We start from the raw sequence: 72089 nt of genomic DNA, 5'->3' as shown, positions 1-72089 counted from the left end.
TTTGCACGAGCACAACCAAAGAGGGCAACACTGGCACAAAGACCGCAGAAGGGAGTGTGACCCAGCCCGGTATACAAGTGGAGCAAGCCCCAGAGAGCACAACTGAGTGTGAGACACCACATCCGGGCCTGTGTGTGATCCCTGGTTATCACCAGAGATGGAAGAGATAAAAAAATACACCAAGATCACTTTTTGCAATACCCAGAGATGCTTAGCAGTTGCCCCTGGCTCTCAGAAATTACTCCTGGCAGGGCTCGGAGAACCACATGAGGTACCAGGAATCGAATTGTGGTCAGTGCCCTGCCCATTCTATTATCACTTAAGTTTAACTGTTATGTTTTATATTTACTCTCTCTGTAGGTAAGATGGCATTGGTTTTCATGAACCATATTGTTGCAAAGCTTCCATTAGAGCAGATTTTGGTTTTAAGAAAGGGGCTCAATATAGGAGAGAAAAAGAGAAAACATTTATTAAATCAATACACAGATGGTGGAATATTTAAAAACAGGTGAGGGTGGTATGGAAAGGACTGCATTTTAATAAACACGGTGCTTGGGCATATAAACATCTCATTTAGTTTTTTAATTGCGAATGATCCAAACCAACTCACCCAGCTAACCAAGTAAGGCAGTCTCAGAGAATCTCACAGAACCAAATTAGGATGGTGCAGAGATGTGAAACTTCCAGAAGAACCTGGTTCAGAGAAAGGGAGCCAGCAGGCCCCACTGGTTTGGCTGCACTTCTTTGTAGGCTCAGCTCTGCACATACTCAGAGTCATTTCTCTGCCAGTTCATGTGGCATCCCTTGCCCTGATCCACGCAGTCAAGGGCGTATAGACCATGCACAGTTTCAGAGCTCTTGTCTTCATTGAGAATCTGGAATCTGCTGCTTCCTCCTCAGGAAACCTGAGGGGCCCCAACCAGACCAGCTACCCACCTCTCATCCATTCAGTACCAGTTGAAAATTGGGTGAGTTTTTTGATTTGTTTCTGTCTTTCTGTTTGAATACCCACAGCTGGCCATGCTGGGGGGGGGGGCATGTGATGCCTAGTATCAAACCTGGGATTCCCACATGCAAAGCACATGTTCTAGAGTATTGAGGTAGTCCCCCATCCAAGGGCTGAAGGGATAAAAATTCTCAAAAGAAAGAGAGAATCTGAGCCAAGCAATCTCCCTTCCTCAAAGCATCTTCCTAGACATTCACAGCTCACAACCCACCTATGAGGCAGCAGATCCAGCTTGAGAGTGGCCAGGTGCAGACTGGAACATGGTCTTTGTGACAGCAAATCCTAAGGAGGCCCCACTGTCTATCTAACACTACAGCCAAGTGTGGCCAAGTTCCCTCTACCCCCACAAGTCTGACTCCTATGAAAATGCTTAGTGAAGTCAGCCCTACAAGGAAACAAGAATCTCAACTTCATGGGGCAGCCACACCAGTGGGGTTTGCTGGTTCCCTTCCTTCATAGGACAATGGTGGGAAGGGCAAAAGACTTCTCAGAAGCCACCATTTTCTGGAAACCAAGCAAGGTTCTTCTCAGCCTCGAAGCACTCAGGGAATGGCTTTGGGAGAAGGCTCAGTGAAAGCCAGAGGCTGGTTGAGCCGTCAACTGCACCTGTGCACATCAGGCCTGCTGGCCGGGCCGCTATCCACACCCTGATCCTGCATCTCATGAAAGCTAAATAAGAAGGTGCTCATCACCCTCACAACCAAATGGAGACCTGATGACTCCTTCTACTGCAATTGGATGCTCTCAATCCCACAGGCAGACATTTCTCAGACCAAGTGTTTATTTCAATGGAGGCCTTGAGGTGACCTTCATGCTCCATGCTTAGCTCTGTGGCATTTCTTTGCCTCTCATTGAAGGTTGCTGCATCTAGCATATGGTTGGGACAGATAGACTGATATAGGGTTTCCTCTCTCCTGCTCCCCCAGGAATGTGGTGAGGTCTACAATGAGGACAAGGTTTCTTAGGTCTTATTAGAAAAGATACCACCAAGCCACTGCCAAGTGTCACAACAATCTTTTGTCTATGGGTGAAGATATGCAACCATCCCAACTCAAAAGTCTGCCCCTTATAGACTGCCACACAGCCAGGGTATGTCCTTAGTCACCAGATTCCTCTGTTTCTATGTTTTGTTTTGTTTTCACTTAGGAGTCTTAGAAGCACAAAACATTAGGCCATGTTTGTGGGTTTGCAGGCTGATGGGGCAACCAGCTGGCTCTGAGTCAGCCCCCCAGTTCTATCCCTGCCCTGACATTCTTTATAGAGTTCACAGTCTCAGTAGTTTAGGATGAGGTGCCGGTCAAGGCATGTGTCCAAAGGTGGTAGAGGGCTATTTTCAAGTTCTGGATGTTCCCATTAGTCTGATTTTTCCCTCATCTCCACTCTGGGGAGGAAGCCTCCAGTCCTGATGGGTCACAGAGCCCAGGGAGATTCCCAGGCCTTCCCTTACAATCTCTCTCCTCCCCCAGGTCCATCCATGACATTAATGTGGGAGAAGCTTCTAGGCCTTGCCGTAATCACAAGGGTCTAATTTTTAAAGGAATTGGCGGGGACCTGTTTGAGCGGCATGACCACCTCAGTCCCTGTCTCTGAGGTGGCCCGGGAGCATTTCCGGCTGCTGCGCATGCTGTAGAACTTTTCGGTGAGGTGCTTGCGGAATTTCTTGGTGAGGAAACAGTAGATGACTGGGTCTAAGACACAATTGGTGCTCATGAGGCAGAGGGTGATCTGATGGGCATCATTGATGGCCTGATGGAAGTTTTGCTGGAAGCCCAGTTCCGCCAGGGTCCAGGGCAACTGCACCATGTGGTGGGGCACGAAGCAAATGATGAACACAGCCAAAACTGTGCACACCATCCACAGAGCCCGGCGCTTGACTTCTGTGCTTCCCTGCAGCTCGGCAGGTTGTGTGAGTAGTTTCTGGATGATGACCATGTTGCAGAAGAAGATGAGGAGGAAAACCAGGAAAAAACTAAACACGAGGAAGATGTGGACGATGAGGACTGGGACGCTGCCCTTGTCATACTTCTCAAAGCAGCGGGTGATAGTGATATTGCCTGCACCCCCTTTTTGGAGCTCGACATTGGTAGAATCCAGGAAGAAGAAATATGAGGCAGCAGAAACAATGGCTACCCAGATGACCAGGGACAAATATATGCCCCGCTTGCGTGTGGTGGCCTGAGCTGTCTTGATGGGTTGTGTTACGGCCTGGAAGCGGTTGTAAGTGATGACACCTAGAAAAGCCACAGAGCAGTAGGTGTTGATGAAGAAGAAGCAACCTGCAAGGTTGCACAGGAATTTGGGGAGAATCCAGTTGCCCTGATTGTGATAGTAGATGATCCACAGAGGCAGAGTGATCAAGAACAGCAGGTCTGCCAAAGTGAGGTTCACCATGAAGATCTTTATCTCATTGAGTTTCTTGGAAGGGTACAGGCGTGCAAAGACCCACAGCACATAGCTGTTGGCAATGACCCCCAGCACAAAAATAATGCTGTAAAAGATGGGGAAAAGGGTGTATCTGAACTCAGAATCCACACGGTAGGAATCATTTGACTCCATTTTTCTGGACTGAATGGGGTCGGTGGTCATAGGGTCCGCCTGTACCTGGAAGATCATACAGAAATATGAGTTATTGAAGGGTCAATAAGGGACTTTTTTCATCCATAAACCACAAGACTATCATTTTCCACATTTTATTGTATTACCAGGGACCGGACCCAGAATTTTGCACATATAAGGCAAGTGCTGTCCTAATGAGTTATTTATAATCCAAACCCCACATTGGCTTTTCTTAGGGACACACCCAGGATGCTCAAGGCTAATAGAGCTTTGAAGCCACTGGAGATCACACACAGAAGTTGTGTAGGGTCATGCAGTGCTGAAATCTAATTCATGACCTTGCACGTGTTAGGCTTATGCTCTGCATAAAGCCATCTCCTTCAGCCCTTTTTGACTTATTTAAGTTAGTTTTAAACAATTTTGAGGAATATGACTCAGTAGCAAAGCAATTTCCTTACACATGTGAGGCGCTGGGCTAGGTCCCAATCTCAGATAGTCTTTTCCTAGTGATAAAGATATTTTATATTATAATTTTTAATTTTCTGTGACATTTAAATAATTTTCATGGGGTGGAGCAATAGCACAGTGGTAGGGCATTTGCCTTGCATGTGGCTGCCCAGGAAAGACCTGTGTTCCATCCCCAGCAACTCATATGGTTCCCCAAGTCAGGAGCAATTTCTGAATGCATAGCCAGGAGTAACCCCTGAGCATCACCGGGTGTGGCCCAAAAATGAAAAACCCCAAAAAAAATTTCCATCATTTTCCATTCAGATAAGTCCATGTTCTTTTTTGAGCAGATCTCTCTTCTCTTCTCTCTCTCTCTCTTTCTCTCTCTCTCTCTCTCTCTCTCTCTCTCTCTCTCTCTCTCTTTATCTTGCTTTCTCTTCACATTTGTAAGGAAAATCCTTTCAATTAAACTGTTTTGCTTCACTGAAAAAATTTTTCCTGCTATTAAAAATTTGAGGAACTAGAGAGATAGTACAGAAGTTAGGGAGTTTGTCTGACACACAGTCAACACCAGGTTCAATCTCTGACATCCCATATGGGCCCTCAATTCCACCAGAAGTAATTACTGAGGGCAGAACAAGGGGTGATCCTTGAGAATTGCCTAGTATGTAAAATTGAAACATTAGGTCTGCCATACTGATAGGGAAAGCAGGGAAAATTGTCCTTGATTAATGTCATTAAGTAAATGTGCTGGTTTGCCCCCATTATGTATTTTTATATAACTAGAAAATTATCTAGAAGACACCTCTAATGCAAAAATTTCCCAAAATTGGGGCCGGAGAGATAGCATGTAGGTAGTGCATTTGCCTTGCATGCAGAGGGACGGTGGTTTGAATCCCAGCATCCCATATGATCCCCCGAGCCAGCCAGGAGCGATTTTTGAGCGTAAAGTCAGGAGTAACTCCTGAGCGCCTCAGGGTGTGACCCCCCCCAGAAAAAAGTTCTCAAAATTACTTGACCTCTGAGAAGGTGAGGTGGACTCAGAGGGAAGTTTATTTACTTTCTATTTTTGTTTTTAATTTTTAGGAGCATTTATTATTTTGTTAGTTAAATTATGTGTGTGTGTGTGTGTGTGTGTGTGTGTGTGTGTGTGTGTGTGTGTGTGTGTGTGTGTAAAATCATGGAGCTCAAACCCAGGGCCTCACACCTGCAAGATATGAACTCTACCAATGAGTCATCAACAGCCCTGCCATTTTCTTTTTTAAAACATTATTAGGAATTGAGAGATAATATAGAGGTTAAGGTGCTTTTCTTGCATGCAGCTGATCTAGATTAAATCCTCAGCACCATATACTGTTTCCCCAAGCATCTCGAGGAATGACCCCTGAACACAGAGCCAGGGGTAATCCAGCCAGATGTGCCCCCTTCCAAAATATAACAAAAAGCTGTGTGTAGGGGAAGGCAGTGAGATAGTATAGGAGGTAAGAAGCTTGCTTTGCATGTGGCTACCTCGGTTCTGGGTGTGGACTAACACCTTCCCTCTAAAACTAAAGAAAAAAAAATAAAACCAAGTATTTAAAAATATAATATTATAAGAAGAGTTGGCAATGAAAAAAACCAGTAGACAATGACTAAAGCAAGTGATCAGATTAACATTAAGTCCAGAGAAATGGTTCAATGGGCTGAGCACAAACTTTGGGTGCAGAAATCTTGGGTACCACCCTGCACTACATGGTCTCCTAAGCACTTTGACTAGTATAATCCAAGACTTCCCACTGGAAACATAATAATTCATAAGATACAATTTTCCATCACCACCACAAGAAGGGAAAAAGAAAAGATGCAATTTGATCAGATAGTGCAGGAGTTTGCCTTGTGTGTAGCAAAGTAGGCACCAAATATGATCCCTCAAGTGATCCCTGAACACAGAACCAGGAGTAATTCCTGATCTGGGTGTGATCCCAAAACTATAACTTTATAAAAATATATAATATCTGGGCCAGAGAGATAGCATAGAGGTAGGGCATTTGCCTTGCATGCAGAAGGACGGTGGTTCGAATCCTGGCATCCCATATGGTCCCCCGAGCCTGCCAGAAGCCATTTCTGAGTGCAGAGCCACGAGGAACCCTTGAGTGCTGCCAGGTGTGACCCAAAAGCCAAATATATATATATATATATATTATCTGCAAATATTCCTGATATGGTGTATTGAAATAAAGAATAAATATCATTTCTGCTTTTTTTTTTTTTTTTTGGTTTTTGGTTTTTGGGTCACACCCAGCGGTGCTCAGGGGTTACTCCTGGCTGGCTGCTCAGAAATAGCTCCTGGCAGGCACGGGGGACCATATGGGACACCGGGATTCGAACCAACCACCTTTGGTCCTGGATCGTCTGCTTGCAAGGCAAACGCCGCTGTACTATCTCTCCGGGCCCATTTCTGCTTTTTTTATGCTCTTTTTATTTTCATTCACAAGTTCCCTAAACTACAATAGAAGCAGCTAGAAAGAAAGAGATAGTAAGAGGCTCAGATGGCAATGTAGTGAGGCTGAAGTTTTATCATGGATCATAGTGCAATGAAAAATACAGAATTGGGAATGAGAAGCAAGAAAGATAACAAAAACCAGAGAGATATACAGCAGATAAGGTGCTTGTCTTCTGACCTGAGTTTGATCCTCAGCACCCCATAAGATTCCTTCCAGGAATGATCCCTGAGCTCAGAACCAGAAGAAAGCCCTGAGCACAGCTAGGTGTGGCCCTCAAGCCAGAATTTTTAAAACAGACAGTAATTGGGCGTATTCCTGATATGGTGTAGACAAAAGAACACACTATCATTTCTGTTGCTATTTTTGCCAAAAATGTATGATCTTGGGTAGTCATGAAAAAACATCAATATAAATTGGAAAGCATTCTATACAACAGATCCATATTGATCCAAAATATCGAAGTCATGAAAGACAGACAGAAGAAGGAGGACAGACTCTCCCTAATGATAACAAGTTCTCAGAGGAGATTGTAGAGACATTTACAACTGATACAATAAGGATAGTTGGATTGTGTCTTAAAATAGAAAAAGGATGGGGCCGGAGAGATAGCATGGAGGTAAGGCGTTTGCCTTTCATGCAGAAGGATGGTGGTTCGAATCCCGGTATCCTATATGGTCCCCCGTGCCTGCCACGGGTGATTTCTGAGCATAGAGCCAGGAGTAACCCCTGAGCGATGCCGGGTGTGACCCAAAAACCAAAAAAAAAAAAAAAAAAGAAAAAGAAAAAGGATTATTCATGGGAAAATCAGCAAAGTTTACTTAAATAAGGTTTATGATATAATTGAACAATATGTTATATAGTTCTTTTTTTTTCCACATCAGGCAATGCTTACTCCTGGCATTGTACTCAAGGAGCACTCCTGGCAGGTCTCCAGGGAGCATAATAGATACTAAGGATAGAACCCAGGTCAGCTGTGTACAAGGCAAACACCCTACTCTCTGTACTATCTCTCAGCCCCCATTAAACTTTAACTAGTTTTGACATTCATTCCTAGTTTTGGTCATTTTATTATGGTTTTATACATTATTACATTAGAAAAGGTTGGAAGACATCTATCAAATTTTGTATAGGGGGAGGTGCCAGAATTAAGTCCAGAGTCTCATATTTGCAAAGCACGTATTCCACCATCGAGGTGCAACTTTCGTATAACTTTTTTGAAAATGGAAGTTATTTCAAGACAAAAATATCACAACTAGAGAAATAGTACAGGAGTTAAGGTAACTTCACTAGCCCTATACGTGCCTGACCCTGATTCAATCCTCAGGACCACATATGGTCTCCTGAGCACCACCAAAAGTGACCTCTGGGCTAAGAGTAAGATCTGAACACTAATGATGTGCCCTCAAAAAATGTTAAGCATATTCAAATAATGGGCTGGAAATGTACCACCAAAAACCAAAAGAGGTAAGGTGTCTGCCTTGCAAGCGCTAGCCAAGGAAGGACCAAGGTTTGATCCCCCGGTGTCCCATATGGTCCCCCCAAGCCAGGGGCAATTTCTGAGCGCTTAGCCAGGAGTAACCCCTGAGCATCAAACGGGTGTGGCCCAAAAAAACAAAAAAACAAAAAAAAAAAAGAAGAGAGAACATAGAGGTAAGGTATTTGCCTTGCATGCAGAAGGATGGTGGTTCGAATCCCAGCATCCTATATGGTCCCCCGAACCTGCCAGGAGCAATTTCTGAGTGTAGAGCCAGGAGTATCCCCTGAGCACTGCCGGGTGTGATCCAAAAACAACAAAAAAAAAAAAACAAAACAAAAAAAAACAAAAAAAAACCCACTAGCTATAATCCCACTCCCCATTGTCTGATCCATTTTGAAGTCCCTCCCTACTCCCCATATACAATAGAACAAGTTGCTCCCTCTACTCCCCACCTGTCCCTCCCACTATATTGCTCTACAAAGAATTCAGAAGTTCCCTAAACTGTTACAGGTACTACCCACAGATGCAGCTGGCAAGAAAGAGATAATAAGAGGTTTGGATGGCATGAAGTAAGGCCAAAAGCTCATCATGCATCATAGTGCAGTGGAAAGCACAGACTGGGAGTAAGAAGCAAGAAATCTGAGGGCCAGAGAGATAGTAGAGTGGGTGGGGTGCTTGCCTTGCATACAGTCATCCTTGACTTAATCCCTGGCACACCATATAGCCCCCAGTTCCCAACAGTAGTGAACCATGTGCATATTCAGGAGTAGCCCTGAGCATAGTTTGGTATAGCCACACACACCCCCAAAAAAAAGGAAAAAAGAAAGACAATGAACACTTGGGAACACTTCTGGAGCCAATCAGTCTGCTAGTGCTTCCACATGTACTACCTCTTGTGTTTCTCACAAAAACCCTTTGAGATTGAAAATCTGATCCCAGTGTCACAGTGAGCACAGGATGATTATGAGGCTTCACAGCTATTAAGGCATGAAGCCAGGATCTCAGATCCAGCTCTGTTCATTGTTCAGTTGTCACGTAGTCCAATACTTATGGAGCATCACAGAAGTGGGACTGACTGTGAAATAGGCAGATCCAGGGCAAACATGACCAGAAGAAACAGTCTCATTGGAGAATACAAACAAAATCACAGTAAAGAAAAGGGCGGGGAGTGAATGTTGGAAAGATTATACAGCAGGTACTTGCATTACATGCACTAATCCTGGTTCCATCCCCAGTACCTCCAACACAAGAATGATCCCTGAGCACAGAGTAGGAGTAAACCCTGTGCTCAACCAGGGGTGTCCCAAACACTGCCTCAAAAAATAAAATAAAATAAAATGTTGTGCTGATGAAGAATGAAAAAAAATTTTTTTAAATGAGGTGACATTTCAGTTGAAGATAGAAAGAGGAGCAGAGGGAAAGTAAGCCAGGCAGCTGGATTACCTCAGGACCAAGGAAGGACTAATGCAGGGGTGCAGTGGTTTTCAGGGACTAAACAAAGTGTCACCAGATGGCCATTTTCTTCATTCCAACTTCCATCCCCAATTTGATGCCATATTCCTACCAAACCCAGTCAAAGTAGATTCCCTGGGTCCAGAAGAGCACAAACAACAGAATACTGTTTTGCATACAGGTGCCCCCAATCTGCCTACTACACCATCCCCATGCACAGAGCTGAGAGAAGATCTGAGCACCATTGTGTGTGGCCTCAGAACAAAATAGACTTCCCAGAAGAATCTTGAAACAGCCCACAGCTTTTCTGCCTCTGCCTTCAGGCATACCCCTGCCTCAAACCCACTTCTCTCCCCAAAAGCCACTTCCATCTGGTCAACTCCAACCAGTGCTTCCTAGTGGATATATAGTCTGTTACTTCAGCGAGGGCTTCTGAAGGAAGGGTCAGGCCCCATCTGAAAGTTGTCTGGATTTCTTGGCAAAAATTCAGTACAGTTGTAATCCTAACCCTTCATGTGATTGCTTAATCCTGAGCATTGATAGTGAGGACAATCAATCAAGAAGACACGGTGTTGTCTGTCTATTTAATACTATTCCTAGCACTGTGAACCAAGGAAGAGGCACTAGGAAGGAAGCCTGATAATTGCATCCATCCTTCAGGGAGCCAAGAACATCGGAAATACTTGAAATCTAAGAATACTTATAAGGGAGTTTAAAGAAATAAATGGCGTTAAGTGGAGGTCTGTGCTTTGCTTCTTTGCATGTGACAGTGGTTTATCTAAGTTAAATTAAATAAACGTACGTTTTATTATTCCAATAAATCATTGTGATTCCTTTCCAAATAAAGCCCTCGCCCTGGAGTCACACTGTGAATGACATAGTCGTCCCAGCAGAAAAGTGAACAACTTCTACTGGCTGCCAACTTTTCCACTCCTAAAGGCCCCAAATCTCTAGGATTTGGGGACCGGAGAGGTAGTTCAGCATTAGATCATTTGCTTTGCATGTGAAAGGTGGTCTGGGTTTGATTCCAAATATAGCATATAGTCCTCCCGGTATTCCCAAAAGTGATCCTTGAGCACAGAGCCAGGCATAAACCCTAAGTACTTGTGCGTGTGGCTCAAATAAACAAAACAAAGCAAAAGTAAAAATGACTAATGGGAGACTGATGAGATAATACAATGGCTAAGGGGCTGGAGAGATAGCATGGAGATAAGGCGTTTGCCTTTCTTGCAGAAGGACAGTGGTTCGAATCCCGGCATCCTATATGGTCCCCTGTGCCTGTCAGGGGCGATTTCTGAGCGTAGAGCCAGGAGTAACCCAAGCGCTGCTGGGTGTGACCCAAAAAACAAACAAAAAAACAAAACAAAACAACAACAACAACAACAACAAACAATGGCTAAGGTTGATTCCATCCCTGGAACCCTATATGGTCTCCCAAATCCTGACATAAGTGATAGCTAAGTACAGAGCCAGGAGTAAACCCTGAGCACAGCCAAGTGTAAATGGGCACATACATACTGATAGACAAATAGATCCACCCCATAGATAAATATGTGAGTGTATCCCTCACTTTATAAGTACATATTAGTATGAGTGCAAATTTTTTCATTTACTTCAAACAAAAACAGTATATTACAACATACCACAGAAACTAATAAAAAAATTCCTGCAGTCTTTGTTAAGCCCAACATTAAAGAGATTTGTAAAATATGTAAATCAATACCACTCCTCTCCCTAAATTGTTTACATTTTGCAAATCAAGTTCATTTTTACTAAAACTAGATTATTTATGCTAATATAAAGTTAATTATTGATTTATTTTAAAGCAATAGTTTTAACATGTATTTACTTCTGAATACAGTAAATAATGATATGCAGACTATATTTTTTGTTTTGATTTGGTTTAGGGCCACACATGGCAATGCTCAGGGGTAACTTCTGACTCTGCACTGAGGACTCACTTCTCTCAGTGCTTTGGGGATCATATGTGATGCCAGAAATCAAACCCAGATCAGTTGTGTGCAAGGCAAGTGCCTTACTTGCTGTACTAAATCTCTCTGGTCCAAATATATCTTTTGTAAATAACAGTTCCCTGGGGTCTCCGATAAATTGAAAGAAAAAATAAATATTCTGAGACCTGCGTACTTGAAAATTAGTGCTACATCATCTTAGCCTCTACTTTCAAGCCTCTTTCCTTGGGGATTGGATGAGAAGGGATGCAGAGAAAGAGCTCGGCAGTAAGGCTGATTAAACTCGGTAGGGTGAACATGCAGGCAGAAGGTTATGATCTGGGCACCACCCCCACATGCCAAGCATGGACACAGACATTTGTGATCCTGGGACCACAATCAAGTGAGAGGCTCATGCAGCTCAGCTCAAGCAGGCACCACAGCCTTGTCTTTGCAACAATCAAGGGAAGGTGGGCTTGGGAGATTAGAGGCAAGACATGCATTGGTCAGGTCATTCACTGGTTGGACACATGCCTCAAGTGTGTAAAGTCCTAAATTCAACTCCCCAATAAGAAATGCTCATTTATAGGAATAGTCTGTTTGTTTTGTCTTTTGTTGGACCTTTTTGTCTTGAGACTCTGGTCTTGGGGCCTAAGAGAGTCAGAGAAGCAGGCCCTCTCTAGATAGTATTTGATACTCACTCTGGGGCTTTGAGGAAGTTACATTCCTACCCTACCCCTTCAAAGGAAGTCCCCACAAAGGAAGTTCCTTCCTCCTCTGAATAACAGGGTGAGGACACTTTGTTCAGCCAGAGATTATGCCAGTACACCCTGGGTGCCCTCTGCCTCATGCCATACCTTCCCCAGGATAGGCCCTGACCCAGGATAATGCCCAGGAAGTACTTACCTTTAGTCACCCCAAACCATAGCAATAGAGATAAATAAGGTTTTATTTTATTTTTTAAGCTTTATTTATTGATTGATTCATTGATTGATTGGTTTCTGGGCCACACCCAGTGGCTCTCAGGGGTCACTCCTGGCTTTTGCGCTCAGAAATCTCCCCTGGCAGGCTGGGGGACCATATGGGATGCTGAGAACTGAACTGGTCCCTCTCTGGTTGGCTGCATGCAAGGCAAATGCCCAACCACTGTGCTATCTCTCTGGACCCATAAATAACCTTTAAATGCAAATTTTTGCATATGTACATGCACCCAGGGAATCAAATCCAAGGCCTCCCTCACACAAAACATGAGCTTTAATATCAAGCTTCAGCCTCAGTTGAGATATTTTTAAAAATCAAAATCACTTTTACTGGGCTGGAGCAATAGCACAGTGGGTAGAGCATTTGCCTTACAGACAGCCAAACTGGGTACAATCTCTTGCATCCCATATGATCACCTGAGCCCACCAGGAGTAATTCCTGAGTGCAGAGCCAGGAAAAACCCTGGAGGATCAGCAGGTATAGCCCAAAAAACAAAACAAACAAAAACAAAAGCCAAACAGAATCACTTTTACTAATTTTACTGCTGGGTGTGGTACAAACACAAAATCAATTCATTAATTAAAACTTTGGTGTCTGGGGCCAGAGTGAAAGTAAAGTGTAAAGGAGTTTGCCTTGTATTCGACCAATGTGGATTTAATCACTAGCAGCCCCACATGGTTCCCTGGTTTACCAGAAGTTCTCCCTATACCGAGCCAGAAGTAAGCCCTGCGCACTGTGGGTGCTTCAGGTAAAAGTGTCACAAAAGCAGATCTTTGACAACAGTTCATTCTAAATCCACAGGAAATTTTTTTTCCCTCTCATCAACATAGGAAACAAAATAATGTTATTTGAGGACTTATTGTAAGTGATTTTTTTGGCCCTCCATGTGACCTTGTTTTATTTCCTTTGTAAGTGGGACTTTCCTGGAATGAACTTGCTTATTTGTGAGTTCACTGTCTATTTCTTTTTTTTTTTTACTTCATTATTGTCGATCACCCTTTTACTGTCCTACCCCTCCATCTTCCACACTCTCTCAGTTCTATTGTCAGAGTTCAACGGCTTATTTTCATTCGCTACTGTCCACTTCCATTATTGGTTTCTTTAGATGCCACATATGTGACATCATCCAGTTCTGGTGCTTCTTCCTCTGACTTAAGTCACTTAAAGTGACACTCTCTAGTTGTCCAAGTGTAGCAAAAGGTAGAATTTCATCACTTCTCCTGACTAATATTCCATGAGATACATATAGACCACAATGTAACTGAATTTTTCCCCCATAAACCTTCTTTCTGTGTCAGTCTGGGCACCCACAGGCTAAGGCCCCATCTATCTAGTCACATTCATGCGCTTTCACTAGATAAAATATCACTGTTCCAGATCTGGGCAGAGCTCAGAGGTCTGGGAGAACAGAACCAGTCTCCGCCCCTGAATGCCTCACACATCATTTTGCACCAGAGACTCAGCCAAAGACAAATGAGGATACATGCTCTGAAGGGGGAGGTACTAAAGGTCAGCATAATTCTGCAGTGCTAGTACAAGCCTAGACCAGAGGGTTAGTAAAAAGCTTTCTGTGGTGCTGAAAGAGGAGGAATCGCAGGCAGGAAGGCAGGAAGGGCAGTGCATATCCCTCAATCTGAGACATTTTGTGTGACCCAGCCTTCCAGAGTGAGATGGAATGGCCTTGAAGAAGAGGCTAATGAAGAGGAAGAAGAAGAAGAAGAAGAAGAAGAAGAAAAAGAAGGAGGAGGAGAAGGGGAGGAGGAGAAGCAGAAGAAGATGAAGAAGAAGAAGAAGAAGAGGAAGAAGAAGAAGAAGAAGAAGAAGAAGAAGAAGAAGAAGAAGAAGAAGAAGAAGAAGAAGAAGAAGAAGAAGAAGAAGGAGAAGGAGAAGAAGAAGAAGGAGAAGAAGAAGGAGAAGAAGAAGAAGAAGAAGAAGAAGAAGAAGAAGAAGAAGAAGAAGAAGAAGAAGAAGAAGAAGAAGAAGAAGAAGAAGAAGAAAAGAAGAAGAAGAGGCTAAAGAATACCTGATTCTTGGGGAAATGAGGGATCACTTAAAATACTGGGCCCAGAGGTGCCAGGCTCTATATAGCTTTGGGGAAGACAGTTTGAACAGCTGTGCAGAATGGCCTGGAGGTGCTACAGACCAGAAGCAGGGGGATGTGCCTTGTGATGACCTGGGGACCTGGGGACCTAGAGGAGGCTAGAACAAAGGAAGAATGGAGGGAAGGACACGCAACACTGCAATATTTTTAGAAGATTGAATTGATGATGGATGGACTCTTGGTTGAGAGAAAGAGAAGAGTTGGGGACAGCCAGGGCTGTGAAGCAAGGCATGGGGGCTGGTACTTGAGGAGAAACTGAGTGGAGTTGAGAAGAATGAACTCAGCTAGGACTGGAGCACATTGGGAATGTTTGTAAAATAATTATGGAAGCTGAGGTTAAAGCTTGAAATTAAGAGAGAAGGGATGGGATCAGGGATGGGGTCAGGGATGGGGCCAGAGTACAGCAAATAGGGCACTTGACTTGCATGTAGATAACCCAGGTTCAATTCCCAGAACTGGCAGAAATGATCCCTGAGTGCAGGGCTAGGAGTAAACCTTGAGTATTACCAGGTGTAGCTCTCCCCAAAAAGAGAGAGATTAAAAGATAGATAAGTAGATAAATAGATTTAAAAAAAGTAGATGAGGAAAGAGAGAAACAGAGCACTGCAAGAGAAAATGTGTGCATACTAATCTCCATCCCAAAAGTCAATCTCTCAGAAAACCATTAAATGACTATATTGGGGTCTTGAATCACTCTCTCCCTAGTCCATACAAGGGCCCAACACACTACAACATCGGCCCAAGCATTGAGCCTTCAGGCAAAGAATTGACATGAGCAGCCTTCTGGCTCTTGGGTATGCTTGTGAAACAACCCCCACTCTGAAACAAAATGCTCTGGGTTTGATGAGTCCATAACTAGTAGTGCTCAGGTGTTGTTTAAATATAAATTATTGAGTCCTAGAGTTGACCTTTCTTGGCTCGGTCTGGTGCCTGTAACCCCTTTGCCTGGCGGGTCTGTAGTTTGCAGGGTAATGGTGGAGAAATGATTTTACAGATGAAGTTTCAGGAGAAATCCAGCCACTATGTGCCACATGGCTTCTAAGCTAAGCAGCCTCTTTCCTGCTGCTCTATGATCCCTCCTGCCTCTGCTCTTTCAGCTGCTTTCCATGCTTCCTGCTGCCCCTCTCTTCTCATTCTAACTCTCCTTCTTATCCCCTTTCTCACCCCAGGCAGACTCCTCTACTCACTCATTCCAGGTGAGGGTGGTTCTGATCATTCAGGTAGGATAAGCAAGAAGTTGGGGGGAGGGGATACCCAAAGTCAGGGATGCTTAGGGGATCGACTGGGTGTTATGCATGTGGAAGACCTGTTGACCTATCTCTACAGGATTCCCCACAAATATTTTTAGTACAAATGTTGGGGGGCAGAGAGGTAGTACAGTGGTTAAGGCTCTTGCCTTGTACAATACAAACCCAGGTTTGGTCCCCAGCATTTCAAATGTTCCCAGGTCTCTACCAAGAGTGATTCTTTAGTGTAGAGCCAGGAGTAGCACTTGAACATTGCTACATATGACTCCAAAACCAAAAAAATTAGATTTATTTTTTTGTTATTTTAATTAGATTTTTTTAACTTTTTAATTTTAAAAACATGTTAACAAAAAATTTAAATTAAAATAAGTGACTAGAAAGGCTTCTCAAAGGAAATGACATAAATGAAACCAGGGCAGTTTACCAGAAAAGCCATGAAATAGAAACCTTAAGACCCATTTGTGGGTCTTGTATCTAATTTATGTGCTTGTAATTGGGGATCTTTCTTCAAAGATGGTCCCAAAGATTATATAAACATTAGGGCCCAGAAAGATCTATACCCTTTTCTGGCTGAAATCTAAAAGTTTAAAAAACAAAACAAAAACAGGTCAGGATGAATCTAGAAGATTCTCCAGGAAAAGGATACAAAGGTCCAACAGTGAGAGAGAGTGTGTGATGTTCTAAGATAGAATACATCTGTCCTGTTCAAGAAATAAAAGGTCAGCATGGCCCTAGAGGGAGGAGAAACAAGGAGGACGGGATGAAGCTAGAAGGAGGAGGCTGCCAAACTGCTCCAAAGTCACCATTTGGTGTTTGATATAAAGATAATATTTAAGTTATCAATTATTTTTACAGTGCCAGGGATCAAACTCAGGGTCTCAGATGCAAAGTACTCTCTACCTTTGTGTTATATCCTGGACCTCCCCCCATTTTGCTTTCTGTTCTTTGGTTTTTGTTTTTTTGTATTTGAGCCACACCCAGCAGTGCTCCTGGGACCTTGCAGTGCATGCAATGTGTACACTCAGCCTAAGGATCTCCCTAGTCCCTGATTTTTTCTTTTTTTTTTTTTTGAGCCACACCCAGAGGTGCCCAAGGGCTTACTTATGGCTCTTTGCTTATGGACCACTCCCTGAAGGTGCTCAGGAGACCATATTGCACACTGGGGATTAAACCCAGGTTGAACGCATGCAAGACACATGCCCTATTAACTGAAATGCCTCTCTAGCTCCTGATTTAGTCACTTTTTTTCCCCCTGCTCTTTGGGTCATACCCAGAGGTGCTCAGGGGATTACTGACTGGCTCTGTGCTCACTCCTGGCAAGCTCAGGGGACCATATGGGATTGAACCCGGGTCTGCCGTGTGCAAGGCAAATGCCCTACCCACTGTGCTACTGCTCTGGCCCCAATTTCTTATAGAAGCCATAACCACCAGTACTCAGAACAGCATGTGGTGTCAGGGGTGGAACTAGGGACCTTGCACAAACCAAGCATGAACTCTGAAAGCTGTCTCCAGATTTGGGAGTTTGTTTTTAACTAACTCTCTGAGCCTCAGAGTGCTGTGGAATTTGTCAAAAAGGTAAAACACAGGCTCAATTTGACTTCTGGGCAGAGGACAGATGATAATTGACAAAGGCAGAAGTGGAGAGTATCTCAGAAGCAAGGCATGGTGGTGGCCTGCACAGGAATGTGGCATTTTCACTTCCTCCTTATCCCTACCACCAGTCTAAACTCAGCAAGAGCAGGAGCTCTTAGTAAGTCATAGACTTACTAAATACCCACGAGTGGGCAAGTCCGGGCCCCCTGAGAAATTGGCAGGAGGGTTGACCCATAACCTGATCTGTGCAGAGAGGAGAGCACTAGGGATTGCCCACTACAACCTGGGGCAACCTCCACACCAGGCAGAGTGAGCTCACAGCAACCTCAGTGCACTTGCTTGCTAGTCATCCTGGATCAGCAGCCGAGCTAATTAGAAATGTAGCATCTGGGGGCTGAAGTTGTAACTCAGTTACAGAGTGACTGTCTTGTACTTGTAAAGCCCTGGGTTCAGTACCCAGTAGAGAAACAGTGAAAAAGAAGAGAGCCAGAGTCAGAAAGATAGTACAGGGCCCGGAGAGATAGCACAGTGGCGTTTGCCTTGCAAGCAGCCGATCCAGGACCAAAGGTGGTTGGTTCGAATCCCGGTGTCCCATATGGTCCCCCGTGCCTGCCAGGAGCTATTTCTGAGCAGACAGCCAGGAATAACCCCTGAGCACCGCCGGGTGTGGCCCAAAAACCAAAAACCAAAAAAAAAAAAAAAAAAAGTACAGCAGGTAGGGTGCTTGCCTTGTAAGGGGCTGACGTGGATTTGATCCCCAACATCTCATATGAACATCCAAGCACCGCCAAAATGATTCCTGAGTGCAGTGCCAGAAGTATCTCCTGAGCACTACAGGTATTTAAAAAAAAAAGTGCTGGATTCAATAACCTGGGGTTAATGTCTGATGGTACAATCTATAAAACTGTAACCATAAAGAGGCTTCGCAAGATCCAAGAATCTTTTTTGTTTGTTTTTGGGGAGGGCCACATCTGGTAGTGTTCAGAACTTACTCCTAACTCTGTGCTCAGGGGTCACTCCTGGGATCTAAACCAGACTGGCCATTTTGTTCACTCAACTTCCTCTCTGGCCTCCTGGAACTGAGAATCTTTGTAATGACAGGATGTTTTGCATTAGGACCTGATTATAAGGGCACAAATCATGCCCAAGGAGCAATGGACTTAAAATACTTGGAAGATAAATTCTAACTTGTGCCATATCTAAAAAAGATTATTTAGGTGAAAAAAGAGACAATGGGCAAAGAAATCATCACCTAGTTTAAATCTGGATGCAGCTGTCCTCAAAGTATTCTTAAGAGGTTGATTAAATTGATAAGTACAGTTCTGAACTTATTTGAGCTATGAATGTGTTTTCTTAAATAAATATCTATTGCAATTTAAAAAAGAAAAGAAAAAGCCTGAGTGATAGTACAGCGGTAAGGCATGCCTTGCATGGTTCACACCTCAATAATCCCTTTTATCCTTTTATTGTTATGTGGCCTTGAGCAAGCCACTTCACCTCTCTGAGCCAGTCCTGCCATCCAAAAAATCTAACATTTCTAACTGTGGTTCAGATGTCCATGCCAAGTGGTTGAAACTGGATGGGACTACAAATGAAGGCCTTCCTCTCCCTCTTGCCCACCCACCCACAAGGGCCAGGAGAGGAGACTAAGGGTCCCCGCCCCCCCATGCCCCAGGGACTCTTACTCATATACTGAATCTCCTGCCAGCTCCAGGCAGGGCCACCAGCTAATGCCAACAAAGCTTTTAACAACTCAGGAGGGGAATGAAACATTTGAAGGCAGAAAGAGAAGACTTAGATTTAACTTGTGGGCAAGATTCCCTGATGGCTCCAGGCTAGCCGCAGACTTGGACCCAGCACTTGAGCTGGTTGGGCAGAGGGAGCATAAATACTTAAGGTGACAAGAAGAATCCTGTCATGTGGATGTTCCCTTCCTTATCCTTTCAACTGTCTCCTGCCTCCACCCTCCTATGCCTGCATTCCCCTCCTCTCTGGAGACCTGCTGGTACTGAGGAGCCTGATCTGTGGGTTCCATTCTGAGTAGCACCATGCCTTGAAGGGGCAGGTAAGTAGGAGAAAGTAGATAGTTGCTACTTTCCAATTAGCTGAGCGGGTTGGGATTTGGGGTTTACCAGACAGACTGACTTCTAACGTCTGTGGAATCCTTTGGGGTCAGGAATACAAATGTCTAAATATTTATAAACTATAAAACAAACATATCCAAGTTTATGTACACCCACTCCCCAGCAGCTCTTTGCAGCACTGCCAAGCTGGGGGTGCATTTGCTCAAAATTTGGGCTGTAAGCGGAGGAGGAAGAGGCACCAAAGAGTTCTCCCACTCAGATTCAGGATTCCTGGCTCTGTGGGGAGGGCTTGTCTGGAGGGGAGCCAGAGCCTATCCAGCTAAACTCAGGGCACTGAGCATCACTTACTATGTACCAGGAACATACTTCAATAGGCTGAGCACATGCGGGAGGCCTGAGTTCCATCTCCAGCACCACCATGGTCCCACAAGTACTACCAGAAATGACCTTGAGCACAGAGTCAGCAATCCTGAGCGCTGCTGGGTGTGGCTCCAAAGTAGAAAACAAGCCAAAAAGGTTTAAGGAACTGGGAAACAGCTCAAGTACAGCAAATGCTTAGTATCCTCATGCTCCCCAATACCACAACCTAAACACCACACTGAGTCGTGTCACCTTGGGCCCCTTAAGCACCAAGGGACATATTCCCTATTCTAAATATACTATTTTGAGATGGTAAATTTTATCACAGTAAAAAGGCAAAATGTTGGGGCTGGAGAGATAGCACAGTAGTAGGGTATTTGCCTTGCACTCGAGCAACCCAGGAGAAGGTGGTTTGATTCCTGGCATCCCATATGGTCCCCCTAGTCTGTCAGGGGCAATTTCTGAGTGCAGGCCAGGAGTAACCTGAGTGCCACCAGGTGTGACCCAAATCCCCCTCCAAAAAAGGACAAAAGGTTTAGGGGTTGGAAATAACAATAGGTAGGGTTCTTGCTTTGCATACAGTCTACCTAGGTTTGATCTCTAGTCCCCATATGCCCTGAGCCCTCCAGGAGTGATTTCTGGGTGCAGAGCAAGATTAATCCCTGAGCACTGCCAGATATGGTCCCCCAAAATAAAAATAAAATGGCTCTCTCTGAATCTCCCTCTCTCTCATGCGTGTACACACACACACACACACACACACACACACACACACACACACACACACACTTTGTCTCTATCTCTCCTCTTCTATAAACACATATTCTAGAAATTCCTGGATTCAAATCCTGCCTCTGGTATTTCTTAGCTTCAAGGCCACACACAGTCAAGCATATAACTGCACCTCAGGTCCTGGGAGCTGATAACTTTGCAAGGACATTCCTTCCTCAGAATGAAGCAAAGAGCCAAGGAGATCAGTCAGTCAGTCAGGGGCCACGAACAAGTCAAGGGTTCCACAATGAAATCAACAGCAATAATAGCTGTTCTACAAGAGGTCAAGATGGTCCAGTACCTGAACCTGCCCCAATACACTGCAGCTGTGCACATTAAGTTCCCACCCACCTAGATGATACCTACATTAGCCTTGAGGTTTGGGAATGAAACTTTGTGTGTGTGTGTGTGTGTGTGTGTGTGTGTGTGTGTGATCTGAAAACAATCCACTCTCTGCCAATTTCTGCCAAGAAAATTATCACTTCCTTAGGCTATACTTATCATTTACTCATCTGAGGAAAAGATAACATTACCTGGGGCCGGGCGGTGGCACTGGAGGTAAGGTGCCTGCCTTGCCTGCGCTAGCCTAGGACGGACCGCGGTTCGATCCCCCGGCGTCCCATATGGTCCCCCAAGAAGCCAGGAGCAACTTCTGAGCGCATAGCCAGGAGTAACCCCTGAGCGTCACAGGGTGTGGCCCAAAAACCAAAAAAAAAAAAAAAAAAAAAAGATAACATTACCTGCTTCATCAGATTATTTAAGGATGCAATGATGAGGAACCAGAGCAACAGCACAGTAGCTAAGTCATTTGCCTTGCATACAGCCGACCTGGGTTCAATCCCTGGCATCCCAAATGGTTCTCCAAGCCTTTGAACACAGAGCCAGAAATAACCCTTGAGCACCACTCTGGGTGTGGCCCAAAAGCAGAAAAAAAAAAAAAAACCCACCAAGGATGAAATGGAAAACTCCTAGTCCATTTCAAGAGCTCAGTGAGGACCAAGAACGTGGCTCACATGATCCCTTCCATGTGCAAGGTTCTAGATTCCATTCCTAGCACCACATGTCGTTGGAGTACTGGGTGACTGACCCCTGAGCACCACAGAAAAAGGCCCCACAACAACAACAACAACCAAAGAGCTCAAGAAATGTTGGCTACTCTTACTTTTCTACCTCTAAAGAATTAGAGGGGTCATCTCTGGTTTCCATCACACTTACTGCATTGGAATTCCCCTTTCCTTCTGCACATCACAGTACCTCCTACACATCCACAGCAGACATGCTTACAAATACTTAGTAAGTAGTCATTCTATCTGCTAGCTCTCTGTACACTCCCACCCACCCACCTCCACCCACACATACACATTGACTTTCAGCCTTCACTTTCAAACTCTCCCAGCCCCTCTCAGTCCTTCTATTCCCTAAGGCCTAAAGAAAAGCCGTAACTTAATCATTTGCTCCTATGAATCTCAGCTTTCTTCACCTAGAATATAGAAGAATGTCAACCAACACTTGTCACATTTCCCCTGAAGATTTCCCTATGATTCAAGGCAGATGGATATCTAAAAAGAGATATCCCCCCCCCAAAAAAAAAAAGATATTAAGATGAGCAGATCAACACAGGATTTCCCAGTCACTGGGCCAAAGCCCAATCTGTGTGCTAGCCAGTCCTTACTGAGCCCCAGGGTGTAGTTTTGTGGCCACTTGGTTTCAAGAGGCATATTTGGGGAGCAGGTATACTGCACGTGGAATTCTGCCCAAAGATCCCCAGTTTCCAGACAAGAAAGGACCCCGCAGTACTGAGGACTTTGATTGTAGCGTTCCTTATCTGGGGAGTTGTATGCTAACCTGACTTCTGCCCTGGACTCCCCAGTTTTCTTTTTTTTTTTTTTTTTTTTTTTTTTGGTTTTTTTGGGTCACACCCGGCAGCGGCCCAGGGGTTACTCCTGGCTTCATGCTCAGAAATCGCTCCTGGCAGGCTCGGGGACCATATGGGAACGCCGGGATTCGAACCGATGACCTTCTGGCATGAAAGGCAAATGCCTTACCCTCCATGCTAATCTCTCCGGCCACCGACTCCCCAGTTTTCATACAAGGACCCAGAGGTGCTGAGGATGCTGATTCCTTATCTTGGGGCAGGTCAGGGACCAATGGGAGATACCACCCCCTCCCTCATGAGCAGCCTCCTTGGCAGCTCCCAGTTTTCCTTCTCTCTGGAAATGCTGCCCTGATCATGGTGCAGGTGAGGTTCAGCCTCTGTTTGGCTGGGCTGGAGGATCTGTGGAGCTGGCAAGGGAGGAGGAGCACATGGTAGGGACACATGGTGGGGGCCTGAGCCTGGCCTTGTGTCTCCTTTTTGGCTCTTCAATGGTATTGTTCTGGGGTCCCTTCCCCAGGTTCTTCTTGGAAGTTAGACTTCAGATAAGAGAAAATGAGGGAACCTCCCCTGAAGACCCCTATAGTCCCCTAGTCCTGCTCAGTTCAGAGCCTGGACCAAGGGCAAATACTGGCTTAAGAGCAAAAGCCCCAGGGCCACACACACCCCAAGTCTGCTGACTTGGTATTGGCATGCTAAGCCTCCTTTTCTTCAACAGCAAATGTTGATAAGAAAACCCTTCCCTTTTTTGTTTTTGGGGGCCACTCGGGGTGTACTTTTGGCTCAGAGATCACTCTTGGAGGTTCTCTGGGGACCATGTGGGGTTTGGGGGATTAAACCCAAGTTAGCTATGCCAGGTAAGCATCCTACCTCTGAAAACTTTCTTCCTTCCTGGGGCAGAGCGAGAGTATCGCAATACAGTTCTTACCTTGGCAGCCAATTAGATTCCCTACATCATATATGGTACCCCTGAGCACCACTTGGAGAGATCCCTGAATGCAGAGGCAGAAGTAAGCCCTGAGCAGTGCTTAGTATGACCCCAAACACCAGCCCCTTCCCCCCAAATAAAGTAAAATCTTTTTCAGAGGGGTTAAGAAAGTATAACAAAAACAGTTAGTGCAGGTAGTATTGCATCCTCCCCCACCTGACCAGGGAGGGAGGTGGAAGGAAGAAGGAAACAAACACCAAATCACATCTTCAGAAGCAGCATGCTGGATGTCAGAAGGGAAGTAGGTACTGGGGTGAGCAGGTGTGAATCTGATCTCACCTGCATTCCCCTTTCATGTGTCTTCCCAGTTTGAGGTCTTTGGATGTTTTATTTTCAAAACAGGCTGCCCACCACATCTCAAGCCATTATTGTAAAAAGGAAGTCAGAGCAGTAAGGAGTGGTAGAATTTTTGGTAAACAGTAGTGGGCTCTGTAAACTGAAATCAACCTGACTTTAAAAGGATTTGCACAGTTTGCCCATTTATTATCCAGCAGACAATTCAGTGCAAGACATATTTCTCTTTCTCTTGTTGTCCATTACTATATACAGCAGACAAGTCAGTGCAAGACATATTTCTCTCTCTCCCTCTCCCTCTCTTTCTCTCCCCTCTCCTCTCTCCTTTCTCTCTCTCCCCCCCACTCTCTACTCACTCTCTTGGAATCACTTAGACTTAAGACACAAGGGAAGGACTGGGTCAAAGGATTGGAACACATGCTTTCCAAGGGAGAAGCCCAGGTTAAGTTCCTGACATAGTCTGTCAAGCACTTCTGTGAGCAGTGACTGTGACTTACTATGCTGTGACTTTACTTTTACAATAATGCTTGAGGTGTGGGAGGCAGCCTGTTTTGAAGATAAACATTCAAAGACCATCAAACTGGGAAGACACAGAGAGGGGAATGCAGGTGAGATCCGATCTCACACCTGCTCACCTCAATACCTACTTCCCTTCTGACAGGTTAAGTTCCTGACAGAGTCTCTCAAGCCCTGCTGTGAGCAACCCTCAAGCACTGCACCAGGACCCCCACCCCCCCCCCCCTCGCGCACATATACCTCAAACCAAAACCTAGGTATAACCCCAAAAATCTGGGTTTAACCCCAAACCAAAACCCTACACAAGACACAGGGAAGAAAGACCTTCACTATTGGGTGCCATAAGGTCCATCTGCAAGTTGGAGCTGTTCCAGACAGAAGCTGAAAACAGACAGAGCCAACTCCCCTGCCCAGCGACTATGCAGGCATACACAGAGGTCCTCAGAGGATTCTTCAGCAGAAGTAACTGCTCAGGGGCCCGGAGAGATAGCACAGCGGCGTTTGCCTTGCAAGCAGCCGATCCAGGACCAAAGGTGGTTGGTTCGAATCCCGGGGCATCACCATATGGTCCCCCATGCCTGCCAGGAGCTATTTCTGAGCAGACAGCCAGGAGTAACCCCTGAGCACCACCGGGTGTGGCCCAAAAACCAGAAAGAAAAAAAAAAGAAGTAACTGCTCAGACCTGCAGGCCTGTTTTCCTCACCATTCTCATACACTTGAACTCCTTACCCAAACCTTCCTTGGACAGAATAGGGAAAGTGAGAAGCAAAGAAGAGAAAGTATTTATCTAGGCTGGAGCCATTGAACAGAGTAGAGCATTTGCCTTGAATGCAGCTGACCTTGGTTTGATCCTAGCATCCCATCTGGTCCTCTGCGCTCACTAAGAGTGAACACTAAGTGCAGAGCCAGGAGTAATTCCTGAGCACCAGGAATGGCCCCAAAAACCAAAAACAAAAAGAAAGGATTGGGCCCGGAGAGATAGCACAGCGGCCTTTGCCTTGCAAGCAGCCGATCCAGGACCAAAGGTGGTTTGGTTCGAATTCCCGGTGTCCCATATGGTCCCACCGTGCCTGCCAGGAGCTATTTCTGAGCAGACAGCCAGGAGTAACCCCTGAGCAACGCTGGGTGTGGCCCAAAATACAAAAAAAAAAAAAAGAAAGAATTTGCCCGTAAGTGGCAAGAGTGTTGGGAACAGAACAAGAAGCTGAGATGCAACACTCTCACTGTCCATTTTCTCCCAGGCACATCACTCCACCTTTTTATTCATCTGCTGAGTCCTGCTCTAAAATAACTCTCCAGGGGCTGACTTAAGAGTATAGGTGAGTAGAATGCTTGCCTTCCATATAGCAAACATTACTATATGGATCCAGTTGCCAGGCAACATGTATGGGTTTTTCTGACCCCTTCAAGAGTGATCCCTGAATAGAGACTGCGTAAGCTCTGAGTACAACTGTGTGTGACACAAAAGAACAAAAAATAACAGTAAGAAGACATTCCACACCAAGTCATGTGTTCTAAGGGTAACACTTAAAACAATGAACAACAAATTCCTTGGCTTGATGGAACCAAGAGATCATACCAGCAGGTAGAACACTTGTCTAACATGCAGGCCGGTCCAGGTTCGATCACTGGCACCACATATGAACTCCTGACCACCAGAAGTGACCCCTGAGTGCAGAGCCATGAGTAAGCTTTTGAGCATGGATAGGTGGTGATCACTCCCCCAAATCAAAAAAAAAAAAAAAAAAAAAAGAAGAAAGAAAAAATTCTGGATCCAAGAGAACTCAACATGCTGATCATGGGGCTTTGCATGCAGGCGACCTGGGCTTAAGCCCAACACCCAGAGTATCATTAAGGGCTCTTCAATATTGTAGTGAACAGTCCTTGAGTACCTTGGGTATGGTCCCCAAGGTTTTTGATTATTTTTTAAAATTCTCTTCCTGGCATTTACAGTAAGAAGTATAGTGTTAGAATTAAAAACAGCTTAGGCTCTGGTATCTGAAGCATTTTCCAAGTCACCCAACACATTCCCAACCAGCCTCTTCCTTCATTCTCGCAACCCACAGCACTGATACGTTCTTCTGTGATTCTTCTATTTGCTTTGGGGCCATTCTCAAGGACCATGCATGCTAAGAACCAAATTAAGGGCCTCCCCAATGCAAAGCTCAGCCTTTCTCTCAGTACAAGGTCAGTACTTTACACCTCGAGCAGAGAAGAAAGAAGCTAAGCTCTGAATTCTGAAGGTCCCCATTTGAGAGCCCAGGGCTGCTAAAAAAAAAAAAACCCTATGTGCTCCCTCAGATGGGGCCCGTTCCTCAATCATTTTTTTTTCTTTTTTTGGTTTTTTGGGTCACACCTGGTGGCGCTCAGGGGTATACTCCTGGCTCTATGCTCAGAAAATCACCACTGGCAAGGCTCGGGGACCATATGGGGATGCCGGGATTCAAACCACCATCCTTCTGCGTCTAAGGCAAATGCCTTATCGCTTTGCTATCTCTCCAGCCCCCCGTTCCTCATTCTTGACTGGGCCGGGGCACCTCTCTAGCTCCCCTTTGCCCTACCCCTTCCCAGCACAGACACTTTTCTCAAGCACCTGGAACCCGACTATATATGAAGCTGGCTCTAAAGCAGGACCAGGATTCTGGTCACTGGTGAGCACGTGACTGCAGCAGCCTCAGGCCACCATCTGGACCCATGAAAAATGAGGATGCTGGGGTACAGCTTGGAGCCTGAAAGACAAACCTGCTTCAGGCCAAGCTTTTACTAACTTGCTACCAATTCTCCTCTCCAACCCAGAGAACCAAGCAGGTAGGTGTCCATCCCCAGCTCAGCAGCTACAGGTACTTCTGACAATCCTGCCTCTGAGCTGCTGTGCCCTCAGAAACCTGGAGAAATAGCAGAGGCTCACTCTGCAAAGCCCAGTTCTCCCTCAAACACATATCTTGCTTGTTTTTCTCTTGGCTTTTTTGTTGCTTTTCACACTCTGGAGAAGCCTGTGTTTGCTCAAACACACACTTCTCCTTCTCTCCCTTAGAGTTTTCTAAAGAAGTTTTCACAAGAACAACCTTGCTTCACAAAAAAAAAAAAAAAAGGAAAAAAAGAAAGAAAGAAAAGAAGCTGATCAGGGACGACAGGATTCCCAGGTGGCCCCATTGGTCCCATCAAGGACATCCTCTCGTCACCATTCCTTCCTCCCAGTCTTTTCCACACAGCCTTTGCCCCACGTAGCCCAGAGAAAAGCCGGGGCCCCAGAAAAGACAGTTAGTGAAAAGCTACCCAAAAGCGAAGACTGCATGTAAAGAGGGGCCCGTTAATGACACCTCAGGGGCACGACCCTGGTCTCCTGAGGACAGTTCCTTCTGCCTCCCCATGCCCTGCCAAGGCTGAGACGACCCCCACAGACACACAACGACCCTCTCACACTTACCTGCATTCTAGCAGCCGCTCTCTACCACAGGAGTGAGAGTCTGCGGGCAGCCTCAGCCTCAGCTGTCTGGAAATTGCAGAAGTGAGGAAAGAGCGAGCTGCTGCCAAGTCACCCCCCGGGAGGAAACGACGTGACCCTCTGATGCATGTGCAGAGGGAACCACCAAGTTGGGTCACCCTGGGGCTGACCATGGGGGTTCTCACAGGGCAAGGGGAAAGAGGCAGGATGGGATGTGGGCAGCAGCTACTGTGCCATTGAGTGGGGGAGGAGTGAGAGAGAGAGAGAGGAGAGAGAGAGAGAGAGAGAGGAGAGAGAGAGAGAGAGGAGAGGAGGGGGAGGGGAGAGGAGAGAAATGAGGAGACAGAAGGTACAAAGACCAAGGGAGTTTAAGAGTTAAAAGAGAAAAGATAAGACAGGTGAGCATGTGCATGAGAGAGATTTTGTGTGTGTTTTGTGTGTCTATGTGCATGCGCGTGCGCGCGCACACATACACACACACACACACACACACACACACGGGTGTGTTAGTGAATGAGAGGAAACATGAAAGGGAAAGAAGGAAGACAGTTGAGATGGCTGGACTCTCAGAAGGCTGAGACAGGAGGAAGCTCAGAGGCGTGGCTGTGAGTTGCAGTTTGGCCGGGCTGAGCATCGGTGGTGACAAAGAAACACCAAGTGTGAGGAAGCCTGGATCCAGTGACGCTGGCTGAAGAGGGAGGATGGATGGGCACACAGCTGAGGGATGTTGCCATTTGAGCGAGGGTTAATGGATGTGGGCAGGCGCAAAGGGAAGGAACAGGTATGTGCAGGTTGGGGGAGAATCACTTGGACAGTGCTTTGTGCTAACACAAATGGCCGCCATGTGGATCAGAGCTCCCTGCCTCAGTTTCCATCTTCCACATGTTGTGACAAGCGTTTACTGGTCACCAGGCACTGTGCTGGCTGTGGTCCCTATCAGACCACACTAAAATCTAACCATCCTACTGCACCTGCCTGGAAGGGACCTGAAGTGGCAGTGAGATGGGACACAGACCATGTGGCATTGACAAGACCAGGCATAGGCACTGACTCCTGACAAACAGGGGGTCCAGCCTCAGTTCCCTCAGGTGTCTGGGTTCGTCACCTTCTGCTAGCTGGTCCCATTATCAAAACCAAAACTGGATCTCAAAAGTCAAACCATCTTAAACCTGTACTTCCACCTTGTTACCACTAAATTGCAACCCCATTACTACAGGGTGCCCTGTACGTGACCATCATTCAAATCACTCTATGCACCGTCCCAGGCATAAGGACCATCATAGTTCTGCCTTTCGCTTATGCATATTGACAGTGGGATGCCCAGCTTCACGTCCAACCCTCACATGACTAGTCCTCACATCCTAGGATGTGGCCCAGATCTATCAGGAGTTTTCATTTTTCCAGTTGTTGTTGGTTGGTGCTTAGAGATGACTCCTGAGACATCATTTGGGAATCATTACCTACAGTGCATGGAGAATCATGCAGTACCAGGGTTTGAACGCCCATGTGCGAAGCATGTGCATTAGCCCCTCAAGTTATCTTCTCAGCCCCTCTGAGGGACTTTTCAACCTTCCTGTTTTCCTCAGAGGATATTGAACTTTGAGGACCCTGGTAAGCAATAAAATGCACTGCTCTTCTTGCATCTGACTTTCTCACAAACTGTCCACCTGATCGCTAGGCTCTGCACACACCAAATTCTCTCTCAATTATTTATCCCACTCCAGGAGGGGACATCGACCTGGAATGACCTTTAAGATTTGTCCCATTTGGCAAATCCTTTAAGATATTTGGTGGCTGGGGCCGAAGAGATAGCATGAAGGTAGGGCGTTTGCCTTTCATGCAGAAGGTCAGCGGTTCGAATATCCCGGCATCCCATATGGTCCCCCGAGCCTGCCAGGAGCAATTTCTGAGTGTAGAGCCAGGAGGAGAATCCCCTGAGTGCTGCCAGGTGTGACCCAAAAAAAACAAAACAAAACAAAACAAAAAAGATATTTAGTGCTGTGTGTCTCAGTTTGTTTTTCTACCGTCTCTCACATGTGTTCATAGAGCACCAGCACTTTACCCTTCAGGACCTCTTTTTTTTTTTTTTTTTTTGGTTTCTCGGGCCCCCACCTGTTTGATGCTCAGGTGGGTTACTCCTGGCTAAGTGCCTCAGAAATTGCCCGGCTTGGGGGGACCATATGGGACGCCGGGGGATCAAACCACAGTCCTTCCTTGGCTAGCGCTTGCAAGGCAGACACCTTACCTCTAGTGCCACCTCTCCGGCCTCTTCAGTACCTCTTTTAAGATTAGCAATAAATGGGCCCGGAGAGATAGCACAGCGGCGTTTGCCTTGCAAGCAGCTGATCCAGGACCAAAGGGTGGTTGGTTCGAATCCCGGCGTCCCATATGGTCCCCCATGCCTGCCAGGAGCTATTTCTGAGCAGACAGCCAGGAGTAACGCCAGAGCACTGCCGGGTGTGGCCCCAAAAACAAAAAAAAAAAAAAAAAAAAAAAGATTAGCAATAAATTCAGGAAGGGAAAGATTATTATCAACAATTCACTGATGAAGACCCAAGATTGACTTCTTTTTTTTTTTTTTGTGGGTTTTTGGGTCATACCCGGAAGTGCTCAGGGGTTATTCCTGGCTCCAGAAATTGCTCCTGGCAGGCACGGGGGACCATATGGGATGCAGGATTCAAACCGATGACCTCCTGCATGAAAGGCAAACGCCTTACCTCCATGCTATCTCTCCGGTCCACCAAGATTGACTTCTAATCTCTCACATCCACATCCATTCTTAGCTAATGATAGCGATTTTATTTAAAACTATATCTATTTTTTCTATTTTTGGATCACACCCAGCAGTGCTCAGGGTTACTCCTGCTCTACGCTCAGAAATTGCTCCTGGCAGGCTCGGGGGACATATGGGATGCCGGGATTCGAACCACCATCCTTCTGCATGGAAGGCAAACACCTTAACCTCCATGCTATCTCCCCGGCCCCTTAAAACTATATCTAAATACGCACCTCACCAAGCCTTAGCTTGAACCCACAGTTTGTAGGGGATATGGAAGACAAAGGACCTTTCAAAGAAGCAGGAAACCAGTCAGATCTAAGATGTAGGACAAGAATATTCTATGGTACAATCAATCCATTTTATCAACACATCAACCACATGAAAAAAACCCCAAAGGGGTTACAGTTCTAGTTCAAAGAGACTTAAGAGATACCAAATTCAAATGTGGGCCAAAGAGATAGCACAAGAGGCAAGGCATTTGTCTTACATGAAACTGGCCTGGTGTGATCCCTGTTTGAGTACAGAGCCAGGGATAAGCACTGAGCTCCACTGGTTGTGCTTCTCCCCCCCTGATTCTCCAAAAAAAAGAATCAAACCAAACCTGAGCCTCTTGCTTGGAACCTGAATCTCACAGTCAGTGTGAGAGACATGTATGAGGAAAGATGGTATCCCATTCCAGCATAAGGGAGAAAGGACAGCTGAAAGGGAAGTGGTCAGGTTGGGCCACAGAGGGACTCATGCCCCACTCCAGGGCTGCCCACAGCCCTGCCCAAAAACATGTCTGAAGAGCTGAGGAGAGAGCAGCACCTGAGCTGAGAGGAGTTGATCTGCCTGCCAGGAACTCAAAAGGAGAGAGGCAGAGGAAATTCATTGACCTGGCAGAGAAGGAATGAGGAAACAAATACCTGAACCTCCCTTCTCCCCTGCAGGCATCCAACTTATTTCTTTCTTTTTTTTTTTTTTTTTTTTTTTTGTGTGTGGTTTTTTGGGTCACACCCGGCAGTGCTCAGGAGTTATTCCTGGCTCCAGGCTCAGAAATTGCTCCTGGCAGGCACGGGGACCACATGGGACGCTGGGATTCGAACCGATGACCTCCTGCATGAACGCAAATTACCTTACCTCCATGCTATCTCTCCAGCCCCCAACTTATTTCTTATTGAGAGGAGAGGAATTAGCCATACTCATAGTGTTTCAGGAGGCTGTCCCAGGCTCTGTGTTAAAGAGTAAGCCCTGGCAGTTCTTGGAAAGCATACCTAGTGCCAAGAATTTGAACCTGGTCAACTGCATACAAGGCAAGTGCCTTAACACCTGTACTATGTTTGGGATCCTGCTGACTTCTGTGGGTTTGGGGTTTTTTTTTCTTTTTTGCTGTGGTTGGGGAAACCTGATACCAAGCAATACTCAGAGGCTTACTCCTAAGTCTGTGCTCAGGGTCACTCCTGAGACTGTTGAGGACCATATGTATTTCTGGGAAATCAAACTGGAGTCAGCTGCTACAAAGCAAATTCCTGAACACCTGTACTATCACTCCAGTCCTCTGCTGACTTCTTACCAGTGCCTCCCTGAGTGCAAACAGAAGTAAGGGAAACTGTTCATCGAGTCCAGGCAGGCACACGCCCCTCTAGGGCTGTGCTAGAGTAGGGCAGGCAGAGGACATATAGTGGATCTAGAGAGGGAAACAGAGGATATCAAAACAGACATGTGGGCCGGAGCAATAGCACATTAGTAGGGTGTTCACCTTGCACGTGTCCAACCCCGAATGAACCCTGGTTCAATCCCCTGGCATCCCATATTGGTCCCCCTGCCTGCCAGGAGCGATTTTCTAAGCACAGAGCCAGAGTAACCCTGAACACCACCAAGTGGTGACCCAAAAACCCACCCCCCAAAAAAAATACCCAGACATGTTAGAGAAATTCAGGAAAGGAGTTTTAGAAGATTCTAAAAAATCATTAATTTTACCAGGGTGATAATAGTAGCATGGTTATATTTTCAAATGTACATATAGATGGGCCATAAAGATAGTACAGGGAGGGAAGGCACTTGCTTTGTGTGTGCCTTTTCATAAACATGCCAACTTCAATTCCTCAATACCAACTTTTGTCCCCAAGCACTGCCAGGGGTTCCCCCCTGAGCACACAGCCAGGAATAAAATTCTAAGCACTTATGGTGGAACCCAAAAACAACTGAAAATTGCACATATACCTGAAGATATTTAGAAATAAAATGTCCGTAGATTTGCTTAAAATATTACTGTAAACAAAATAAAAAATATGGCTTCAAAGTAAGAGAAAAGCAAGGAGAAAGAAGAAAGGGAGAGGAAGGGAAGCAGAGAAAAAAGCCAGCAAGCAAGAAGGATGTGGCAGGCTATGGAATCTCAGAGTGGAATCGCATTAAGCTGGATAACGGTCTTGGAAGATCCCAGATCCTTAAACTCTGTAACCAAAAATATTGCCTTATATGGCAAAGACTGCAAGAGGGGTCAAATCAATGCTCTTGAGATGGAGTGGAGGGGTTCCTACACTACATTGTCCAAAGCAGCTTTAAAACAGTTCCAAATATCTGTCAAAAGTTGTAACCAGGGGCCGGAGAATAGCATGGAGGTAAGGGCGTTTGCCTTTCATGCAGGAGGTCATCAGATCGAATCTGGCGTCCCATATGGTCCCCCGTGCCTGCCAGGAGCAATTTCTGAGCCTGGAGCCAGGAATAACCCCTGAGCACTGCCGGGTGGTGAATCCAAAAACCCACACACACTCATCACACACACACACACACACACAATACACACACAGCACGCACTAACGGCACACAGCACCACACACACACACACACTACACACACACACAAGTGGTGACCAATGGTGGGGGCAGGGCAGTGGAGGCTGAAGTGTGGTAAATGGATGCTGCTAAGTGCCCTACAAAAAGCACACAACATAAAAGCATTTGCTTTAAAAGTGTAAATTATGCTGAGACTGCAAAATGCTGAACTCTAGGACCAGGGATATGGCTCAAATGATAAAATGCATGCCAAGCAAAGCCTCCCTAGCTAGAACCACATTTTGGGGGCCAGGGGCACACCAGATGTCACCTAGGAGTTACTCCTGGCTTTGTGCTCAGGAATAGCTCCTGGTAGACTTGGGGGACCATAATGGGATGACAGCAATCAAACCATGCTCTACCACTATGCTATCACTTCTGCCCCTAGAACCTCACATTTTTATGGGGGGCACACCTGGTTGATGCTCAGGGGTTACTCCTGGCTATGCACTCAGAAATTGCTCCTGGCTTGTGGGGACCATATGGAACTCTGAGGATCGAATCCAGGTCTGTCCTGGGTCAGCCTCATGCAAGGGCAAACACTCTACTGCTGTGCTATCGATCCGGACCCTAGAATCACATATTTTTAAAGGGGGGGGAGGTTCTGGGATTCTCTCATCTATATTGCTAAGATACTGCTAACCTAAAGTATCTTGATGAGGTGTTTATCATAAAAAAATAAACAGTGAGTTTGTTCATTTGAGAGTTTTATGTGGGGTTTTATAAAATATTTTTACTTTACCAAATAAACTTATGGTCAAGTTTAAATTAAATTTTAAATGATGAGAGAAGTCAGAGCTATATACATACTTTGGCCAGCTTCACCTTTGTGGTGAAAATTCTGTCCAAATCATTCCTTTCTCACCTTCATTCTTTGTTTTGTTTTGGGCCATTCCCCATAGTGGTTTCAGGGCTTACCACTGGCATTATACTCAAGGATCCCTCTTGGCAGGCTCAGGGACCCATATGAGTACCGGGGATCGAACCCAGGTCAGCTACATGCAAGATAAATGCCCTACCCCATTGTACTATTGCTTCAGCTTCATCAATTTTTTGTTTTGTTTTGTTTTTTGTTTTTTTGGGGGGGCCACATCTGTTGACACTCAAGGATTACTCCTGGCTATGCACTCAGAAATCGCTCCTGGATTTGGGGGACCATATGGGACACTGGGGGGATTGAACCACTGTCCGTCCTAGGCTAGCACTTGCAAAGCAGACACCTTACCTCTAGCGCCACCAGCTCAGGCCCCAGCTTCATCTAATTTTGATCCCTTCACTCATCTCTCTACTCTCCCGCCATTGAGCCTTTTCTAGTCTGCTCTCCACATAGCATACCCCTGGATCCTATAAATATCCATCAGATCAAACCAGTCTTTTGCTCAAAAGCTCTCTGCTGGCTTCAACATCACTCAGGAGGAAAGCCTGAGTCCTTTCAAGTGTCTCCAGACCCTTGCAGGGCCGCTTCATAAACTTCGTGACCCCCTTCTGCTCCCCTCCCCACTACAAACTACTGCAGCACTCCCTTCCTGTTCCACAGCATGGCATCAATCACACACCTTCTCAATGGGTCTCGCACCTAATATTGTTTGCAGCCTGAAACATTTTCCCTCACTTTACTCAGATCTTTACTCAGATCCACTTTTTCTGGGAGGTTTTTCCCCCTAATTTTGAAGGAATTGTGTCCCACACAAACCTGCTTCCCAATATGCCCTAGGCTACTACCCTGTTCTTTTCATGACACTGAACTCATCTAACATACTACTCTGTATTGGATTTGTTTCTTTGTCTCTTTGTTTCTATGATTCAATTTTAAATTCCTGGAGTGCAGGATTTGTTTGCTGGTTACTAATTCCCAGGATCAGGAGCACTAGCCTGACCTGTTGCAAGGGGTTTCTCTGACATTTGGAAGGCAATGAAAGAGTTAAAGAGAGGAAGTTATTATTATTCAAGGGATAGTACTGGAATTAGGACCAAGGTACCCAAAATTCTCAGCGAGAATTCTGAGAATTTTGGGTATCCTCAGCACAAATGTCAAAGCTTTACTGTGCTCTGAAGACTTCTCTCCTTAAAATGAAGATTAACATGAGAGGACGAGCACTCTAGGGAGAGAGCATGGGTTTCCAAACCAGATTTGTACTCAAGGCTTGACTGCCACTCACTTTCTATGAATTTGAAAATGCCAATTTCCTTACCAGAAAACTAAGTAAAACACACACACACACACACACACACACACACACACACACACAAACAAACAAACAACTCTTGCTTGCTTCAAAAGAACTAAAAAGGAGTAACTTAGGGGCTGGGAAGGTGGTGCTAGAGGTAAGGTGTCTGCCTTGCAAGCGCTAGCATAGGACAGTTCGATCCCCCGGCGTCCCATATGGTCCCCCCAAGCCAGGGGTGATTTCTGAGTGCATAGCCAGGAGTAACCCCTGAGCGTCAAATGGGTGTGGCCCCCCCAAAAAAAGGAGTTACTTGTGGGCCAGAGCAATAACACAGTGGTAGGGCATTTGCCTTGCATGTGGCCATCCCAGGATGGACCCTGTTCGATTCCTAGCAGCCCATATTGTCCCCCAAAACCTGCAAGGAGCGATTTCTGATCGCAGAGCCAGGAGTAAAACTTGAGCACCACTGGGTGTGACCCAAAAACTAAATGAATGAATGAATGAATAAAAAATAAATAAAAAGGAGTACACACTCTTATCAAGAATTTTGACTATTAACTCCTCAGAATTATGAATCTTGAAAGAAAAGGCAAGATTTGCATTTGAAACAAACATTATGATTTTTGAGAGTCACAACCAGACAGATTTTGGGGCTATTCCTGGCTCTATGGTCAGGGAGTGACCCCTTGTAGTGTTTAAGAAACCATATGTTGTGTCAGAATTTGAACCAGAATTTGCCTGGATTTGTTTGCCTGATAAGCACTTTATATATCTCTCCAGTCCAACAAATAATAGGACTTTTTTACAGAGAAAATTTAAAGTAATCCCTGGGGAAAGTATTGAAATCAACAAAAATACTTCAAAAATCAATAAGCAACTAATGCAAAGAAAATGTAACTTTTTGGAAAATACAATTTATAACAGCAAGAAAACTATTATGGGAAATAGTTTTTTATTGACCAAGATAGCAAGATCTTGATGGGAGAAAATTATAAAATCATTTAAAAATAATTAAACATCATGGAGTCGCAGCAGTGGCATAAGCGGGTAAGGTGTCTGCCTTTCCTGTGCTAGTCAAGGACGAACTGTGGGTTCGATCCCCCCGGTGTCCCCATATGGTCCCCCAAGCCAGGAGCGATTTCTGAGTGCATAGCCAGGAGTAACCCCTGAGCATTACCAGATGTAATAATAATATGTACATATATTATATATAATTATATTATTAAATAATAATAATTAAACATCAAAGATGACATTTAGTACATGGAATTGTCATATAATAGGTAAATTCTTCCCCATGTAATTTATAAATTTAATCACCAGTTTAATCAAAAGTCCAAAAATGTTAGACTGAAAATCTCTTCACAAAGGTTTATGTATATTCACAACAAGCAGTACAAGTGGGGATTAGTTACACTAGCATCTGGTTGGTAAAGGAGGGAGATATGGGATGGCATGCTGGGAACAGGGGTGGAGGGAGGACAAACACTGGGGGGGTGGGGACTACCCCGTCAATTTTGTTTTTGGTTTTGGTTTTTTGGCCACACCCATTTGACGCTCAGGGTTACTCCTGGCTATGCGCTCAGAAATCACCCCTGGCTTGGTGGGACCATATGGGACACCGGGGGACCAAACTGCAGTCCGATCTCGGCTAGTGCTTGCAATACAGACGCCTTACCTCTACACCACCTCTCCAGCCCCCAACCCCTCAGTTATTGTCACTACTATACTTAGATATCACTATGAAAGATTTGTAATTTACTTTGGGCCATAATAAAAAATTTAAAAAACACACACACAAAACTAAAGGTTATGTATAATCAAATTTCCACAATGTACTATTTATTTATTTATTTAGTTATTTATTTTATTTATTTATTTATTTATGGCTTGGGGACCGACACCTGGACTGTGTTTCCAGGCTTACTGCTGACTCTGTGTTCAGGATCACTTCTGACAGGCTGAGGGAATCATATGGGATACTGGAGAGAACAAACCTGGGTCAGTTGCAAGCAAGTCAAAGTGCCTCTGATGTTGTTACTCTCTCCAGCCCCACTACAATGTACACTTTAAATACTTTACAAAAATTTGGTCATGATACATTAATATGGGTGGTAGGGGAGAACAAATAAAAATACTTGAAAAAATAAGGCGACAAGAAATAATTCTGGTGTATGTGTATAAGGCCTATTATGCCTGGGGCCCTTTAATCAGCTACAAGGCTCAGGGCTTGTGTCTGTCATTGTGGTTGCCCAGGCTGTGTGTCTGGCAGGGCTGTCAACCTCCTCCACTGGCCAATGATGTGTTGCCCATGCAGGGATGCTGCATTTCTGTCACTAGATGACACACTGTTTCCAATGATAGCCACAGGCTATTTTCGGGGCCACAGAAAACAGACTGTGACATGTCTGTGAAGATGAAAAAGGGTTTCATGCGAGGTGGGGTACAGGAATACTCTGTTGGTGACCATCTTAATTGCCCTAAAATTAGGGAAGAATGTGTGAGCTAAGTGAGTGAAGAGGGGTGTGTCCAAAATGAGGGTGCTTCTGGGAAGGAGCGGCACCCCAGTTTTTCTTTACAGGCTGCTCCAACTTCAGGGATTCTGGAGGAACAGTCCAACCTGACCCTCTCGCCCAGGTTACCAGTCTCTTACCTGAGAAACAGCAGGAATGGGTCCAGAGGGTGCCTGCAAGGTTTGAAGGGGCGACAGGGCTGCCAAAGAGACATGTTTCCTGCAAGGCTTCTCAGGTTCTCAGGAAGCAGGCAGGGAAAGAGGATGTGGGAGGGCAGGGCCCAGACCCAGAGGAGTGGACTCACTTACAGACTTTTCAGGAGCCCTGTCTGACCAGGCAAGGTGAACAGAAGACAGGAAGCAGCTCTAGGTGGAGTCTATGTTCCTGGAAACCTCCTCCAGCCAAGCAGGCCCAGCCAACATGGCCCCAGAGCCCCTTGGAGAGGAAGGGCTGTGACCTGCAGGGAACAGAGGAACAGGGGCTTTTGAATGTGGCGGAGAGTGGGCTTTGACCTAGGAAAGAGGCCCTGACCCAGGCAGGGTTCCCCCCCTGTCCTCAGGAGCTCAGCTTCCAAGAATTGCAGCCACAATTTGTGAGCTCCAAGTGAATGGAAAAGAGCCCAAGATGCTTCCAGAAACAGCTTTGTTAGAGGGGACAGGTAGGACCAGCTCTGTTTGACAGAGTGCTGCCCCCAACAGAGGACAGCTCTCTCTAGGAACATCGATGCTTGGTTTCTTGGGAGGGCCCACACTTGACCACCACACTTCGGGAGGAGTTTCGGGAGACCATATGGGATGCTGGATGGGCCGCCTGCAAAGTAAATGCCCTACCACAGCTGTACTATCTGAGAGAAAATTCTGCATTCAGAAGTCTCTCACACACCTTGAGGGGAGAGGCAGCCATCCCAAATCCCTGCTCTGGGGAGCCGCTGGCCTGGGCAAGTCCCACATTCTGTCAAATGTAACTGGTAGTCACCCTAACCTCCCTCACAAAACCCCAGTGGGCTCAGAGGGGTAGTGATGCTTAATGAGGAGAGCCATGGGGCCAGGAAAACCAGGATCTTCACACCACAGTGGCTGTGTCTTTTCTGTAGTGACCCTCATAAAGTGCCCTTGAGCCATCATTTCCTGGGCCAGCAATAGCCCTGGGAAGAGCTCAGAAAGGAAATACTCTCTAGCTCGGGATCCAGACCTGGAGAGTGTATCCTTCCTCCACTGCACACTTAGCTGAAGCTGAATCTCACCAGAAGCTCTGAAGGAGTCTTTATGGGACTGCTATGACAGCACAGCAGGTAAGAAGCTTGTTTTGCCTGCAGCCCATCCAGGTTTGATTCCAGGCTTCCCAGGAGGTAGTTCCTGGACAGGAAGGAGCTGTCCATTACCTCAAGGCTTTCTGACTATGCTTGCTACTCTCCATCTTTGTCAGAGCCACCCCATGAAGCCCAGTCAAGTTCCCTGACCTTCACCCACAGGGAGACTCACCTGAGAAGCAGCAGCTAAAGCTCAGAGAAGCTTCCAGAATCCAGATTGTCTGATGCAAAAAAAACAGGTTCACTGCCTCCATGTACAAGATTTTCTTTTTCTCTCATCATTTATTATTCCTCCTCCACCGGTTGTTGATGTTGTGATGACCAGGGTTGCCACAAACCTGGCTGTGATGCTGGCACACGTAGCCTAGGTGTTCACAAAGGTTTGCATTCCCTCAGCGTTGGTGCTTGTACACATGCTCAACAGAGGGTCACACTCTAAGCTGAGGCCCCCAAGTTCCAGTCATAGAGTTCACTAAGACTCCTTGCAGTGCTCACACATATAGGTCAGGGATCACAATTCTTAAGTTTTTTAGTCGCAGTGCTCCCAGGAGGTTGTACCCCTTTATAGTGCTTGCACACGTCTTGGTGTGTAGAAGCTGGATATCACTCGCAACACAACTGCAGACAACACAATTGACAGGCTCAAAGAAAAGAGTACATATGGGTCACTGGGGTCTAGACTTTGGACCATATGCTCACAAGGCAGGCATTCACCCCTGTGCTAGTCTTGGGTTACAAGCTTTATTCATTTTACAACTAGAATAAAAGGGAGGTATTACCCACTCATTTTACCTTTAGCTTTAGGTAAAGCCCAGAGACAAGAAAGGACTTGCCAAAAATTAGTGACAGAACAAACACCCAGGAAAATGATTCAGTCCCTTCCATGCTCATTCCACTGCCTACAGGCAGATATACCACACTTCCAAGGGTGAGAGTGGGCACGCCCAGTGGGGAGCAGATGGAACAAAGCTGTGTGTAAGGGTAGGGAAGTGGATCAGAGAAGACAGGGGAGGAACAAATTCAGCATCACTGAACTTCCACCCTTGTGCAGGCCCAGACCTCTCACTAGCTTCCCAGGCACAAACTCCCACCCACGGAGTCCACAGGGAAGCAGATCAGGTCAGATGGGTGGAAGGTTCAGGGGGCAAGGATTTCAGATGACTGAACAGCAAAGGACAGTAACTAATGTTTTTGTTAAGATCACACTAGTGCCACACTGAGGTAGGGCTAGTCAAATAGTCAGAAATGGTCCAAAAATAAGTAAAAATGTAATCCCCACTTCATACACAAGGAAGTAGAAACCAGTGACTCTACATACCAGGACTGTACCCAAACCCACTGGCTCCTGCTCCTTCACCACGATCTTCTGTCAGTCTGCAGGGAGCAGCGGGCATTTGGTCTAGTACTTACCATATACCAATAACTCATGGGGAAGAGGGAAATAGTTCATCCTGTCTCCCATTTCTCCTGGCACTGACCCCAAAAACTGACACATTCATGAACTGGGATACCCCAGCCCCAGAAGCACCCAGACTCTGTCCAGTTTTTGCCTCTACATCCACAATCCATGGTCTGGCATTGTAAAGATGCTCTCACTACATTTGTGAACAGGCCAGTTACTACTGCTGATGTAACACAGAAGCATTTTCTATGACTGAAACTCACTCGAAAGGAAATGAGCAGTGCATGGTCCACCGATAAACAGGATGGTGGTGTGAATTTTCAGTAAGGCTTTGACCTTCTAGGTCTCCCTCATCCCAAAGGATGTTTCAGGAAGGACAAAGGGCCATTCTGTTACCACCTCTGGGTCCACTCCTTCAAGTAACGTCCAGTCCAAGTCATCCAGCAGTACGTTCTTAGCCCAACATGCCGACATTTTCTTTCCTCACCGATGAAAGTCCTGCAGAAACAGTAGGTACACAAGCTCCAGAGGAAAAACCCATACTCCTCTTTTATCTTCAGTCATTGTAGCCAGGGAGCTGTTTCAGGCTGACTCCATTGCTGGAGAGCATTTTTATCTTCAAAGTGACTTCTGTTTATAACTTTATGAGGAAAGTTGCTGGCCTAGCCTTCTGGCCTTTTAGACTATGAGATTTAAGACTGCTGAGAACAAGCCATCTTCTGAGTGTGGTGAGGACACTGCCTCATCAGACTGCTGACTAGATTCATTTCCTTTTGCTCCTTATTCCTTGCAGGGAAAACATTCCTGACACAACAATCTCTGGGCTCCTCCTTTAAAACGATCACTTCCAGGCTAGAGAACTCAATGGCTTCTGCACATGGGAGGCCAAGGTTCAACACCTCACACTACATAGTCTCCAAACACCTCCAGGAGAGAACCTGAATACAAACCTAGGACTAGCCCTAAACACCACTGGGTACGGCCCAAACACCAAAACTACCACATGTTCTATTTTTCCTATCTTCTGTCCCTCCCAAAGGTTGATCCTGTCTCTCATGGCCAGAGGGACAACTGAACAAATGCTGTAATTCTGGGTGTTTTTGTGTATTCTCATTTTATCCTCAAAATAGTACCCTCATTTTACAAAGTAATAAGAGCATCAAGCACCACCCAGAGTCCTGGGGTAGATTCCTGTTTATGTCATGGCTAATCCTCATTGGTAGAGCAGGGAATCTACATTCCCATTTTGCACAGAAGAAAATAAGTTGAGTATGGAGATAGTATGGTGGGTAGGTTCAAATCCCAGGTACCTCTAAGGTCCTTTAAACCCTACCTTAAGGCTTGATAAGGATTGATCCTTAAATACAGAGCCAGGAGTAAGCCCTGAGCACCACTGAATGTGGCCCAAAATAAAGGAAACTGGTTCAGCAAATCAGTGGTTGGGGCTGGGTATCTCTAGCTCCAAAGCATTGTTGGTTTGACCAACTTTGTCCTAATCCCTAAGAAGAATACATTAATAACTTACTCATAAACACATAAACTCATAAACAGTGGATCAGCACTAAAGGATGCAGGCAGGGGACACTTTGGTACTGGAAGGACGGCTAGCTCTCTCTGGAGCTCATGCCGCCACCTAACTGGCCAGTCAGCTAAATAGCACAAAACACACCATGGTGTCAGAGCACTGCCTGTCCCTGGGCTCTGATAGTCCAACACACAACAACACACACACACACTCTCTCTCTCTCTCCTCATCTCTCTCTCTCTTCTCTCTCTCTCTCTCTCTGTCCCTGGGGCTCTGATAGTCACACACACACACACACACACACACACACACACACACACTCTCTCTCTCTCTCTCTCTCTCGATCTCTCTCTCTCTCTCTCTCTCACTCACTACACTCTCTAACTCTACTCACCTCAAGCACTGCAGCCAATGGGGCTCTCTTAGTGGCCCCACTGTGGCTCAGAAGTCAAAGCCACACCATTTTAAGCAACATGTTTAATTGGATGATTTCCACAAACTCTACACAAAGTTCCTAACCATTACAATCCAGTGGAGTACAAAACATTAAGTTACAGGCTGTGGAGGGAAGGTGGCCTGGCACCTTCCATTCTATTCTGGCTTGGTCTAGGGGCAAGAGGAGGAAAGTCCTTTTCCAGCTAAGCCCCTCTTTCCATTGTACAAAAGAATTAATCTGATCGGTATTAAATTGTATTGAAAACAAAATGGACTAAAAAGCAAATACTACTCTATGTCGGGGTGGAAATGGGAGGGCAGAATGAGTCCTTCAAAGCGGGAGAGAGTGAGAGAAGGTTCGTGGCTGGGCCCAGGTGGTCACTCGCGCTGCTCCATTTTTACTTTTGGGGGTCTCAGGAAGGTCCGGTTTTTCTTCTCTTTCTTCCCCTTTGTATTTGCTTGGAAGTTTCGCCAGCTGTCCACACGACCATCTCGACTTTCCTAAGCATGAAAAAAGAGGTTTGAGTGGAAACTTCCTAATGGAAGAAAGGAACTAACCCTGCTGAAATAACCCCTGATCAAGCCAACCCAACTCAATCCTCTGGAATAATACGAGAGTACAATGGTACAGGATTGACTAGACATTGGGTAGGAAGTTTGCCTGTAAGCAGTGAACCTGCATTTAACCACATATGGCCTTCCAGGAGTGATCCAAGGACATAGCCAAGAGTCAGCCCCCTGAATGTGGTGGCCCCCAAACAAAACAAAACATAGTACAACCCCAGCAGAACTTTTTCCACTTCTACAGGTCTAAGAGGTGCCAAACACTCAAGAAAATAGTGAGAAGATGGAAAAAATTGTTCCAGAGCTGGAGCATAATGCCATGCATGTAGGGGCCCTCAGTTTTAATCCCCAGAAACAAAGGGCTCCCGGGCATCCTACAAGCAGCCTCCAACTACCAATGGATGTGGCCCAAGAGCAAAAGAACAAAGAAAGAGTGTTATTAAGGACAGGCCATGACTAGAGTCACTAAAAGGCTTGCTGTGCCTTCCTCAGAGACTCAGAGGAGCCTGTGACTCCTTTCTCCTTGTGGTCCACCTGATTTTTTCCCCTCCACCCCGCCAAATTCAGGGGTGCTTTTCTAGACAGCCAAGGCCCAGTAGCTGTGGCCAAAATCCAGAGAGGCCTCTCCATCTTCTCCTCAGAAGGATCCCTCAGCTTCGCCCCTCAACACAGCTCTATCTCAAGAGTCAAGCCATCATTCCAGGTAGGTTATCCCCAACCTTAGTGTTAGGGATAAACCCGATCAAGATATCCCAGGAAATAAGTTCAGAAGCCTCGTCCCTCTCTAAAAGCACACCAATGAGAACATAGAGCTCCAATGAAGAGACCTCCAAGTTGGACAGGATAATTCCTAAATTATATAACAAAGGATGTTCCTTGAGCATCAGTGGCAGTACACCAAGACCATAGCTCATAGACCCACATCTGCGCTTTGCACTGGGACACAGCAACACAGTGGCTAAACTGGGACAATCTTTGCTAAAGCACACTCTGACCAGACTGTATCTTTACATGGGTCCTGGGACCACATGTTTTCTTCTCTGGAAGAGTCCCTTGGTTTGTTTTAAAACTCACCTCAAAGTTTTTCTGCCACTCTCTTTCTCGTTTGGCTTTTTCTTGAGCTTCAATCTCCTCTTCTCTTTGTCGCTTTCTAGGAAAAAAATAATAGTATTCTTAGAGACAGAAAATGATACAAGTCAGAGCATCTCCACTGAAGCAGGATTCTATGTAAGTTGCCTAGAGTTCTATAAAGATGGCCACCAGGAAAGGGCTCAACACAAGAAGGGCTTACTCCTGGTTCTGTGCTCAGGGGACAATATATGGTGTCAGGTATCGAACTGGGATTGGTGCATGCAGGGAAAGTACCTACTATCACTCCAGCACCAAAGCACTTTTCTGAACTCACCTACAGATGTGACAAGATATCCAACACCGCCGTCAACAATAATCAGAGGTCCCAGGCGCTGTCTGTGAGAAAACTATCTGGAGACCTCAAGCCACCCTGCTTCAGCGGAAGGTCTTTTGGAATAGAGGTTCTTACACAAGAGTCTGGACAAAATCTCTCCTGAAATAAGGGCACTTCAGGGCCAGAGAGATAGTACAATAATGGGTAAGGTTCTTGCTTTGTATATAACCAACCCGGCATCCCATATAATTTCCTGAACCTGACAGGAATAATCTCTGAGCACAGAATCAGGAGTAAGCCTTGAGCATCACAAGGTATGGCCCAAGACATGTCACACATACCTCAATTAGCAAAGTCCAGTTACTACTATGTGCAAATTGACAATACAAGTATAAAAACTATTGAGGGTGGGCCTGGAGAAATAGCACAGCGGTGTTTGCCTTGCAAGCAGCAGATCCAGGACCTGGATTGGTTCGAATCCCGGTGTCCCATATGGTCCCCCGTGCCTGCCAGGAGCTATTTCTGAGCAGACAGCCAGGAGTAACCCCTGAGTACCACCGGGTGTGGCCCAAAATCAAAAACAAAAACAACAAAAAACTATTGAGGGTGGGGAAAAACAGGGATTCAGAGCAACTGTATAGCAAGTACGGCACTTGCTTTGCATGTAGTCACCCTAGACTCAATATCCAGCATCCCAGATGATCCCTTGCACCTGCCAATAGTAATCCCTAAATACTACTGGGTGTGTGTGTATAGTCATTACTTTAAAAAGAATTACAGCAAAAAGAAAAAATGAGTTTAGAACAATGGACATTGGGGCCGGAGAGATAGCATGGAGGTAAGGCGTTTGCCTTTCATGCAGGAGGTCATCGGTTTGAATCCCGGCGCCCCATATGGTCCCCTGTGCCTGCCAGGAGCAATTTCTGAGCCTGGAGCCAGGAATAACCCCTGAGCACTGCCAGGTGTGACCCAAAAACCAAAAAAAAAAAAAAAAAAAAAAAAAAAAAACAATGGACATTCTATTTGGGACACTGTACAATGTTAAATCATTACCAAAATTACACCCACTCATTACACAAAAGTTCTGGGGCCAGAGAGAATATTCAGGGGGCTAAGTACTAGCTTTGTATTGGGGGAGGTGCCTGGGATTAATCCTCAGTGGGTACCATTTTCCCCAAGCAAAGGGCTGGGAGTAGCAACCAACCATAAAAAAGAATGATTAGGGCCCGGAGAGATAGCACAGCAGCGTTTGCCTTGCAAGCAGCCGATCCAGGACCAAAGGTGGTTGGTTCGAATCCTGGTGTCCCATATGGTCCCCCGTGCCTGCCAGGTGCTCTTTCTGAGCAGACAGCCAGGAGTAACCCCTGAGCACCACTGAGTGTGGCCCAAAAACCAAAAAAAAAAAAAAAAAATGACTAGGATGACCAATTCTTTGTTTTTGAGTCACACCTGGCAATGTTCAGGGGTTATTTCTAGCTCTTCACTCAGGGATCAACCTGGTGAAACTCCCAGGACCATATGAGATGCTGAGGGATGACAAATTCTGGGTCAGAGAGATAGTACTGAAGTTAATAGCACTTCTCTTGATGGCCACCAATGCCAATTCAAATTCCTGTCACTGCCAAGGGTCACTCCTCAGCAGTCTCTGAACACTTCTGCGTGTAGCCCAAAAACAAACAATAAAATGTTATGACTTCAATAACAATGGCCACAATAACTACCCAGTTCACACAGGAAATCAGGAAGGAAACACATTCTCAATTATAATATTCCTAAGTGTTGGTCTACTATTTCCTGAAAGTCAGAGAACTGATTGCCCTGTGACTCAAAACTGTGGTTCTTTGGAACCAGTGATAGCAGAGTGGGTAAGACACTTGCTTTTCATGTGGCCAGCCAGGGTACAATCCCTAGGATTTCATATGATCCCCTGAGCAATGATCCCTGAGTGCAGGGCCAAGAGTAGAGTGAGTACAGCTGGGTGTGGCCTGCCAAAATATAAATAAATAAAAAGAACTGTGGTTCTTTCAGGAAATTCCTTTAGACAAGCTCTGAAATGGCAAACTATACTCTGCTCTCTTTCATTCAGAGCCTACTACTGCTAGTTCTCAGTGGACCCAGGGCTTCAGAGGTGGCTGACTCAAATGTGCTGATACAGACCTTTCATGCATCTCTTTGGCTTCTCTCTCTTTCCTTTTAATTTCCAGCTCAGCAAACAGCTTCATGGTCTGTTTGTACACTGCTTGTTTGAACTAAAATAAAATGAACAAAAGAAAATAAATTCAATTAGCGACTTGAATCAGTACTTTGAAATGGAGCTTAAAACAAAAGCAAAATAGCAAGGAAAAAAATTATTTAGACAGAATCACTTATGGGGAGGGAGGGAGGGAGAGCGAGAGCAAGAGAGCGAGAGCGAGAGAGCGAGCGAGAGAGAGCGAGAGAGAGAGAGAGAGAGAAGAGAGAAGAGAGAATAGAGAGAGAGAGAGAGAGAGAGAGAGAAAGAGAGAGAGAGAGAGAGTGTCTCTTTCTCCATGTCTATCATCCACAGGAACCTCACTCCTTGCTAAAAAGCACCAGTAAGGAAACACTTCTATGCCCTTATCAACACTATTCAGAATGTTTCTATTTTAACATACGTGCTGTGTGCACAGACTTCTTTTTTGGGGGGAGGGGCCTTCAGGGGTGTCTCCAGCGCTGCATCTGGTAATGCTCAGGGACCATGTGATAACAGGCCTTAACCCAGTTAAGTACACACTAGGCACATGCTGACTGCTGTGCTATCTATCTCCCGGACCCTAACTCTTTTTGACAGGTATAGCAATGTTTCCATTTATTGCAATTTGAGATTCTGATATATCCTTTCTCAAAAATTTCCCAAAATATATTGCTTTTCACAAACATCTAATGAGGATTCTGTATACTTGGCTGATCCTAGATATAACTACTCTCAGGGCTATAGACCTGGGAGAGCTACTAGCTGGCCCTACTCTCTATCCCACTATCTGTTCTCCTCCAGCCACAGTTTGAAAATAGTTGGTACTTCCCAGGCTTCCTTGAAGAGAAGAAGAGCCAACTGAACTTCCATTTTAGCCAATGGGATATGAGATAGCAATTTCCTGAAATAATCTCACAGGGACAAAATTTATCCCAACTTGCTCCCTTCTTCAATTCTTTTTTTTTTTCTTTCCTTCTTCAATTCTGTTTCGCACTTGAGCAAAGTGATGACACACCCTAGACTTCAAAGAGGGGGAGACATCCTTGTGAGCAGTCAGAGAAAGGAGGAGGCCAAGTCCATGGGCAATAAAGCATCAGCTATAATACTGGCCATCTTTCCAAAGACTACTACTAAAAAACAGAAAACAACCCCATCATTCTGGATCTGTGTAGAACCTTGAACTTGTGTTCTACCTGATGTACTGAGGAATAGAAACTTTTTGTAGAGTAAATAAACATTCAAATATTTGTGTTAAAAGCAATATCTATAGGGATAAAAAGATAGTACAGCAGATAAGTACTTGCGCTGCACTTAGGGTCAACCTAAGTTTGATCCCCAGCAACCCTTATGGACCCCTGAACACCAGGAGTGATTCCTGAACAGAGCCCTGAGTAGAACTGGGCATGACACTAAAAACAGAAACACAAAAATAATCTTTTTTGTTTGTTTGTTTGTTTTTGGGCCACACCCAGTGATGCTCAAGGGTTACTTCTGGCTATGCACTCAGAAATCACTCCTGGCTTGGAGGACCATATGGAATGCCAGGGATCAAACTGTGGTCCGTCCTAGGTCAGCCATGTGCAAGGCAAATGCACTACCGCTACGCCATTGCTTGCCCCCCCCCAAAATAATATTTATAGCATGTATGTGTTCAGTAAGGTCTTTTCTTTTTTTGCTTTTTGGGCCACATCATGTTACTCTCAGGGGTTTCTCCTGGCTATATGCTCAGAAATTGCTCCTGGCTCAGGGGACCATATGGGGCACTGGGGATCAAACCAAGGTCCATTCTAGATCAGCCACATGCAAGACAAATGCCCTACCGCTGTGCTATTGCTCCAGCCCCTAGTAAGGTCTTTCCTTAGATTTAACTCACCAGTTCAGGGTCATCCTCCTCCACATTTGTAGGCTTTCCTTCCTTCTTTAATTGCTTTTTTCGCTCTTTTACCTAAAAAAGATTTTTTCCATCAGAAAAAGAACATATATATATTGAAGACTATCCACTGAAGTGTGTATACTTGTTAATAGGCATAATAAAGAAAGAGAAGCCTCTCCCCTTCCCTCCAGTCCCCTCCAAAAGATCAATGCATTCAAGAAAAATGGGAGCCAAGAGGCTTTGCTAATCTCACTTAAAACCCAATCTACCAAAAGAATGAAAGGCAGCAGAGAGAGAGGGGGCTATTCCCAGGGCATCAAATTCTAGGCCAGATCCAAAGAGCCTTTGATACGTTGAACAGGTTCCCCATGTATCTTTCAGGGCTTGTGATTAAAACAAGGATATACATTTTTCCAGTTTGGGGAAACTATAGAATTTGTGGCACTAAGTATAAATTTTAAAAACTGCATTGTTGATCATTTTCACTATGAAACCCCCTTAGCCAGCAATTTTCACATCATATTAACTAGTGCTCTTATCACTCTGGCCATCTGCGAGAACCAAAATAAATTCATATCTATAAATTCAAAGAACAATAGCGCAGCAGTAAGGTATTTGCCTTGCACGTGGCCAACACGGGACGGACCCCAGTTCAAATCCTGGCATCCCATATGGTCCCAAGCCTGCCAGGAGCGACCTCTGAGTGCAGAGCCAAAATAACCCCTGAGTGCTGCCAGGTGTGATCCAAAAAAAAAAAAAAGGAACAATGAATATTCTATTACATAAGCGATTTGTATTACTCTATTAAAAAGCCTAATACTTTCCATCTTCAGGAAGACTTTACTGCCTCCTTGTGGCCAGAAAATCTAACTCTAGCTCTTCTACAGGCAAACTACAGAGCAGTGTCCCTACAGAGGGTGACACTGCCCACTGCAGGACGTTGGAGAGATCAAGGAGCTGGAACAGGGGACATTGTAGGACGCTGAATGTTTTTTGTTAAACCAGAAAAGGAGGCAACATACCTAGTGAATTTTGGAACCTCTGCTAGAGGGTAACTACCACATGACTTAGGGAGAATTTATCAAGTACTTTATTAACTTCTACAAGACTTTGGCCAACAGATGCTATTTCCAGTATCTTAGTAGTACATGCCTATAGCTGTCCTCCTTTCTACTCATTATCCTCAACTAAACTAGACTTGCTATAACTGGCTGTATAGTTTCAGATTCCAAAGCTTTTTCCAAAAAGTCACATCTATATTTACCTCTCCCAATTGAAACAACCTTGGGATTCTTGCCCCAGAAGTAAATATATTTGATGGAAGACCTTTCTTACCTCTCAGGAGACTTAGGTAATGTTAAAATAATAGTAATAATAAAGCCAACTACTAGGGCCAGAACGGTGGCGTATAGCGGTAAGGCGTCCCACATGGTCCCCCAAGCCAGGAGCTATTTCTGAGCACGTAGCCAGGAGTAACCCGAGCATCACATGGTGTGGGCCCCCAAATCCTCCCCAAAAAATAAAGCCAACTATAACTAAATTTACTTCACCTGAGTCCTTCTCAGGGATTACTCTGGCTCTATGCTCAGAAATAGCTCCTGGCAGACTTGGGGACCATATGGGATGCCGGGATTCGAACCACCGACCTTCTACATGCAAGGCAAACGCCTTACCTCCAAGCTATCTCTCCGGCCCCCCTTCCCAGTTATTGATACAAACTGTTAATATATACGCTTTTTAAAAAATTTTACTCATATCCTCTACAGCCTCTCTCAAGCCCACTTTGTAATTCCTTTAATAAAAAAGAATAAAAATCAAGGGGAGAGAGATTCAAACGATGGAGATCACGTCCTGAGTGCATAAGATCACAAGCTCAGGAGTTTGTCCAGTGACATCTATAACTACCCAAGCATTGCCAGGTGTGGCTCTCTGAAAGGGAGGCCCTCCCTCCCCCCAAATAAACAAGAATCAAGGGCTGAGTACGGCCAGGGTAGCTCCACTTTCTACACTTGGAATCAGGTCTCAGGCCACCAATGCTAAGCAGCCAGATTGGCCTCACATAAGATGGAAGGAACCAAGCAGGAGCAGTATCCAGCCATTCTGCAACCTGAGATCTCAAGGGTGAGCTACAGCATTAAGCACAAAGCATTCAGGACTGTCACAGCATAGTAGTGAAGCTTAAATCCATCATCATGGGCCAAGAAACTTTTCAAAGGGCTACAGCACATGCCTTAGATGTGAGGCCCAAAGTTTAATGGCCCATATAAAGTGGCCACCACCAGGAGTGGCCCTGATAGCCCCTGAACCACCCAAGCCACTGAGGAGTGTTCCTCCCAGGTGCCATAGGCACTGCCTGAGGGACAAGGGAAAAAAATAGCAGTTTCAAGTCTCACCATAGGTATTAGACATAACATTGACCCTCCTGCCTACCAGGTCACCAAGGCTTGCTTGCTAATACTTCCTGTAAACACAGCAGCACTATAAATACTTACAGTGTGTTCCACGTATTCTTTTCCTGCCTGAATTACATCCAGGGCCCTCTTCTTTTGCTCCTGATCCAGTAGCAACTTGTAAGCTTTGTCCACAGCTAATGCAAAACATTGAAATTAACTGTTTCTGCAAACACCCTCTGTAAGTCTGAACTATACTCAGGCAGCGTAAATGGACTCATGCCCTCTAAAAGCATTCCTTGCTGTTACAGTATTAATGATTGTTAAACTAATTTAAAAACATAGTCAGAGCAATGACTTTCCTTCCAGAGCCTTGGGGGAAAAAAGTAAATAATAACACATTCAAGGCTAAATACAACACATGGATATTTCATCAATGGTTAAAATACTGCCAATTACTTCTTATATTCAGATAAAAAAATGATGCTATGTAATAACACTCTTTGTTAGCATATAAAACTTTTAACATATCCAAGTTACATTCTGTTTCTTAAATAGCAACATTCTGCTTTGGAATGACAACTGTTCTGTTCAAGACCACAGCTTCTGATCAAACCACACAATTTTAATCTTTTCTTAATCCAGGATAAGAACAGTGAGTCCCCAGAACTGACAATGTCTAACCCAGAAGCAGATAAATGTACAAATACCTTCAAAAGCCTTTTGCGCTCTGTCAGCATCATCTTGATTCTTATCAGGATGCACCAATATGGATAACTACAATAGAGGAAAGTCAGGTTTGTCAGTAAAGAGAAAAATTCCGTAACTTCACCTGCACTGGGCCTTCTACAACCAAATGTTCACATGTGCAAAATGTGTCAGTCAGGTAACTTTTTTTCAAATTTAGAATTGTAAAAGGTTCAGAAATACTAATCTTCACAGTGCTAGGAAGACCAGTACAGGAAGGATGCTCAGGAATCAGTCCCAAAAGCGAGTCTCAGGGCATCATGCAGTACCAGGGATCAAGCATAGGATTCCCACATATACAAAGCCTGTGCTCCAGCCCTCTGGATCAAAAGGGGTTTTTAATTTGTTTGTTTTGTTTTGTTTTTTTGCTTTTGGGCCACAACCAGCAGCACTCAGGGTTTATTCCTGGCACTACATTCAGAAATAACCACTGGTGGTATGCATGAGACCATAGGGGATGTTGGGATTAAACCAAGGTTGGCTGCTTATAAGGCAAACACCCCACTTGCTACTATTGATTGAGCCCCAGAATTCAGTGTGACTCCCTACTTATCCCTCTACATAAGGGACTATTTAGAAAAAAATTCATTCTATTCACCAGCAACCCACAATCATTAATTATTTAGGATATATGAAACTATTTTATAGTTATAGCAACTTTAAAGAAAATAAAAGTTAAATTATGTCCCAAATATCAAATTATGAATTCCTAAAGAAATGAGTTTTGGGGGCCAGAGAAATAGCATGGAGGTAAGACGTTTGCCTTTCATGCAGAAGGTCATTGGTTCGAATCCTGCATCCCATATGGTCCCCCGAGCCTGCCAGGAGCAATTTCTGAGCCTAGAGCCAGGAGTAGCCCCTGAGCGCTGCCCGGTGTGACCCAAAAACCAAAAACCAAAAAAAAAAAAAAAAAAAAAAAAGTTTTTTTGGGGCTGGAGAGATAGCATGGAGGTAAGGCATTTGTCTTGCATGCAGAAGGATGGTGGTTCGAGTCCCAGCATCCCATGTGGTCCCCAAGCCTGCCAGGAACGATTTCTGAGCATAGAGCCAGGAGTAACCCTTGAGCACTGCCGGGTGTGACCCAAAAGCCAAAAACAAACAAACAACAAAAAAAAAAAGAAATGAAGTATTTCAAAAACTTTTAAATCCATCTATTTATAGGAAAATAGAATTGTACCTGCCGAAACCTCTTTTTTATTTCTTCATCTGTCACTTCAGGATCTATTTGAAGAACCTAAAGAATCAAAATCAACATAATAAAACAATTTCATAAATTTACAAAGTGTCCCATAATTAAACTTATGATAATCAGCAGCAGAATAGTATTCAGCATATTGGAATAATGCCTCGCTTTTTATTAAATACACACTATAAATGAGCAGATAGATTGTTTTAGGATTCTAAATTTAGTAAGTGGTTACTTTTACTCCAGCAAAACATTAGCAATTGAAAAACAAACACTGAGGGGCCGGGCGGTGGCGCTAAAGGTAAGGTGCCTGCCTTGCCTGCGCTAACCTTGGACGGACCGCGGTTCGATCCCCTGGTGTCCCAAATGGTTCCCCAAGCCAGGAGCAACTCTGAGCACATAGCCAGGAGTAACCCCTGAGCGTTACTGGGTGTGGCCCAAAAACCAAAAAAAAAAAAAAAAAAAAAAAAAAAGAAAAACAAACACTGCATCATTTTTCTTCCATTAAGTACCTCTTAACACATGCATGGACCATGTGTTAAGGTAATCCCCAGCACCACATTGCTATAACTAAAAATGCATCAATAAATAAGCAAGGAAAACTTTTGTTCAGGGATTATTCCTATTGTTAGAAACTAGAAGTGAATGTTAGAATCTAAGTTCAGAATTAAGTTTGATTTAGAATTAATCACTAATTCATTGCTTATTTCTGTTTCTGTGACCTATCTTTGCTTAACCTAAGTGCAGCCATTTTTTTTTTTTTTTTTTTTTTGGTTTTTGGGTCACACCCGGCAGCGCTCCAGGGGTTACTCCTGGCTCTATGCTCAGAAAAAATCGCTCTTGGAGGGCTCAGGGGACCATATGGGATACCGGGATTCGAACCACCATCCTTTTGCGTCTGAGGGCAAACGCCTTACCACTGTGCTGTCTCTCCGGCCCCGAAGTGGCAGCCATTTTTACAAGCTAGCTCAGAGTGTGTGAAAGTGGAACTAGGCCTAAGAATAACAACCATGGGGCCAGAGAGATAGCGTGGAGGTATGGCATTTGCTTGCATGCAGGACAGTGGTTCGCATCCTATATGGTCCCCTGACCCTGCCAGGGGTGGTTTTCTGAGCGTAGAGCAGGAGTAACCCTTGAGCGCTGCCAGGTATGACCACACACACACACACACACAGCACACACACCACTCACACACACCAGCACCCAAAAAAAGAATAACAACCAGTCTCTGGAACCTGACTTTGTGAGCATATACCAGGTCCTCGTGGCTGACCACAAAGTGCAGAATGGACTCAAATAGATAGCAGAAGAACGTACAAACTAAAAACTAAGCCAAAACTTGCCTTGGGACTGTAAAGATAAGATTTCTTTTTTCTTATACAGCTAAACCTACCCATTAATTTGATGCCTTTATTATGATTTGAAACCTTGGTAACCCTTTAAAAGATGTTTGAAAATTTGTCTGAGGGTCATTGCTTAGCGACCCCAGCATGCTGGAATAAAGTTCTTCCTTATTCATTTGCAGACTGTCTCCTCTGTCTCTGTGAAGCGATTTTGAATCCAAAGTTAATTTTAAGAGTTAATATTATGATGCTAGGGATTACTCCTAGCTGTATACTGGGGATTCACCCTGGGTCAGTCAAAAATATAAAAAAGACAAGCACTTTTTGTTTTGTTTTATACCACATTAATTGGAATCAGGACTTACTCCTACCTCTTTACTAGAAATCACACCTGATGAGGCTTGGAGGACTGATCTTTGGGTTACTGGGCATCAAACTTGTTTCTGCTGTTTGCACAGCAAGCATCCTACCCATTGTACTATATCTCTCTGTTCCCAAAAAAAATATTGTAGTTATCATATAGATCCTTTTCTAAGGAAAGTACTGTTACAAGATATGCAATTAAAGCATACGATTTTATATGCATTCAATCTAGCCATTCTTTTTTTTTTTTTAAGCCTAGATACAGAGCTAGGAGTATATTACCTGAGCATTGCTGGGTGTGGTCCAAACCTCCTACCAAAATAAATTGTTTTTGTTTCTTCTTTTGTGTTTTGGGTCACACCAGGCTGTGCTCAAGGGTATTTTGACATTTACCTTGCACATGCTAACCTAGGACAGACCGCGTTCGATCCCCCAGTGTCCCATATGGTCCCCCAAACAGGAGCAATTTCTGAGATCATAGCCAGAAGTAACCCCTAGAGTGGTCACCAAGGTGTGGCCCAAAAACAAAACAAAAAAAATTATGCAGACTGTAAATTGCAACAATATAAACAATAGGGTCAGACTGAGGAGACAGCTTTGCATGCAAAAATTCCAGGTTTATATTCCCAGTTTACATGATACCCCAAGCAAATCACTGCAAGTGATTCCCAAGCACCACACAGAGTAAGGAAAAAAACAACCTGCAACACAACTTATTAATTTGGTTGGTTTTGGTTTTTTTGTTTTATTTTGGGTCACATCCATCAGTGTTCAGGAGTCACTCCTGGCAGTGCTCAGGGAACCATATGGAATGCTGGGGATTGAACCCAGGTCAGCTGCATGCGAAGACAAGAGCCTTAACTACCATTCACGCCAGCCAGAGTGAACCAAGAATTCTATAAGAAATATCAATGTCATTTCTAACATTTTGATGATTCAGCTTCTAGTTAATCTAGATTTTTGATGGTTATGCTCTGCTTAAAGAAAAACATAAGTGGCAAAAAACAAACAAAAAAACATGGGTGATGGGATAAAGCAGTAAGAGAGCAAAGTAGGGCATATACCCTGCACATGGCCAACCCGAGTTCAATCCCCACATCCCATTCCTAAGCATAAGAGCCAGGAGTAAACTCTTGAGCATCACTACCAAGTGTGGGGTCCCAACCACCAAAAAAAATTATTTTCTGAGTGATGTGGGCCAGAGAGATAATAATGTGGGTAGGGCACTTGCCTTGCATGTAGCTAATGCAGGTTTCAGCCCCGGCATCCATATGGTCCAATGGAGTAGGGTACTTGTCCTAGCGGACCCAGGTTCAATCTCCAGCATCCCATACAGTCCCCTGAGCACTGATAGGAGGGATCCCTGAACACCAGCGAGGTGCAGTGAAAGAGGGAGAAGTGTATTAGAAGACTAGAAATAATATTAGTATTAGTCTTTGTCTTCCACACAGCCAACTGGGTTCAATTCCTGGAACCCCCTATAGTCCTCTGAGCATGGCTAGGAGTGATCCCTCAACACACCTGGTGTGATGACAAGATTTAGAAACTAGATGTGTTGGGGCCCCGAAGGTGGCGCTAGAAGTAAGGTGTCTGCCTTGCAAGCGCTAGCGTAGGGCGGACCGCGGTTTGATCCCCCGTGTGTCCCATATGGTCCCCCCAAGCCAGGAGTGATTTCTGAGTGCATAGCCAGGAGTAACCCCTGAGCATCAAACGGGTGTGGTCCAAAAACCAAAAAAAAAAAAAAAAAAAGAAACTAGATGTGTTGGTATGGAAGACAAGCACCTTACCACTTCCAATTATCAGCCCTGAACTATACACCTTGTTATTTTTTTCTACATTTCAGATTTTATCATTACTGTTTTGGTTTTTGGTTTTTGGGACACATCTGGTAATGCCAGGGGATTACTCCTGGATCTGCACTCAGGGATTACTCCTGGTGGGGCTGGGGGTGACTAGGGATGCTAGGTATCAAAACCGAGGTTTACAACATGCAAGGTAATGCCATCTACCTGCTGTACTATCTCTCCATCTTGTCAAAAACACTGCTATTTTTGAGCTACCCAGTGCACAGGAATCACTGGTGAGTACTTGAGGTTCCATGCTGTGCCCAGAGATCAAAACCCAGATGGTATGCAAAGCATGTAATCCAGCTCACTGAGCTAGTCTTTCAATCCTATAGTTCAGACTTTTGTAAGTGACATTAGGGTGTTATAATCAATAAAAATGTAATGCTATAAAAGAAAAACAAGGGGGCTGAAAGATAGCATGGAGGTAGGGTGTTTGCCTTGCATGCAGAAGGATGGTGGTTCAAATCCTGGCATCCCATATGGTCCCCTGAGCCTGCCAGGAGAGATTTCTGAGCGTCGAGTCAGGAGAAACCCTGAGCACTGCGGGTGTGACCCAAAACCAAAGAAGGGAAACAAATGTAATTTGTTTTCTCTGTAGTCTTTGATCATTTATTTTAATGCTTTTTGGCTTTGGGTCATGCCTGGCTGTACTCAGGGTTTACCCATTGCTCTATCCTCAAAGATCACTCCTGGAAAGCGCTTGGAGATTATATGCAGTGTCCAGAATTGAACCCAGGTCAGCCACATACAAGAGAAGTACCCTACCCACTGTGCTATCTCTCTGTCCTTGATTTTTTTTCTGCAACTATTTTTGTTTTGGGGCCATACCGGCAATGCTCAAGACTTACTCCTGGCTCTGCACTCAGAAATTACTCTCTCAAGGTGCTCAAGGGACCATATAAGGATGTCAGGATGAAAATGGATTGGCTGCATGCAAGTCAAGTGTCTTCCACACTGTAAAATCTCTCCAGCTCTGCAAATACTTTATTCTGATGAAATATAAAAACACTAAATAGTGGGGCTGGAGAGATAGCACAGTGGCAGGGTGTTTGCCTTGCACACAGCCGAACCAGATGAATGGTGGTTCGAATCTCGACATCCCCATATGGATCCCCCGTGTCTGCAAGGAGCTATTTCTGAGCACAGAGCCAGGAGTAACCCCTGAGCACCGCAGGTGTGACCCTCCACCCCAAAAAATAAAACCGCTAAATAGCAAATTGAAACCTAACAGTCAAAATTTTTCAAGGATATTGTCCCATCATAACCACAAAGAATCTGTATGTATTTAAGTTGCTAAAAAAGATAGAAAAATCATTAAGATAGCTCATTTAAACATACTGCCTTTAAATCTCATTCACAGTAAAACAACCCGAGGGTCCATATCTTGCACAGTAAAGGGTGAGTCCTCTGATGGTGGGAAGCCTGCAGCATGGTGCTGTTCCCCTCAGTGGCCACAGCAACATCAGCTCACCTCAAAAGGGTTCAAATTGAAGTAGGAAGAACCCAGGACGAGTCAATCTTTCAATCTGATTTTTGGACGTTAGAACTGAATCTCTCTTCTCTATTTGTTTCACCTAAGGAGAGAACCATTTCATTAGGAAAGCTCAGCAACTATGAATTATTTATCCTAACACATTATATACTGACGTGTCCCAGTAAAATTTATGTGCATGTCGTATACAAGAGACTTTTGCTAGGGCCGGAGCAATAGAACAGCGAGTAAAGCGTTTTGCTTTTGCACTCGGCCAACACAGGACAGACCCTGGTTTGAATCCCAGCATCCATATGGTCCCCCAAACCTGCCAGGAGCAACTCTTCTGAGCACAAGAGCCAGGAATAATTCTTGAGCGCCACTGGATGTGACCCAAAAATGAGAGACAGAGGAATACACAGAGACGGAGAGAGGCAGAGAGAGGACTTTGCTAAATATTTTGAGAAATAATTTTTAAATTTATCGGTTAGGTGAAGGGAAAGAGTTGAGGGAGGTCCACAATCAGAAGTTTGAGAGCTACTCCCAGTAATACTTAGGGGAGTATGAGGTGCCAGGGATCCAACTTGGACTTCCTATACACAAAAGATGTCTTCAGTCCTTTGAGCTATCTCACTTCATCAATGAACTATAATACCATAAAAACTTTATACACATATATATCCCCCTCAATAATCCTATAGATAGTATTATCACCCCCACTTCACAAATTAGAACACTAAAATTTGGGGCTGGAGAGATAGCATGGAGGTAAAATGTTTGCCTTGCATGCAAAAGGTCAGTGGTTCGAATCCCAGCATCCCATATGGTCCCCCAAGCCTGCCAGGAGTGATTTCTAAGTGTAGAGCCAGAAATAACCCCTGAGCACTGCTGGGTGTGACCCTAAAACCAAAAAAAAAAAAAAAAAAAACCCTAAAATTTAGGGTCAAAGAACATAGTGGGGGAGACAATTTCCCTGTGTACAACTTCCCCCAGGAGTGATCCCTAAGCACAGAGCCAAGATATCCTGAGCACTAACAGGAGTGACTGCAAACCTCCCCCCAAAAGAACAAAAACAATGGGATGGGGGGCAAGTGAAGAGTATATAATAGGTAAGGCACTTGCCTTGCACCAGGGTTCAATCTCCAGCACCATATATAGTCCCTAAGTCCCACTGTCCATTAAGAGTGATTCCCTCGGGCCGGGCGGTGGCGCTGGAGGTAAGGTGCCTGCCTTGCCTGCGCTAGCCTAGGACGGACCGCAGTTCGATCCCCCGGTGTCCCATATGGTCCCCCAAGAAGCCAGGAGCAACTTCTGAGCGCATAGCCAGGAGTAACCCCTGAGCGGCACAGGGTGTGGCCCAAAAAAAAAAAACCAAAAAAAAAAAAAAAAAAAAAAAAAAGAGTGATTCCCTGAGCTCAGAGCAGGAAATAAGCCCTGGGACACCTGGGAGCACCTGGGAGTCACCAAAAAAAAAAAAAAAAGTAACAGAGAAAGAGAGAATGGGGCCAGAGTGATAATGCAGTGGATAGGGCACTTGCCTTGCAACAGCTGACACGGGTTCAGTCCCTGGCACCACATATGATCCCTGAGGATGGCCAGGAGTAATCACTGAACAGAGAGCCAGAAATATGGCCAGAGCATTATCAGAGTGCCCTTCCTTCCAAAAAAGATGGAGAACAAGCATACTTAGTTTCATTACCAGAGTTGAAATGAATTTCTAGTGGGTTAAATACCAGTATTATTCCTAAAGCCAAAATGAGTCTGGAAAGAATTTCAGTAGTATTATCCCTTCTCAGTATTTCCCCCTTTGGCTATTTTTTTTTTTTTTATTTTTTTTATTTTTAAGTAAAAACAGATTTTATGGGGGTCGGGAGATAGTATGAAGGTAGGGCATTTGTCTTGCATGCAGAAGGACAGCGGTTGTGGTTCAAATCCCAGCATCCCATATGGTCCCCTGAGCATGCCAGGAGCGATTTCTGAGTGTAAAAGCCAGGAGTAACCTCTGAGCGACACCGGGTGTGACCCAAAAACCAAAACAAACAAACAAAAAAAAGATTTTATTTGGAAATAAAGAGAGGAAAAGGATAAGAAAGAGTAAAAACAAAGGGTCGGGCTGTGGCGCTAGAGGTAAGGTGCCTGCCTTGCCTGCGCTAGCCTTGGACAGACCTCGGTTCGATCCCTCAGCGTCCCATATGCCCCCATCCCAAGCCAGGAGCGACTTCTGAGCGCATAGCCAGGAGTAACCCCTGAGCATCACCAGGTGTGGACCAAACACCAAAAAAAAAAAAAAAAAAGTAACAACAAGCTCAAGAGGAAGTGTGGGTTTCTCCAAAGGCAGAAAGATCCACTACACAACCAAGCAAGAAAGTAGCAAAGTCAAGGAGGGAGATGCAGGCAACAGGTGGCTTGGGTACTATGTATCCAGGCTGCACATGTGTAACTCCTTTAGTTTCTTGGAGGTTTTTTTGTGTTTATTTTTGGGTCACACCTAGCAGCACCAGAGGTTACGCCTGACTCTGCTCTCATAGCTCTTGGCAGGCACAGGGGACCATATGAGACACTGGGATTCAAACCACCGTCCATCCTAGGGTGGCTGCATGCAAGGCAGAAGTCCGACCGCTGTACTATCTCTCCAGAACCCCTCTGTGTTTTTTTTTTTTTAAAGTAGCAAGCCACCCCACTCTTTACTCTCTAGCTTTTTTCCTAGTGTGTATTTTTACTATATAAGAGCTTCTCCTATAGAGGATTTTCTACAGAACACAATTTGAGACAGAACTTTTCTGTTGTTTACCATATCTCTAAATCCTAAACAGTTCAAGTCAGGTGCTCAAAACACACTGAATTATGCTTGAAACATCCACTGGTAGGTATATTTTTTCATCAATTTAAGCAAGCCACCACTGTGAGATGATTAAGTATAACAAATACCAGTATCATGAGCATGATAGCACAGCTTTGCATGTGGCAACTGTTGGTTCAAACCTGCACTGTCGTTCAAATCCTGACGCTCAGTTCCCTGAGCACACAGCCAGTAATAACTGCGTATGGCCCAAACATTAACACCTCCTCGTCCCAAAAAAGAGGTAGTCTTTTATGTATGTACATAACAAAACACTTTCTGCTATGACTGCTGAGTAGTTACTAGAGCTAAAGCAAAGAACTATGGAGGTAGAGCAATAGTACAGTAGGTAGGGTGCTCCCAGCACCCTATTTACACAGCCAGGATTAATACTTGAGTATGGAGCCAGGAGAGCATCAACGGGTGTGTCCCAATAAGAAAAGAACTAAGAGGGGCCTGATAAATAGTCACAGAGGTAGGATCGTTGCAAATAGCCCGATCCAGGATGGATGGGTAGTTCCGAATCCCCGGCATCCCATATGGTCCCCCAAGCGTGCCAAGAGCAATTTCTAAGCGCAGAGCCAGGAGTAAACCCCTGAGCGAAGTCGGGTATGACCAAAAAGAAAAGAAAAAAGGAAAGAAAAGCAGCTATGCTAGCAGGACACCAACACGTTCGAATGAACTAGGTATTTCAAAAGGAGAAAATTAATAAAAGTTCTAATTTACTTTTTTAAATGTAATACGTTCAATAAAATACTGCATAACAAATATAAATACCAGCGATAAATGATGCATGCAAAATAGGTGCTGAACTGAGACGCTATTCCTCAAATCCATTACCAACTTAAAGAGCTCCACTTTTCATTTTTTTTTTTTTTTTTTTTTTTTTTTGGTTTTTGGGTCACACCTGGCAGTGCTCAGGGGTTATTCCTGGCTCCAGGCTCAGAAATTGCTCCTGGCAGGCACAGGGGACCATATCGGGGCGCCGGGATTCGAACCCGATGACCCTCCTGCATGAAAGGCAAACGCCTTACCTCCATGCTATCTCTCCGGCCCCAGAGCTCCACTTTCTTCTTGTAAATCGGAGAAATTCTTGTTCGGCCCCTAGATTTTATACAAACCGTTTCTTAGCCATCACTCTCAAAACAACAATTCTAGGTTTTAACACCAAATCTTCTTTTGAAGACGTAGAGAACTGAAGGAACTGCAGAATAAAAATTCAGGACAACTGGTTTGCACGAATCCACCAGAAACTGCCCGATTTCCAGCAGCATGCTTTTTCTTCCAATTACTCACCCGTTTTAGTTAATTCAATAGTTGCCTGAGAAAACCGTTATGCGCCAAGTGTTGGATGCAACCTTAGTAAAGATTTAGCCCTAACTGCGTCCACGATGTTCAGATCTACTCTAAGGCCCTGAACTTCAAATTGAAAGTTTTTCATCCGTGACATGAAGACAGTTCCTACCTAGCAGGATGGACAGACGGCGCCCCTGCGTGCACGAATGGCAGAAAGAGCCAGTGGCAAAAGGAAACTAGGAGCTAAGAGCACGGCCGTGGAGACTGGAAAGGGGGCCAGGCCAGAAGGGTTCAGAGCCTCCCGGGACAGCAAAGCTTCTGCCAACACCGAGCTCCGCCGGGATCAGGATCAGGATCTTGGGGATCAGGGCGCGCGCCAAGATCAGAGTCACCCTCTCCCCGCAGGGGCCAACCGTGCACTTTCGTGGCGCACAGGATCCCTCCGTAGCCAGCAAGGGGGACACGGGGACCCACGGGTGGACGGACACACATACATACATACATACATACATACATACATACATACATACATACATACATGCATGCATGCACACACAACACACACACAGCCCTTCGCTCCCTCAAGGCCGGGCAGGAGAGAGGCCCAACGGCCCGGGTCACCAGGCCCTCAGCCTCCGAGCGCTGCAAGAATTCGGCCTGGCAGGACGGCCGCGGGGCACGATCCCTCCCTCGATCTTCACCTCGCTGTAGAAGGTCATAAAGGCTTCTTCGGTGCTGCCACCCCCACCGCCAGAAACTCCGCTCTCGCCCGGAGCCGCCATTTTCCCCGGCCGGCGAACCACCGTGACTCTTGTGCCGCAGGCGCAGCCCCGCGCGATCCTTACTGTCCGCCTCTCTAGCCCCGCCTCTTTCTTTGTGGCTCCTTAAAGGGCGCGCTTCCCACCTTCGAATGCTCTCCTGAAGCTGCCTGCTCTTGGGCTGTTTCTTTCCTGAAGGATGCTGGGGGGGGTGTAAGGAAAATAATTGTCGCTCAGAGATGCCATACTGTGCTGAGAATGGAACTGGTTCTTCCCAGCACGCACACCCAACCCGCATAGATTTGATTCCTATAAATTAAAGATAGTCCCACTATGAATGAGTTTACTATTGCTCAATTTCCTTTCCAACGTGTAGTGTTGTCAGCGTTCCAAATATTAGGCTATTCCTTATATTTATAATTTTGTATTTCTGGCTTGCCTTCTCCACTCTTTAGACAAAGCAGCTTTTTAATTAATTTAGAGAGGTTTATCCCAGGGCGATTTCTGAGCCTAGAGCCAGGAGAAACCCCTGAGCACTGCGGGTGTGACCCAAAAACGAAGAAGGAGGAGGCCGGAGGAGGAGGAGGAGGAGGAGGAGGAGGAGGAGGAGGAAGAAGAGGAAGAAGAGGAAGAAGAGGAGAAGAGGAAGAAGAAGAAGAAGAAGAAGGAAGAGAAGAAGAAGAGGAAGAAGAAGAAGAAGAAGAAGAAGAAGAAGAAGAGAAAGAAGAAGAAGAAGAAGAAGAAGAAGAAGAAGAAGAAGTTGAAGAAGAAGAAGAAGAAGAAGAAGAAGAAGAAGAAGAAGAAGAAGAAGAAGAGAAGAAGAAGAAGAAGAAGAAGAAGAAGAAGAAGAAGAAGAAGAAGAAGAAGAAGATGATAGGGGTTTGCCCTTGCATTGCAGAAGGACAGGTGGTTCGATTCGAATCCCGGCATCCCCATATGGTCCCCCGAGCCCTGCCAGGCGCGATTTCTGTAGCATAGAGCTAGAGGAGTAACCCCTGAGCGCTGCCCGGGTGTGACCCAAAAACAAACAAAATAAAATTAAAATAAATTACAGGTAGTACACAACAAGCCATTTTGGGGGAGGGGGTTTGTGTCCGCATCTGGTGTTACCTTAGGTGATTACTCCTGGCTCTGCCCTCCCAGAAATCAGTTTCGGCAGTACTTGTGGGACAATATGGGATGCAGAGGAACCAAATTCTGGGTTGACTTGAGTGCAAAGCAAGTTCCCTACCTGTTGTACTTTCTCTCCTGTGACAGTGAGTCATTTTTAATTAAATAGTACATTCGATGTGTGAGACCATCACCTACCTCTAAGTAGTTACCCAAACAATTTCTTGGGTCTGCTTGCCTAGCAAGCTGACCCTGACCCCAACAAAGAGAAAAAAATGCTGATCTTGAATCACGTGATTTCACCACATGTGGGCTTAAAAAAATACCTTGCTTTTGTATGTTCTAAGTTTTTTGTTTTGGGGTTTGGGTTTTTGGTTTGGGGGCCACACCCAGCGATGCGCAGGACTCATTTCTAAACTCTTTAATCGGGATCACTCCTGGTCAGTCAGCTTTGGGAACCATATTCCCATGCTGGAGATTGAACTTCGGTTGTCAACGTGTAAGGCAAGTGCCTTGCTGCACTTGCGCTTTTCTCCCTGAAATTTCCACTTCAAAAAAAACATTTTGAAAATGTGTCTTGGGACCCGGAGAGATAGCACAGCGGTGTTTGCCTTGCAAGCAGCTGATCCAGGACCCCAAGGTGGTTGGTTCGAATCCCGGTGTCCCATATGGTCCCCCCGTGCCTGCCAGGAACTTTTTCTTGAGCAGCACAGCCAGGTGTAACCCCCTGAGCACCGCCGGGTGTGGCCCCCCAAAACAAAGAAAATGTGTCTTGGTGACATTTTATCCCATTTAATTCATACAAGACTTGGGGCCAGAGTGATAGCGCAGCGGAAGGGTTGTATATGTACATGTACTTGTATATGTATATGTACAACTAAAAATGATTAATGGAAAGCTGAGAGTACAGTTCACAGGTAAAGTACTTGCTTTGTATGTGTGAAGCCTTGAGTTTGACCCCCTCAAACCAAAATTTTAAAAGCACTAGAGGAACAGTGCAATGGCTCAGATCAACCTGCCTTGCAAGCATATGTCACAAGTTCAAATCCCCTGTGTTCTCACAGTTGGAAGCTGACAGCTATCCTGTCTCTGAGCCCTGACTCTGAAAGTGACTTCTGGTCAGGCCACAGCCATTATCTTGTGTGCCTTTACTAAGACTGAAACTAAAGAAAAACGCAACCACTGCTTCCAGGAGTGCATACAAATCTGTCAGCATAATAACATAATCAATAACAAAGTGGGGGAGAAAAATATGTTTTTGTTTTGTTTTAGTTTTAGGGCCACATCCAGTGCTCAGGAATCACTCTTGGCAGTGCTGCCGGGGGCTGTGTTGCGTGCCAGAAATTGAACCCAGGTTAGCTATATGCATCTTATCTGCTATCTGTGACTCTTATTTTTACTTTTGCAGTGCAGGAACCCAAACCCAGGACCTCACATATACTGAGTTATTACCCATAAGATGATTAATAAAAAGTAATTCAGAGTACTGGAGAGCTATCACAGGAGTTAAAGTATTTGCCTTGCATGCAGTCCCTCTAGTTTGATCTAGTCACTATATATAGCCCCCTAAGAACCTCTAGGAAGGACACCTGAACACAGAGCCAGGAATAAATCCTGATGCTGAGTGTGCCCCAATCTCCACACCAACAATACAATAAATATAATTTAATAAATAAAACAGGTAATCTGGTACTAAGAGAGATAGTACCTGGGTAAGGCACTTTCCTTCATCCAGCCATCTGGGTTCAAAACACCGGTATCACACTCTTGTACCTTACCATCCATCCCACACCCCACTTCCAACATGACCAGGGGTCACTACTGAGCATAGAGCCAGGAATATAGCCTGAGCAAGTGTGAGTATAACTACAAAATCCATAAAAGCTTTCCCTGCCCTAAATTTAGTACAGCCAAATAAAATAGTTAATATAGCCAGTCGACTCTCCAGGCCAGAGTGACAGCACAGCAAGTAGAGTGTTTGCCTTGCACAAGACCAACCTGGGACCAACCCAAGTTCAATCCCTGGCATCTCATATAGTCCACAGAGCCTTCCAGGAGCTATTTCTGAGCACAGAGCCAGGAGTAACCCTTGAGCATCACCAGATGTGGCCCCCAAAACATATATATATACAATATATAACAGTATATATGTGTATATATATACATATATATTGTATATATATATATATATAGGGCCGGATGTGGCCCTAAAACACACATTTTCCTCCCCCCACCTTGTTACTGATTATGTTATTATGCTGACAGATTTATATACAATATAGTTTATATACAATTATATATTTATATTGTATATAAACATATATATATGTTTACAAAGGCCAAACTTCCTGAAAGTAAACACTATTATTTTTTTCACATTTAATTAAATGGCTGAAGAAAAAAAATTAAAGTAGTTTTTCCTAGCCTTTAACCTAGGCTTCTTTGAACTTAATTGCACAATGAAAGTTTAGTATCACACCCATTCAATAATACATCAATACATTGTACAAACTAAAATTCCAGTATCTAGTGGATCAAATCCCTGTGAATTTCAAAAGGTGAAGAGAGGTGGCAAGGAGTGGGCCAGAGGTGGTTCAGTGATAAAATGCACGTTTGCTTGCAAAAGATCAGGGTTCTGGGGCTGAAAGTATATAGTACAGCAGGCAGGATATTTGCCTTGCATGCTCTGACTGGCATCGATTCCTGGCCCACCATAGTCCCAGAAGACCTGTTAGGAAATTATCCCTGGGCACACAGTCAATAGTAAGTACCCAAAAGCAGAAAACAAAATAATAACAAAAATATCTGCCTTTTATCCTGGCACTGAGAAAAGAAAAAGAATAAAGAAGGGAATGAGGAAGAAAAGAAGGAAAAGAGCAAAGAGAGACCAAAACAGGAAGTTACAATAAAATAACTATGGTCACTGGAAGAGATAGTAGAGCAAGTGGGGCATTTGTCTTGTGTAATGACCAGTGTCCAATCCCAAGACACCCCATATAATTTCCAGAGCATGGAGTAAGCTTAAGCACTGCTTCCAGCAAAAAATTCCCCACGACCCTAAACTAAATGAGGTTATCCTCGACAATACACCCCCTGTACATTCCTATGTTACCCATCATTTTTTGTTTGATTTTGGGGCCACACCAGCGGTACTCAGGAATTACTCCTGGCTTTGAGCTCAGGCATCACTCTTGGCAGCCTCTGGGGACCATCTGGGATACCTGAGATCGAACCCAGGTCAAGTCAAAGGCCCTTATGGTGCGATCTCCCTGACCCTTTTTAAAACTCCTCTGTTGGGTGCTACTAGTCCAAGAAAGGGAAGGCTTCTTGTGCTTGTTTAATAAACTTTACAGGCCAGCAGCAGCAGGGTGTGGCACTCAGTCCCTCCCCACCCCCCAAAAAAAAAAAACCAAAACGAAACCAAACAAAACCTTTGGATTGAAACTGAGAGATCGGGATGAACTCCGCAGATCATTCTAACGAGTCCAAGAGCAAAAACGTTTCAGACCCTTTCCCATGATTACTCTCCAATACAGTCCAATTATTTAACGACGGAGTTCTGGGCCTCCCCAAAGGCTAGACCTGCCTCTCGCTCGGGATTCGCTCGGAAACACAGAAGTCCCGCCCTCCTCCTCATCGTGATTCGCTACTTCGTGCAACGTCCCGCCCCTCCGTCGAAAAGATTGGCTGCCGGCCATCACCGCCGTTAGCGCCTAAGAGATGCTGCGACGCCTGCGCCAGTAACTGACTTAGGTGCTGCAGCGAGCAATGGCAGCTCCGGCGTTGGCGGCCCAGGTGCGGCTCGGCGTGTGCGGCGTGAGGGGCCTGGCAAGCCCGAGGATTCAAGTCCGATCAGGTACGCCACGGCCGTGTGAGCCACGCCAGCCTTAGCGTGGGTCTCTGCCACCTTTTGTTAACGTCCCTTTCTCTTCTCTCCAGCCTGTAAATACGACTCCCACGGCGGCTCCATCCGAGAGGGGCGGTGGGGCCTTCGCCAAGAGAGAAAAGGCTGAAGAGGAGCGCTACTTTCGGTGAGGCCCACTGGGGTCCCCAGGCCCCCCCCCCCACAAGATCGCTAACTCCCTTCTCGGCCCTGCCCCTTTCTGAATTCCAGTAAGGGGCTTGAGCCCCTCCGGGGTCCCTTGCTGGTGGATGGATTCCCCAGAGCACTGCTGTGACTCCAAAACAAAAAATAATTAAGTAAAAAAGCTTTTTTTGGGGGGGTGGGGCTTGGACCACACCTGAAGGACCTAATGTTGCTACCATAAGAGTATTCCAAAATTTTTCAGGGGACCCTGGACCCAATTTATTTTTCCACTAGGATGAGGGCCCAGGCTTATCTATTTCCAAAAGACTCAAATCCAGGAATCACTCAGTTCTTGCTGAATCATTGCCCACCCCCAGCTGTGGATTCTTCCCAGATCATTGGAACCTCCTCCTGACCTCCTCTCAAGTTGTAGGTCTGACCTTTCAGTATTTCCTCGGCCCTCATCCACCTATTACAAACCCAGACATTTTTCTCCAGTTTTTATCCCAAAAAGCTATATAGCTTTTCAGTGCCTTGCATAGATGGATGCCTTGACGAGCCCTTTTCACCCATCTCTATACATCTATGGGTGTCCAGTTGAGCCGCACAAGTGGGATGATCATAGGCCCTGGTGCCTGAAGTTCTTTGAGATTTCCTCCTTCCTGAAACATTTTGACCCTGCCCCAACTGTAGCCCTTGCCCCATCCCACTCAGAGAAGCCCAACCCAGTCTAACCAGCCTTCCTGCCTAGTTCTGGACCTAGATTAAGTTCTCTCTCTCTCCTGTGTGTGTAAATGGGAACTGGAGAGATAGCAAATAGCTCAGTTCTATAGCTGGAGCTCATTTCTTGCATACAGGAAGCTGTTTGATCCCCAATTCTACCATTGTGGACTCCCATCCCCTCCAGTTCTCAAGCACTGAAGTGTGACCCTCCCCTTCCCCTTAAAAAAAAACTCAGTATGCAAAAGTCCTGTGAGATAATAGTATAGCAGTAGGGACTCTACTATCTGGCCATGTATGGCCCCCCAAAAAATATTTTGAACCTTTGGAGTAGGCTGGGTCTATTTATTTTTGTTTTTGTTTTGTTGATACATGATGGCAGTGCTCAGGTTACTCCTGGCTCTGCATTCAGGGATCATTCCTGGCAGGGATTGGAACCATATACCATCAAGGGATTTGGATGAATCCTAGTTGGCTGCATGCAAGGCTTTAACCTTCCTTATCTTCTCTGACTCAGTTCTTTTTGGGTTTTTTGGGTGTGGGGGGGGTCTGTTTTCAAGCAAGACCCCTACACATATTTAATTGGTTTCTAACTACAACTTGGAGCAATTAATTGATCTTCTCTTTCTCCTTTTTTGTTTGTTTTGGAGCTACTTTTTGCAATGTTCAGAGGCTACTCCCAACTTGTAGGGGCTGAGGCTGGTTTGTACTTGGGACAATGCAGTGCTAGGTTCTAACCAGGGGGATTCAACATACAAAGTATATGCTCTAGTCCTTTGAACCAGGCAAAAGAAGTCTGTCTACTTTTGCTTATTCATAAGAATTTACTGCCATACAGAAAGCTTGAGAGTATCTCAAAGATCTTGGGGGCCGGGAAAGTGGCGCTAGAGGTAAGCAAGCGCTAGTGTAGACGGACAGCGGTTCGATCCCTGACATCCCATATGTCCCCTCAAGCCGAGGGGCGATTTCTGAGCGCATAGCCAGGAGTAGCCCTGAGCATCAAACCAACGGGTGTGGCCCAAAAACCAAAAGCCAAAACAAGATCTGAAGTATATGCTTTGCACCTAGGAGTGCCAAGTTTAATTCCTGGTGCATGGTCCCCCATTAGGGGACCCACATACTTCCTTGGGCACTATAGGGAGAGGCAATCCCCACCCCAGGCAATAGACAGGAAGAGTTCCTATTGCTCTGCCAGATGTTTCCCCAGAACAACAATCCCCCCATCCCCTTTTTTAAATAGTATTGTAGATCTTAAGAATTTATGTCACAGGGCTCTGGAGTTTTCTGCTCCAAAGAACTAAAAATTCTAGAAGGTAGAATTATTTTAGTTACGGGAACTGAGAGAGTACAACAGATATTTGCAGCTTAACAGGGTTCAATCCCTGCATTCCAAATGATCCCGAATACTTCAGGAATTATTCCTGAGCACAGAGCCAGGAGTAAAGGCCTTGAGGCATCTCTGGGTATGGCCCCAAAAACAAGCAATTTAACCATCTCTCTCTCTCTTTTTTTTTTTTTTTTTGGTTGGGAAAGAGGCATATCTGACTTTGCTCAGGGGTTACTCCTGGTGGTACTCAGGGTAAAATATATGGTGTTAAGGATGGACGCAAAAAAGGCAAGCGCCTGAACCTCTGTTGTTTCTCTCTTGCCCAATTTGGCTATATATTGGTGGAATATTCTTTCTTTAGTGAGGCCTGAAGGGTGTAGAAGATGACTAGTCAGACTCCCACTGGGATTGGGATCTTTGCCCCATAGATAGCTATTGTGGGTTATGTTGGGGATTTCTTTTTTTTTTTTTTTGTTTTGTTTTGTTTTTTTTGTTTTTGTTTTTGGGCCACACCCGGTGACGCCTCAGGGGTTCCTCCTGGCTATGCGCTCAGAAGTCGCTCCTGGCTGGGGGACCATATGGCATGCCGGGGGATCGAACCGCGGTCCTTCCAAGGCAAGCGCAGGTAAGGCAGGCACTTTACCTCCAGCGCCACCGCCCGGCCCATGTTGGGGATTTCTTGAGGGCAAAGGATTGGGATTAAACCCAGAGCCACTGTGTTCTTGTAGAGCGCGATCCAAAGAACAGCTGGCAGCCTTGAAGCAGCACCATGAAGACGAGATTGATATTCATAAGAAGGAGATTGAGGCGTCTGCAGAAAGAAATTGAGCGGCACAAGAAGAAGATTCACATGTTGAAAAAACATGATGATGATGACTAAGTGCTCACAGTTCCTTGTAGAATGGCTACAAATCATTGTCCCCATTCTATGTACAAGTTATGGTTTACTTCTATATTGATATGTATTATCACAGATTACAATAAATCTTACTTATGATTCTGTCTAATGTGCCTAATCTAGAAAAGGGCAGGGGTGGAGAATATAACTTCTAAAACTGCTAAAATGAAATTGAATGGACTGGAATAGGGAACTTAGTTTAAAACAAAATGTGTATGTGTGTTGCAAGGTCCTGGGAGAATGACATAGGAAAAAGAGAAGGCCCTTAATCTGGGGCCGGAGAGATAGCACAGTGGGAGGGCATTTACCTTGCATGCAGCCAACCCAGGGACCAACAGTGGTTTCCTTGTGGGTGGTTTGATTCCCGGCATCCATATGGTCCCCTGAGCCTGCCAGAGCAATTTCTGAGCACAGAGGCCAGGAGTAACCCCTGAGCGTACGCTTGTGGGCTGCAAATGGGCCCTCCATACAACGTATTGTGGCCCTGCCCTAGAGGAATCTTTGTTTTTTTGGGGGGGCCACACCCAATTTTGAGGCTCAGGGGATTACTCTGGCTGATGCGCTCAGAAATCGCCCCTGGCTTGGGGGGGACCAAACTGCGGTCCGTCCTACGTCCTATGCTAGCCTGGCTTGCAAGACAGACACCTTACCTCTAGCGCCACCTTCCCGGCCCCCACTTTTTTTTTGTTTTGTTTTTGTTTTGTTTTAGTTGTTTTGGGGTCACACTCCTAATTTTCAAGGCTTACTACTGACTTGCACTCAAGGATCACCCCGACTTTGCCTCCTGCGGCCCCCAGGTAAATTGAGTTTGAGACCCCTGATCTAAGGCATAAAAGTCAGAAACAGCCAAGAAAACAAAAAAGGAATGATTGCTATAAATAGAAAAGCACTTCCGAGCTGGAGTGGTGGCGCAGTCAGTGAGGCATCTGCCCCTTTCCCACACTAGCCTAGGATGGACTGTGGTTCCATCCCTCAGTCCCATATGGTCCCCCAAACCAGGAGCGATTTCTGAGCGCATAGCCAGGAATAACCCAAGTGTCACTGGGTGTGGCCCAAAAACCAAAAAAAAAAAAAGACCATGAAAGAAAGTAAAGGGATATCCTTGATACCCCTAAAGTAACTGTTGCAAACCATAATGCCTAAAGG

The 72089-nt window shown here is 45.2% G+C and overlaps 3 protein-coding genes across 3 annotated transcripts; 1 reads left to right on the top strand and 2 right to left on the bottom strand.

The window, feature by feature from the left end:
• Window positions 1-2530: 2530 nt before the first annotated feature.
• On the bottom strand, window positions 2531-3562 carry PTAFR (platelet activating factor receptor). Its single transcript, XM_049774926.1, has one exon. It carries the CDS (start codon window positions 3560-3562, stop codon window positions 2531-2533), a length of 1032 nt encoding a protein of 343 aa, XP_049630883.1.
• Window positions 3563-42594: 39032 nt separating this feature from the next.
• On the bottom strand, window positions 42595-62900 carry DNAJC8 (DnaJ heat shock protein family (Hsp40) member C8). The gene is given in 10 exon segments (XM_049775010.1): window positions 42595-43068; window positions 44206-44281; window positions 46694-46785; window positions 48622-48693; window positions 51114-51208; window positions 51722-51788; window positions 52936-52992; window positions 57969-58001; window positions 58003-58071; window positions 62805-62900. Coding segments are annotated over 10 exon segments (765 nt in total). The 5' UTR covers window positions 62886-62900; the 3' UTR covers window positions 42595-42945.
• A 4782-nt stretch (window positions 62901-67682) lies between these two features.
• ATP5IF1 (ATP synthase inhibitory factor subunit 1) lies at window positions 67683-71034 on the top strand. The gene is given in 5 exon segments (XM_049775214.1): window positions 67683-67799; window positions 67801-67827; window positions 67911-68002; window positions 70774-70852; window positions 70854-71034. Coding segments are annotated over 5 exon segments (330 nt in total). The 5' UTR covers window positions 67683-67739; the 3' UTR covers window positions 70926-71034.
• Window positions 71035-72089: the final 1055 nt, after the last annotated feature.

The sequence above is a fragment of the Suncus etruscus genome, chromosome 6, assembly GCF_024139225.1.
Source record: "Suncus etruscus isolate mSunEtr1 chromosome 6, mSunEtr1.pri.cur, whole genome shotgun sequence".
Classification (NCBI taxonomy): Eukaryota; Metazoa; Chordata; class Mammalia; order Eulipotyphla; family Soricidae; genus Suncus; species Suncus etruscus.
Note: the sequence above shows the minus strand (reverse complement) of the source record. Positions and strands in the feature narration are given on the sequence as shown.

What these genes read in the sequence shown, in the direction of transcription:
- PTAFR (XM_049774926.1), bottom strand. Translation starts at nt 3,562, where the DNA reads ATGGAGTCAAATGATTCCTACCGTGTGGATTCTGAGTTCAGATACACC.